This window comes from Pipra filicauda, unplaced genomic scaffold (assembly GCF_003945595.2).
Source record: "Pipra filicauda isolate LSUMZ 115617 unplaced genomic scaffold, ASM394559v2 scaffold60_size3304689_pilon, whole genome shotgun sequence".
Lineage (NCBI taxonomy): Eukaryota > Metazoa > Chordata > Aves > Passeriformes > Pipridae > Pipra > Pipra filicauda.
This window is the reverse complement of record NW_024104765.1, coordinates 1,746,120-1,818,208: the sequence shown is the minus strand read 5'-3', so window position 1 is coordinate 1,818,208 and position 72,089 is coordinate 1,746,120. Positions and strand designations below refer to the sequence as shown.

General features: G+C 37.4%; 1 protein-coding gene across 6 annotated transcripts; it reads left to right on the top strand.

Annotated features, from left to right (window-relative positions):
- Nucleotides 1-23,957: 23,957 nt before the first annotated feature.
- MAP3K7 (mitogen-activated protein kinase kinase kinase 7) lies at nt 23,958-70,108 on the top strand. 6 transcript variants are annotated; one of them, XM_039388126.1, is made up of 18 exons: nt 23,958-24,134; nt 35,376-35,486; nt 37,128-37,193; nt 38,107-38,152; nt 38,804-38,942; nt 40,058-40,182; nt 42,408-42,536; nt 44,407-44,537; nt 44,925-45,006; nt 46,115-46,266; nt 46,911-47,070; nt 49,628-49,708; nt 55,969-56,036; nt 61,411-61,519; nt 63,394-63,480; nt 64,294-64,355; nt 64,902-65,017; nt 67,060-70,108. In XM_039388126.1, exons 1-18 carry the CDS (start codon nt 24,045-24,047, stop codon nt 67,238-67,240), a joined length of 1,935 nt encoding a protein of 644 aa, XP_039244060.1. In that variant the 5' UTR covers nt 23,958-24,044; the 3' UTR covers nt 67,241-70,108. The 6 variants fall into 6 exon arrangements, with proteins under 6 accessions (XP_039244060.1, XP_027599460.1, XP_027599459.1 ...); XM_027743659.2 differs by lacking the exon at nt 63,394-63,480 and having other exon boundaries at nt 55,972-56,036; XM_027743658.2 differs by lacking the exon at nt 63,394-63,480.
- The last annotated feature ends 1,981 nt before the right edge of the window (nt 70,109-72,089 follow it).

The window sequence follows — 72,089 nt, the reverse complement described above, 5'->3', positions numbered from 1 at the left end:
TCGGTAGGGACTAAAAAAGGACAAAGAGGGATTTTAATGTGAAATCAAACATACCAGTGAAAAGCAAGACACTTGAGAAGTCTGCCAATATTCATGCCATAGAAAATAATGGACCTACATTTAAAAATTATAGCCCTATTAAAACACGGAGATATTGCACTAGAGGTGTTAAAATAACCAATTAAACATGCAGTTTTACTCCTGCAAAAATACAGAGCATTTCTGTGGAAAAAAATACCACTGACAAGAATTCACCATGACTGTTAGAAATCAAAATAAATAAATAGTTTTAATCGGAAAAAGAATATTTGAAACCACAGTGCACAGTTTTGTGGGCAAAGCAAATCTGTTAGCCAGTCCTTTAATAAGCCCACATTGTACTGGATTCAATTTAGCTTTTCTATGAACACAGATATAACCTGTTAATAATTTAACACACCCCTGGTGAAGCAGGAATGCTGTAAGTAAAAGGTAAACTAATAAAACAAAAGCAGTGTTTTGTTTTTGCAACTAGATGGCAAATTAATGGAAAAGATTGTTATCACAGTACAAATTCTGAAAATGTTACACACATAGAAATCATGAGATCCAAAATTTAAGATTCCATTACAGGTATTAACTTTATCATATTGTATAACACAAATAACATGTTTTTCTTTTGTATTGGTTTCTATATTGTGTGTGTTCTCAGTCCTGCTAAGCAACATAGCTGTGGGAATTTCACTTCAGAAAATTCTTCACTTCTTTTCACTACAATTTTTTCTCTACATTTTTCTATAGACAGAAGCAATGCATGAGTGCTACGTGTTCCAAACACATGATCAAGGGACAGGAATGCATGATCAAACTGGAGCTTTCATACACTCAGATGAAGGTATTGCATGTTAGTGGGACAAAATTTAATGTATTTATTTAAATGAAGAATGAGCAATAGCTCAGAATTGCATCAGGAATGGAAAAGCACCTTGCATTAGTTAATCTACTTCAGTATGTTACACGTTTTACTTGCTGATTATTCCAAGCTTTGCACTGAGTGAAGGTGACAGAGGCTACAGAGCACCAGCCCATGCAGATGTGAACAACCAGCTGCTGGGATCACTCACAGATCTCTTAAATTTCACCGTCTGAGCATGCTCCTAGGGCTAACTTGGACCACAACAATGGCAATCTGTACTGAACAAATTTGCTACATTATCAAGAGCAGAATAGCTGTATTAGGCTGACACCAGCTATTGAGGGTCAAATGGCATACACAGTGTGTGGTTATGTCTGCTGAGGCTGACTGAGCCATGGGCAGCTCCACATACCTTCCCTTACAAAGGCTCCTGGAGCCTGTCCCTGTAGGCAACAGGACATCAAACCTGCTTTCTCCTGACTCAACCAGGGCACCGAGCCCCACCCGAGTCAACCCAAGTCTAGCCACTGGCTGGCTCCTTTCCTAGAGGTGGGACAGCCTTCCTGGGCTCCATCGATACCCAGCATTCAGTATCCAGACAGCCCAGGCACCTTCTGCACCTGAAGTTCCTCCCAAATTATTTCCTTTGACCTTCCATCCCACTCTTTTCTGGCTGGAAGCAGCTCACAGGCTCAGGGAGGTCCCAGCTGCCAGCACATTTCTAGCTGCATTTGTCACACTCCCGCGGCACTGTGAGTCTGCAGACAGACCCCTTTTGAACAGCCCTGGAGGCCAGCACTCTTCCAGCTAGAAGGAAGGCAGTCTGAACAGTGAAGAGAGCCTCTATGGGATAATTCCCCTATTTGTCAAGATCTCGTTACCTTCCTTCCATAAATCTTTCCAGTTTCCTTTCCACACATATGTGGCTCCCTGCCTCCACCGGTAAATTTCCACAGAAGGCAAAATTTTGAGTTCACTTATATTCTGTCACTTGAGAAAAGCAAAGATTTGGTTACTAAATAGAGCTCCATAATCCATAACCATGTCATTGTATGTTACACCAGTGACTTCTGTTAACAACAGAACTCAGGCAGAGGCATCAAGCTGACATGGAGATAGGAGTTGCTGCTGCTGGGAAAATGGGGGTCAAAATGATTTTGAGGCGGGAAGGGGGAGGGAGGAGAGAGGAGTGGCACTGAGTCCTGGAAAAGCAGTAATGGATAGCTACTGGGAAAGTGAAGGGTGAAGGCAGACTGCTCAAGGTAGCTTTGTGGCAATGCTGCAATGGAAATCCTGGCAGAGCCTGCTGGGATAGGTGTCTGATGCCAAGACACCCAGAGAGATCTCAGTAGGGAAGGAAACACAAGGACTGGAGCATTATAATAGTTTATTCCCCCGAAAAAGTCTCACCTACACTAGAAGGGAATCTGGGAAGTTGAAAAAAGTCACTCAGGTGTGTCATGCCCTTTTCATGGGATACACATCTCTAGCAGATGTGGAAGAGTTTTAGACAACTAGTAGTGCAGGAGCACATTACAGGAGAAAGGCAGATGAACTCTGGTGAGGAACCAGACCAGAGGCAGAAATAAGCTTGAGAGCTGCTGCCTCCTGACCTGTCCAGTCCTGGAGCACCCATGCAGGGCTGTGACGTGTTCATTTATATCAGGATGCAGGTGCTGTGGGAAGATAGTGGGCCCAGATGTCAAGTCCCAGATGTCAAGCAGGAAACGCAGGATTTGCTTGCAGTGTTGTAAGCCTTACCAGGCATTTGGAGCTTTGCTACAGGGTTGCAGATTTTGTGTTCCCCATATGGTGATAAGCTCGCACAAGCACCAGTGAAGGCACTGGAATATGTCTGCTTTTCTTATTTTCTTTTTACTATCTGTCCCTTCTCATTAGACATGAGAGGATCCCATTTCCAGCTTAGGATGCATGAGTGAGAACAAGGACAGAAAGATAAGAGAATTGTGCAAAGCCTCATCCCCCTGTTTTTTGTTACCCTTGTCATCTATCAAGAGACTGACTGCTTCTCTTACTTTTCCTTTTTTTTCTTTCAGCATATTTGCAAATGTTATTTACTTATTGTCACTAGCTCCTTTGGGCTGTCTACTTCAATTTTATATCACAAATTGTGATCAGCAGCATTTTGGTGCTGCTGCTTTCTTTATTAATTTGTATCTTACTTCTCTGACAACAATAAACAGTCCCATAATTTTTCCTCCATTTTGGACCAAAATCTCACAGGAATATTGATAGTATTCCAATCCTCGCAGGGCTAGGAAGGTACTGTGGGCATTGCTACAGCATACCCATACTTCTGATTCAAATCCTTTCACATGGAGGAAAAAATTATGCAAGAGTATCATTATCAGCACTATCACATTTCTCTTTGCATCACTAAGTATTATCATCAGCACATTCCTAAAAGATACTTTAATTTTGCTAGCATTTAGAGTCTCCATAGTTCAAGGATGTTATATAGACCTAAAAATAATGTTTTACTTTTAAAGCACTTCAGACAGAAATGTTTTTCTGAGTCTTGAGCAGTTCAGAAAATCCTTCTTGAGCCAATTTTACATACAGAGTTCATGCCATCAGAATTATTATTCTACTCATGTGACTGGCCTCAACAAGTTTTTCTGGAGTCAACATGTCCATGTTTCATGTGCCACTGAATTGGCTATCTTGTATCTGTGAATATTGTAATGGGATTAGAGGCTTGACTCTTTCCCTATTTAATACTCTATTTCTGACAGTTTTCATTCTTAATTTTCTTAATTTAGACCGTCACATTATCTACAACCAACTTGTAAACCTGAATGTGATGGTCTGATTATTAAAAATTATTGAAATAATCTTCTATTTCCATGTTTGATCTTCTAAAAATATCCATGTCTCACCACAAATAAAATTTGTAGGAACAATTCTTAGTTCTGTCTTTGTGCAGTAATGTTAGTAAAAGCAATAAAAAAGTATTTTTTCTGTCACAAAAAAACTTGTTTGTGTGTGCAGAACAGGTATTTAACTTTATTATGGGATGTTTATTCATGTCTCTTACTAGGGATGATGAAGTTATATTCTATGAAAGGAAGTTCTCCAGACACATTTGGCTACAGGGATCCCCAGAAGGCATATAGTATTGCAGCAGCTCTGGGTTTCTATTCTTTTTCACTAGCATGAATTGAAACTACAGTCTCTACAGTACAATATACTACATTAAAATGTAAAACAGATATAACTGAGGGGAATAAGGGGAAGGAAGAAAGGCCAGAAACCTGTGATGTTAACCCAAAAGAATTAACTTGTTTTCAAATGTGTTTAATTCCCATAGGCTTGAGTTACCATCTTTTAAAGCACCACTCTTTCTATTAAAGGTATTAGTCAGGGTACAAGAGCTGTGAGATAAAAATAAGATTGAATAAATGTGCCTGCGGCTCAGATCAACATCCGCTAAGCAAGAATCTGCCTGTCATTGTGTCTGCTTTGTATGCCATCGTTGTTGATCCCTGAGTGCAAGGATTCGTGGCATTATCACAGCTTCCTTCTCTAGACCTAAATGCTGGCTTCACCATCATTTGTTTTTTTATTATTATATGGTAGGAAAATTGGATGACTTACACTGCCCACATGCACTGGCTGATGCATTTGTACACAGCAGTCAGAGCCAAGGGTTGTCTAAATGATACACAGAGTGATGCTTTGAAAATTCACGTTAAAAGGAGATCCCCCCCCTTATTTCTAAATTACTGTTCTTCCTAATTGCAAATGTATATGAGGCATCAACACTAGGAAACAAGCCTTTTTGCTATACCAGGGCTGACCTTTCAAATAAGGACATTTCTTACCCATCACATCATCAATTTAAAGAGAAATAAATCCCTCTCTGTAGGATTTGTTGCTCTAGAAATATATAGCGAAAACATCATAAAAAGGCTATTAATGGCTATTAATTCTTACAGGTTTTAGAGTAATTTCTGTAAAATGCTATTACATTTTTGTTGAACTTGTTCAGGTTTTTTAATAGATTTTAAACCTAGAAGGGACTACTGGATCATTTAATCTGATCTCCTGCATTGCTCATAAAATAGCATCCAGCCAGTCCTGTCTTTGAGCCCATTGCATTTGTTTGCGTCACACATCTTTCAGTTTCAGTTTCTTCATTCTGAGGGATCCCTGGGTAGAATTGCCTTTCAAAAATATGGATGAAAGTCACATTTGAGCTGGAAAGAAAGGATTCCTGGTGCTGCTCTCCCAAGGAAAAAAAACAAAACAAAACAAACAGAAATTATGAGAAATACAGTTGTTGCAAAGCACTGCAAAACATGGAAATATTGATTACCGAGGTTCCTCTTAATAAGTAAAGCTATAAATCGTCATCTGTTGTCCTCTAACCCTTAACAGTCTGTCCCATCACCTGAACTAATTATAGTGACCTAATTAGGTCACAATTTTTGAAACTACCAGGTCTCACGACCTCTTGTATGTTTGAGGTATGTACTTTGGTATGAAACAAATTACATCCCAGAAGTGCCTAGTTTTCTTTATTAATTAATGAAGTAAGGCAATTAGCTCAGCTGCAGAAAGCTGTGTTTGGGCAAATGAGTTTTATTCACAATGACTCAGTATTTAGCTGTCAAAAGGAACAAAAATTAGAAGACCATTATGTAGCGTTTCTCTGCTTCACATGAAGCTCGGGGATCTTCAATATGGCAAGTATGAGATCCTGGAATAAGCTGTAAATGTAACCTGTTAAAGGGTCTGACAGGTATTGCTGTCCTGCCTAGAAGAGAAAGTCATCACGAGGAACAGGTAAAAATAGTTGCTTATTTCAGGGTACTAATGTTGTTCAACTGACTGCTTAAAAAGTAGAGTTCTGCAGGAAATAATTCTCTCTCAAGACTTTGTCAGCATCTATTTGCAGCCACGAAAGGGTGGGGTCAGACTATATGTGCCAAAAAGCCAATAATCCAGAAACAACACACAGCGCAGTGCAGCCTTCGTTATCCCCCACTCTTGCTCAAATCACAGATGCACGTGAGTGATGGCTGAGCCCACTGACAGTATCCCCAAACTGCTAACGAGCCACACACCACTGTAAAGTAGAAAAGATGCCATGAGTGGCCATACCTCTGCTATTGATAAGGAAAGAGCTGGGGAATAGCTGAGGGCAAATATACTGGCCTCTCACCCCCACAAGCCAAAAATAGCTTGTATTTGAAAAATTACTGGACAATCTGGAACCTGTGAGACACAGAGGATTATGTTGGAGGCTCTGCAGCAGACTTGGAAAAGTTTTTTGTCACTGTGCAATAAACTTTCTTTGACACTGTATGCTCACAGTATTTAGTTAAGGTTTGGATTTCTCATTCCCACCAAGCTCCCAAGGAGCTGTATCCATCGATAATGCTTTCTTTTATCTCTGATTGGTTAAAAGACTCCATACTAAGCAAGTCCATCTTAGTTATATATGCCATCATCAACTCCCATCTGGATTGTACCAGTACATTTTATTTGAACATTAAGTAATCAGACCTTCAGAGACACCTACTAGCTGATTACAGTGAACAAATTACATTACTTTCTCCACTGACTCTGCAAAATATTGAATTAAGCTCCAGATTGCAGTGTTTATATTCAAAGTACTCCTGGGACCTCACAAAGTTCTGTCACAATGTAGCCTTATGGGGTAAGAAGCAAAGTTATTTGCCTGAGAAATAACTGCTTCATGGTCTAGTTTGCAGCTCCTGAATCCCACCAAACATCCCACCACTTCCTCCAAAGTGTACTTTATACTCACGCAAAAAAATAAAGATTCTACAAAAAACAGAGCTCATGCACATTCATCCCTTTTCCCCAGGGGTTAATTGGGAGAACAAATGTTATTTATGGCAGTAAATACTTTAAGATTTTGATGGCAGTAAATCTACTACTGCGATGAACATGTTCTAGACGTTGCCACGTCTGATAAAAGGTGTCATCTTCAGATGGATTAATAATCATAGAAATGACAATAATTCATCTTCTTCTGTTAGATATTATTCAGCTATTCTTTTCCTGACTTTTATTGCTGTTAGAGCTATAGATTGGACCAGAGAAGGTATAGGCAAATAATCTCTTTTATCAATAACGAAGAGGCAAAAGGCAATATGTACCGTGACTAACTTGTTCTATCAGGCAGACACACAAAGGACAGATTTTCCCCAGTTTACCTCTGCTTACGAAGGACTCACTTCTCCTCTTTCTCCACCAGACCACTCCCAAGGTTTATTACTAACTGAAAGATTAGATCTGTAATAATATTATTTTCCTACAAGGTAGTGCCCACCAGGAATAACAGATTAAATAGTGTTCAAGCTTAGACAACTGTTAACACACATGACAAGAATTCTTTCCTGCCAGGTTTAATGATTCTGTCCGAGTGTTTACAGAGCCTGTTTCACAAAACTGCGGAGTTGCTTTGCAAATGTTTCGTATATACGAAACTGGGGAAGAGGGGAAGAGAGAGAGAGAAATAATTTTCCATATACAGAAGAATGAATAAAGATGTAAAGAATTTTCTATCTGTATGTGACTGGTACTAGTTGTGCACAGGGACTTTTGGGAGATGTCAGAAATTTGAAGGATCATCTCCCCTAAAACAGATTCTATGCTTTCCTCTTGGTTTTTTGCCACCTTTAGGAGAGTGGTAGCTTGAAAGGCTGGATTTCAAATTGTCAAGTGATGAGGGTCAAGGCAGAGTGACTCTCCAGTGGGGAGAGCTCTGAGAGGTGGACCTGACAGCCCTCAGAACACAACAGCCATCAACAGCACTTCCCAAAGAGCCAAAGCAGTGGAACACAAAGCATTGTTCCTGAAACCAAATTCATCAGTCAGTGTTGTCCTTGCTAGCTCAGATGCACAGCTTTCAGCTGGCATATTTATTATTAATTATTATTAAATTTATTTATTTAAGTGTGCTTTGCATAGATAGACACATTGTCAGTCACCAAGGACTTAATATCTAAATTAGTTAGGACAAACAAACACAAGATGAAACAACACTGTAGCAAAGAGAGTGTGAGGGGATTACTAATGAAGAGAGACAGAGAGAAGCAATTGTTTGAAGTAGTGAGTTAGTTAAGTGAATCTTTAAAGAAGAATCTATGATTTTAAAATCAGTGATTATGACCATTACAATAGTGTAGGACAACCATTTTATATGATGCCAAAAGCAGGCTGTAATGTCAAAATGGACAGTAACTGAAATATTTCAACTTAGGTCTTGAACCCACCTCACAGGTGGAATTCAATTCCAAGTCTATTCACCGCTTTCTCTGACTATTTTGCTTCCCGATGAATAGAAAAAAAAAAATCAGAAAATGAGGACAAAGAGGTTTTCCTGATACAGGAGAAGAAGGGGTGTAAATTGTAAAAAGAAGTAAGAAGAAAGGAGAAGGCCAGGGAATAAACAGAGCAAGAAGAGGATGGCCCAAATGGGCCATTTAGAGGGAATGAGAGGATGCCCACTCAGGTGAGAAATATGCAGGGTGATCAGAGGGTAATTAGCCTTACAGGATTTTAGTGCCTATTAAAAGGGCTAAAAAGGTAGAAAGACAGTTGCAGAATAAATACTATATGTTTAGAGTAACTGAGAATAATACCTGTATCAACAAAGCACCACTAGAGAAAATGACCACGAATGAGTAAGGCATGAAGGCCAAATGGGATCTAAAACGTCTTTGGCTCCTTAATAAAGAGAGGCTTTTATCTGAGGTCTTTTCCATTTCCAGATAGAACAGACCAGCAATTTCTATCATTTATTAGATAAATCAGAATCCATTCTTCAGTGGGTGACTAGAATATATGTTTCAATTCTTCCCAAAAAATGATAAAAGCAGTAGAAGAGGAAAGTACAAGGACTCCCAAGCTTTGAAGGTCAGCTACTTCACCCTGAAGCATCATGTAGACCTGGCAAAAGCAACTAACAAAGAAATTACAGGAGAATAAGAGACTTTCCAAAGGTCATTTTATTGGATCTATTCCCTCTTAAATACATTCTTAAAAGATTTCTTTTAATCTTGACCCTGCTGTCCCTGTTGGTGGCCATCTCAAATTGTTGACCCTTCATATTCTTTCCAATACCAAAGCTGTGCTTTAGTAAAGGTTCCCTAAAGCCCAAAATGGCTCATAAAACACTGGGGTTTCTGGTTGCTTTACATCAGTCTGCAGATGTTTCAGAGTGCATGTGAGCTGAGTCTGGCCTGTGCAGGTGTGACTCCAGCTTAATAGGTTTTCCTAGGCTTCAGAAAAGGAGCATTTAGGAACAGAAACCAAAGCTGGAAGCCACAGGGCAAATATTTTCAATGTCTGCTACTCTTTGTGTGATATTCCTCTGCTTTCAGAAGTAGGATTCTTAAAATCATCTTGTATGGCTTTGATTCAATCTCTGAAGTGCATTTCTATAACAAAGAAATATTGTTACTGGGATCTAGTGTCATAGGAAACACGATTCTCAGTTTATAGGGCACACTCCCTTTCCTGCTTGTAGCTATGTAGCTCACTTTTCCCCCTGCAAAGATGACCTGTGGCACCAACAACAAATTCTGACATAGAAAAATTATGTCGGAGAAGCATTTAATCTCTTTTCACCTGTTCTTTATGAACTCAAAGTCCTGGAAACAAGAACCATATCCATGTTATTAAATATCCCTACCAGCAATCCTATCTATGTACTACTGGCAAACCTCTTCAGTGTGATTCCTTCAAGCATATTTCTCCCATCCTGCAATCTCAAGAGCCTGCCTAAGACATATGCTTATTCTTGTTAGATCTCATTCAAGCACATTTGAGACATTGCTCCCAGATCCAGAACGCTTTTGCCAGGACATTGGATATATTTTTTTGTCATGTAGAATTCATATTATTATTGCCATCAAGAAAAAAATCGAAATCTCAAAAAAGCCCACAGAAAGTGTTATTTTAAGCATGCACATTTGTAGGAAAGTCCCAGGATTTAGGGGACTTCTTTGTGATGAGGGAAAATAGTAGGAAGAAATAAGCCTTTATCAACAATAATAGATGGATATTGTTCAAAAGCAGAGCCAAAAGCTGAAGATGCTGATAGATCATTTTCTAGGTAGGGTGTACAGATATTTAATAGACTATAACTTTATGCTTTGAGAAGATATAATCACAGAGAGGTTTTTTGCCTGGGATCTGATGCCTAAAGAAAGGGTTCCCATTTGTAGAGCGTACAGAATGTCTGAGCAGAAGTGTCTTATGTAACTCTTCCTATCCTGCTCTCATGTTACCTCCGGCACAATAATATGACCACAATACTGGCAACAGACCCCACAGATCTGCTTTGCAAGCACTACTTGCCAGGATACTAATGTCCCTTCAGTTCTTGTTTTAGCCCCTATCTGCCGTTCCCACGCCTCCCACATCCTCACCTCTGTGTTGGGAAGTCATATGTTCCTAAAAAGAGGAGTATCTTCTGTCCCATTTTCACCCCAGCAGGACCTACCCTCTGACCTAGAGGCCATGAAGGGCATGCTGTGGACATTGGCAAACAAGGCCTGCTTGTGGACTCAAGGCATTCATTCTGCCTACAGGATTGCATTCTGCCACATGGTTTCACTGGGACTCACTTGGGGTCTCTATCACTACGTTGTAGCCCCTGCCTGCCGTAAAGCACAAGAACCTCAAGTGGGAAGCTGTTTGAAGGGAAGGTTTGAAAGGTAATAGTCACACTCAGCTCTTCAATGTATTTATTCTGTTCATGAAGAATATATAGAAAATCTATAGAAAACTAAATAACTTACTTTTTAAAAAAACTATTAGATATCACTAAAAAAGGCATAGACCACTGGTGTTGAATATTTTTTTAATAACAGTTAAATGTAAGCCTCCAAATGCATTAAAAAACTTTTTAGTTTATATACTGGAGCCCATTTTGATGTTTCCTTCTGCTTTTAACTATAGATTGTGCACGACACTTGATAGCTTGTACGACCAGCATCTGTGGGGTAACTGCTTTATCAAACTGTCCATGGTATATCCATGTACGTGGGTTGAATAGAAACAGCCAAACAGAGAAACATAATGGATGAAAAGGCTAGGTCAAAAATAGAAGTTCATGTTTCTAAAATTGAGTAAACATGAGGCCATCCTTAGCTTTGAGCATAAGGATGACTCAGTGGGTCCCAGTGGCTACATTGATATTGGTGAATGAAAAGGACCAGGGCCTGTGCTGCAGTCTTGAGACCAATAATTCCTGCACAGTGCATATCAATATAGCTTAACTCTCTTCCATGTAAAGTGCAGGCTATGGCCAAACTCTGATAAACTCCATCTGGAGGAGTCCCCAGCCCTGCCAAAGACTATGTTGACCATTTAACAGCATGCAGACCCCCAGACTAGGGCTCAGGCTTCTCCCCTAGCCTTATTCTATTTTCTAATATAAGCTATAAACTACAGTAGTATAGTAGTATGACCACATGACCACAGAAATGATGCAAGTGTCAAATGCGATGGTGGGTCAGCAAACACAGATGTTCACAATAGATCTTATAGACCTCTGCAAGCAACTGGAAGAACCCTATGTACTGCAACAGAGATTGATTAAAACGATTAATCATGTTTTGCTTCTGTACTTGATAGTGGTGAGGTCTGTTTTCAGAGGGAAAAAAACCTGCATGCTCCTAAATATTAAATGTTTTTTATTTATTTCCTCTTCTGTAATTAATTGTAGGTGCCTCTTTACTTACGCGTAACTAATGGGGAGAAAAAAAGAGATGAATTTCCAGATAAACTTAAAGAGCTATTGTTGTATTTTGAAAGACAAGGGAGTCTGAAATAGACTGATTAGATTTTTAAAAATGCAATAAAAGGTGAAAAAGTCCAAACAACAATAATGGAGATTTTCTGACAATCACAACTTGCAGTAAAATCTATTTTTAATGAGATGAAAAGTTAGGAAAAAAAGGACCCAAAAAAGAGTCTTAAGAGTATTCTGCTAAGAAATTTAATTCTAACACTGAAACTCTCTTCTCTACAGACAAAAATCTGTCCTTAAAACATGTGCAGAAGAGAGTACAGATATAAATCAACCATAGCCAAAATAAGAGTTCTATAGTCAGTACAACAGTACCACCTGGTGGGGAAATAAAAATTGCTTCAGTATTGACTTCTTCCACTGCACAGTTGCAGGAGATACCCATCATATAAACATAAATTTGTAACTAAGACAAATGAAACAGACTCAGACATCAACAATGTATGTGATGCATGATTTCTCTCAGTGTCAAATTACTTTTTTTGAAAAATCTATGTTCCAGATAAAATCTTTCAGAAGTCTACTGTAAAAGCTTCCTGAAAGAAAAATGTCTTCTTTTACATTTGCTTGCATTCCTTACTTGACTTCCATTTGCCGCAAATTTATTTCTCTAGTTACACTGAATCAGGAGAACAATTGCATAAGGCATGTCAAATTCCACCCCCACAAAATATTTCATAAAGTTAAAGGCTTTGACACAAACAAACTAATGCCAGGATCTTTGAAATTACTTTTATTGTTTTTATTGTTTTTCTGTAACTGATGTAGATATTAGAGACTAATATTCCTGAGCACATCTGAAGAAATAAGGTTATCAAATCCTCAGATGCCCAAAGGGAATTATCACCTGCTTTTCTCCATTTCTTTCACATAGTGAAAGAAATTTGTATGATTAAGTAATTACTGGTTGTCAGAAAAAATAGTTGCCCAGCCATCATATTTTAAGAGCTCTATTAAGTGCAATTTTCACACTTTCAAATATATCTTCTTATAGGCATCTCTGAATTTAATGTCCCAAATAAAGCAGAGGAACTAGTTCTTTCTTTCCCAGGTTGTTTCAGTGTTGACCGACAGGTATGTAGGGGGGCAATATTCTTTTGGGGATTTTATTGGGTTGTTTGGGGTTTTTTTTCCAATACAAAATCAAAGACTAAACCTGCTAGAGTCTGGAGACTCATCCACCTGCAGGTATTCTACTGAGACTGACACCAGCTTTTGCTGGGCTAAGGGAAAATCCCAATTGTGGGATTCTACTCACCTCACTTTAAATAACTAGAATTTAGGCAAGCAGTTCAGTTGCCCATACATACCTCTCTAGCATCATTTCAGATTCCCCAGGCTTCCTGGACTTTCAGTTCATAGCCTGCATTACATTTACCAGCCCCATGCAGAGGTCACAGAATCCTTGGGGCCTCCAAAGTCACTAGATGGCTATGAATGGGAAGCTGAATCAAGCCCTAGGTGTCTAACTGAAGTCTGTCATATGGGCTCCATTTACATTCAGTAGAGAAAGAGACATCTCGAAAGAGTAATTCATCATGTCCTAACATGTATGTCTATGACAGTTGGGAAGAAATACCCTCTGAAGGTGTCTGTCTCTCCCTGCTGATCAAAGAAGGCACTTTGAAACCAGCTAACCTTCAGGTGATAACATCCTGTTGAGATTAAACTGAAAGTTAATATATAACAGATTATAGATTTTGTCCCTATTTTTGCATCCTGACAATACGATCTGAGTTGCGCGTTGTACATATGATTTGTATAGTGTGATCTGAACTATAATGTATACATTATTCTAGGCTACCAGTCAGCTCAGATGCCATCACTAGTGGTGGCAGTGAGTCCTGCCTTAATCAGCAGCAGTAGCAGCAACTGAGGTCTGATTGCCAGGGACTGTTCATATGCATGAACAGTGCCTCTGCACCCAGCTGCTCTTTTAAGATCCCATGCTCTCTTCCCAACATAGGCAGCACCTCTCTTCTCCAAATCCACATTTCATCTGCCAGAAAGACATCAAAACCAATGCCTCCTTCTCAGCATGTTCTCTACCTCCACAAACTAACACTCTGAAGTCATGGTGTTCCCCACATTCCCTAAATTCAATCTCCACATCCCCAGCCTCCATCAGGGTAGATATCTTTCTAGAAGATGCTGCCACCACCCAGCACACTGACCTTAGAGTGCATGCTGTGTCACTGGCCATATATGCCCCTCAGCCTGGGAATTTCTCAGATAAAAAATGTGCAAGTCTCAAAGTTACCATTTCAGGCTGGCTTTGAAGCCATGTTTGGAGTTTTCCCCCACAGTCATGAGATCTATGTCTTTAATTTTTTTTTACAAAAGTTCATATTCCTTCCTCTTCATGAGTAGGGGCCAATGGACACAGATTTACATTTCCAAGAGAGCACGGGCCTCCAAGTCTTATCAACGTAAATGAATTAGACAATGAAATGCCTTTGAAAACCTGATCTACCTGACCACAGAAAGAAGATATATGGACAATGGCCTCTCTTTGCTTTTCAGTGCAGACTTTTCCGAAATGCAAGCTGCAGTGCACCATGTAATCATAGCAGTGGTGAAGGGCCTTTGCAGTTGCCTCTAGACTCCTCCATCACACAACAAGAGGCAGTACAAGCTTCTTGGCTTGACAAATTAGATCCTGATCTGAATTATTTGCACTGTGTCTTACTTTCAGCTTTTTATTGCTCAGCTTTAATGTTATGGTTTAGGGTTTTTTGCAAGAAAACCAAACCAAATTCTGTGTTGGACTTACAAACAGGAGATGGAAGTGAAGTATCACTGTTACAAGCCCTTCTTATCTAATAGTTCAGTCACTGTGCAACAGACCACTTTTCAAAAGCTTCTGCCTGTGGGGATGCAAAAATTCATCATACATTTATCTCCCAAAGATGTCATTAAATACCATTTTTAGGACAACAAGAATTGATTGTTCTCCATCCTCATTTGTTCCGCTTTGCATGAAACCCTGAAAATTCAATCAAGGACTGGACTCCTTCCTTTGCTTCAATAAATGGCAGATCACATGAAGCGGAACAGTACCAAGTGGAACGACTAAGAGCACGTCCCATGTAAAACACTCAGCATCTCGGGCCAGATTCTCCACTAGAAGGCAACACATGTGGGTTAAAATTCTCTCAAATTTTAAAGAAATTGAGCCTTGTTGCAGGAAGTAAATTTATTAATTACTAGGTATAAAAGAGAATAATGGTTTTGCATTCAGCAGCCTGACCTTCACTGAGAAGAAATTCTCCCAAGGGTCATTAACATCTAACCTACTGGTCTGATACCAAGAGATAGAGATATTTATGCTCACTGAAGAATTATTGCTTCAATACTAGAACTTGCTGGGGTTAGGCCAAAAATTAACTTACACCTTAACAAGTTACCTGGCTCAGCGCTTCTATTACATTGATCTGTTGAAGCAATGGCTACAGTAATGGCCTGAAGAAAATGGCCTATATGAAACACTAGGTTACTGACAGTGGTCAAGTACCACCTGACTGGAAGGTTCTAGAGGAAATAGGAAAATTTCTGGTGATTTATCACTTCCAGTTTTACTGTGACTTTTGCTCCTGTGTGATCTCATTCAATTGGGAGCATCATGTGTCTCACGCTCCTGGTAAAACAGAAGACAATGTCCATATTTCATTACCAAACAAGTCATACAATGGTATAAACCACTTACTTCCTTCACCTGTGATTGTATTTGCTTTATTCTTCCACTGTTAGGAATATGTTATCTTGATTACAGATGATTTTGACAGATCATTTTTTAAGATATCTTCTAGAAAGAAATACCATCCTAATGACTCATGGCAAAGCATACTAACAAGTACTTCGTTAAAAGAACCAGATCTTTGTGATTTTTATTTTACATTACAGAACACTAACTTTCAGCGCATATAACATGTGAATCACATATCAATTAGAAATATGATTTTCTGGCAGTATTTCTGGGTCCTCCATGTGCTGTTTGGCAAACACACATCCACAAGCAACCAGAAGGCAGAGCCACACATAGGGCATTCCTGTGCACCCAGCCAGGCTGGAGCTGCAGGTCCATGTTTCACACTTGTGCCGTTGGTTATTGCAAACCACATAAGAATCAGGGTGCCTTCTGTGGAGGTGTTTCTAGCCTGCTACCATATCTCCTAGGAACATAGAACAGCCCAGGTTGGAAGGGACCTTGAAAGATTATCTGGTCCAACCTTGTGTGGGTAAGGGAGGCTAGATGAAATTATCTAGCACCCTGCCCAGTCATGTCTTGAAAACTTTCAGCGACAGAGACTTCGCCATGACACTAGGTACGCTGTTCTAGTCAATAATTATTCATGGTAAAAAATTTCTTTCTTGTATCAAGACGAAACCTCTCCTGGCGCAATTAGTACTTTTTCTTCCATGCGAGAAGAGAGACTCCATTCTCTCTGTAGACACCCTTTAAGTACTAGAATACTTCTGATGAGGTTCTCTTGGACCTTCTCTAGGAAGAAAAGAAAAAACTGTGTAGTGGGTTGGCTTTTGGATTTATTTAGGCCTTCCTTAGCAACGGGGGTCAGAAATCTAAGGAAGTATTCCATATCATCCTTTAACATAACACAACATATAAATAAGGTGTAGATAAGAGACCTCGTGCTCTTCTCTCTTCCAGTGGCTGAAGGCAACAGGTCTCTCCACAGAGAGTCTTTGCTTGTATAGGCCAAGGCCTGCCTGCTCAGACCTGCCGTTATCTCCAGTCCCTCTGGGAGGTGTGGGGAGTTGGTTGGTGCTTCACACGGTTCTGTTGTCTTGTTCAGGGAAGTATCTAATTCTTTTTTTTTTATTTATTTGTTTGTTTTCTAGGTCTCTATTAGCGGTGTATATTTGGAGGGTATTTGTTTTTAGGTTTTTTTATCCCTGTTTCCCCCTCCCTTTTCCCTTTTTTCCCCTCGGGAGTTCCCTATTGTGTGTATAATATATTCAAATTATATATATAATTGTAAATATATGTAAATACATATTTTTTATATAATCCCATTTTCGTTTGGACTTCTTCATTTTTTCTGTGGTTAGGTTTTTTTTTTTTTCCCCCGCGCTTGAGAGAGTGGGAGGGGGGAGGAGACAGCTTGGACTTGGCAAGAGAGCCAGGCCAAAATTACACCCACACAAACCGCTTCAGACTTTCCTCATAGGTCTTCTCCATTGGACTTATAGCTCTGTATATTCCTTGTTTCTGTCACTTCTAGCTGGTATGAAACCAGCTAGTAAGTACACAGAGTATCTATTCTTGTTTCTCATTTAAACAGCAGAATGGATCTTCTAGAAGAAAAATTTTGAAGGCAAGTTCCTCATACACAGAAGCATCACTGTACATGCACTCAAACTATGTTAGTCTTTATCCTCATTATGTGATTGTCACGAGCAGTTTCCCCTCCTCCTTCCAATCCACTGATCCCATGCTGTGTGATATTCCACCCACTTGGGTGTCTTGCATAAAACATACAAGGCTGTCATCTCCCTTTCCTAATATTATTTCAAAATCATACCTGCAAGAATTCTCTTCACTTGCTCTGGTTCATGAATTAGAAGCTTTAAAATATGAAGGGGAATGATATTCCTTCTCCAAGAAATAAAAAAATTAAAATCTCCCCTGCCTCCAAATTTCACTTTCTACTTCAGAACAAGGCCTTATTCACATACTTCAATGTAATTTTTACTTAATCTTAAGAATATACCAGATCAATGTATACTCAGCTAAAGAAATACCATTACAAGACTTCATTACATTACTTATACTTATTTGCATTTATTAGCACATTTGGTCAACATATGATTGGAAGAGACCTCCTTAGCCAACAAATACAGTACTCTGCTCTCACAGATAGTTATGACAAATAAATTATTTCATTAGTGAGGTACCATCCAGTGAAGCAACTTGCCCCAGTTGCAAGGAGTTTTTGCAGGTCTCTAATCTGCATGCATTAACAGGATTTTTGTGCAAAAAGAAGTTTCCTTTTACTTGAACATCACATTCCAACAGTACTGTTTACTGCACAGTATCTTTCTCTTTCCAATCTGTTTAAACAGAGGCAACGTATATCCTCTCTGTCTTTTGTTTCACAAGATTAAACATGTCAAGTTGTTTTATATTCCCTTCTGTGGTAAGCCCTCTCTTATCTTGACCATCCTTATAGCTGTTCTCTGCAACTAGTTAGGTCTCAATTCATTTTTCTTGGAAAGCAGATAACCAACATTGCAGAGTCTTTAAGATGAGGTCTGCACAAATTTGTATAGCTTTATTGGATATATCATACAGGATATAAAAGCTTGCACATTTTCTAGGTGCATTATCTACAAGATTCAGTCCTCCTAAAACGAGTTAAAATATGCAAGTTGTAATCTTCTTCATCTCTTCCTAAGAAGTCTCTTATAGAATAACAAGATGTTATGAGTTCTAAAATTAATTCATGAACTTAATATTTTAAATATTAACTGCTTTATTTCTCTTGTCTTTGGAGTCATCTAATTTTCCCCTTTTGATATTCTTATCCTTCTCTCCATTAACTATGCTGTCTAAACTCATGTCTTCAGAATCACTGTCACCTTCCTAATTCTCTTATCAACATTGTTAATGAAATTATTAAGAAGGTTCCTCTCAAAATTCAATCTTTTAAAAAAAAAAAATCTATTAGTAACTTCATTCCAATACTTCCCTTTTGATAGTCCCCACTGTCTCCTGACTACTCCTCTACTCTCCTTACCCACTTTCAGTTCTTTTAATGATTCTTATCATGTCCAGCTTAATTAACGATTTCCCACAAGGCAATATATCAAATACATTCAAGATAGAAAAGTTCTATCCATTCCCCTTGCCTAAAAATATCATCGAATTTATCAAAAATGATCTTTTGTTAATCTGAGATAATCTACCTTTGATTAAAAAGATGTGACATTTCATTCCATTTACCTCCCTGCTCTTTATTATTCTCTCTTTCACATTTTATTTTAAAGCCTACTTGAGAGCAGACCAACGGACACTTAAATAACTGGATTAGTTTTCGCACCTTTCTAAAATACCTTCACTACTTTACAGTTACCTAGTATCATAAAAGCACTAGTAACATTTATGCCTTTCTCTAACACATCTATCAGCAATTTCATGTATCATATCTTCCAAACCTCCCAGTTCAAGACTGGCCGGTCTACTGCCATCTGTCTCCTTCTTCTGTATGCTAAATTTGGTACTATCTTTTTCCCACTGGCCACTTAGCCAAGCCCAGTTGCTCATAGATGCAACAGAGGAAACGTGTTTGTTTGGTTTCAGGACGGCATCTAGATAATCTCTCACCTTTACTTTGCCCTTATGCACATTACATTTCTTTCCTAGCTCTCTTGGTGGTTTAGACCTCAAATTAGAAGGTAAAATAAGGTCCAGAAACAATTGTGACCATTTGAGTTTCTATAATACTCATGCAAGAGAACTTCTTTTTCCTTTTACGAAAGTGAATATGATTTTTTGCATACAGGTGTGTTTGGTATTTAGCAAGGCAGCTCATGCATTTATTTTGCAAGGCTTTTTTGGGGTTTGTTTTTTAATGTATGCGTTTTATCACAAATTACAAGGCCCAGCACAATTGAAGGAATTCATAGCTATTTAGAGGATTTTTTTTTTTTTTAGTTATTTACATACTATGGTGAATCCTTTCCAGAAAGGGAAAGAAGCAATAAGAAAATATAAAGCGTGCTGAGGCTGCTATCTCACTGTATTTGGCAGAAGATGCCCCTGTGCTGCTTTGCAAGAATTTCCAAACCACTAATGCAAGACAGAATTTGAGAAATCATTGAGACTCATAGCAAAATCTGACACACAAAATATTGCAACCTACTCTTGGGAAGTTCTAATGTAAGAGCCAAAGGAGTTGCATGAGAAGAGTTGATTAGGCAACGAGTTTGCCATGCTGACCAAAACGAATCTTTCAATATCATCAAGTGATTTGTCCTCATGAGATATTTTCACTGTACCTGCCTTGGAACAAGCAGTGAGCTCCTCTGGAGTCCCTCCCAGCTGGGACCTGAATTTGTATGGCACATGTGTTTCATAGTATGCTCCATATTGCTGGTCACCAGGGACCTACTCTGGCCTCACACTTGCAAGGCAATGCACAAGACAGTTCATCCACCAGTTCTTTCAGTCATCCGGGCTAATTCCTCTCCTTTTAATTCCTGCAGGTTTCCTATGAACAGCAGAAATGCACCCAGACACTTTCCCACGCACAGGTCAGTTCAGGCTGATGACTCTCAAACAGTTCTAAAAGGTGGTGTCAAGATCTTTAAACACACAGGGTTCCCACAAACTGAAATGACATAACGAGATATTTACAGGACAATATTTTACAAGTTAAAAATAGAGTCAGTCTTGGCAGAAACATGAATTATTCCTGCGTTTAAATCTAGAAGGTAACCTTTCTTCTTGTAGGTATTCCAGTTGTAGATACATCCAACACTTTTCATCACTGCTTTCTAGTATCAATCCTCCATCGCTTAAATTGAGACATTTTAATCAACTGAAAATATATGGAAAATACAACACAAGTTGAAATTTTTTGAGAAAAGAAATCACTTAGTTTTTTTCTAAATTAACTTAGTGAAAAATTATGCTGGTTCGTTCCTCTTAAAAAAACTCCTACATCTGTCACATGGAGTAACTTTAAGGAAGCTGGACAAAGGGTAGCCAGGATAAAGTATCAGCACCTCTGTCTGTACTCGTGCTCAGATTCTAAACTGTACAATTCTGTATATGTTGGATAAATTTTAGTTCAGATATGCAGATATTAGGGCTAAGTCTCAGGTCTGTTAAATTGGCCAGGTAGACTTTGTTTATATTTTGCAACAGACCTACTGCTGCACCTTCTGGAAAAACATAGCTCATAAACCTGCTCTATGACAGGTTCTACAAACAGGTTCACAGCAGTTGTCTCAGGTTTTGAGCATTTGTGCATACTCTGACCATGGTGTCCTGACATTTCCAATAATCTTTAAGTGGTCACCTTCCAGGCATTGGAACCTTTTCCCAATATTAGAGAAAGCTGACTGAGACCCAGAATGTGGGCTTCCAAGGTTCTAGTTTTTCCTTCTAAATACAAGAGCAGCTTTTTGCCAAAATAAACACAGCAGATGCAGCTTTTCTTCTCTTTTTTTTTCCTGTGTTTGGGGCCGTACAACTTATACCCAGTCACCAACATAGCTAATTAACACTGTGTTAGTCAGGAAAGAAAAAAAAAGAGAAGTAATATCAAAAGTACAACATCCTTAAAATGCCTCCTGATATTCACAACATGGACATTTTGATAATGATGACAACTCTGTCTTCACAAAGAAAGAGCTCATTATTTTTGAGATACATATTTCTACATCAATTTCTGAAAGAAAATGAACCTTACAAGCAACTATAATTGGAATGCTATCCTCTGCTCTCTCAATACTCATCAACAAAAAATAACAAAAGTGACAGAAAAATCTCTCAGTTGCAATATAAAGACTGCAACTGCCACTTGCTTGATATATATCCTAAAGAGAGGCCTGTGAAACATAACAAAAAGCCAAATATTCAGTTACTTTTACTAGAGATCACCGAAGGCCACCCACTAAAGCACAACCACCCGCTTGGCCATCTTTCTAAAAAGCACCGAAGTAGTTCACCTTCCCAATGCATAACATGTGTTCAAACAAAGTTTTAAGATTTTTGCCTGACATCATGCTCATGATCACAACTAGGTATCAAGAATAGCGGTGATAGATTTTCACACGCCGTTTCTGTTTTTTCATTCATGCCTTTTCCTTGGCTTCAGTTGATTGTTAGTTGTCTTGAACTGCACTTTTAAAAGTGTTTAGAGAACTAAAGCAATTCATCCAGGAGTATGAATTTATCTCAGAGGAGTCTGGTTTTCATCTGACCTGCAGTTTCTCAGTACCTCAGAAATCCATATTCATCTTCCAAAAATCAATATATTGCACGCTCAGCAGCTGGGACAGTAGCAGCTGCTTACACAAAAGCGATACGCTTTCCTTTAAGAAGTTGTCAGGTCTAGGTATAAACATGGTACTTCATGACTCTTTGTCACAGCATGACCAAGATGTGCACAAATGGTGGCTTTTAAGAAAATGAAACTCAAATGCACCTCCAGGTATAAGGGGGTGCTAGGTCCAAATCATCTAGAGACTACATATCTAGAGAGCAACGGAGTCAACATGAACATCCAAACCTATAAACAACCCGAGAAACTAGAGGCTCTGAACAACCCCACTGGCACATGAAGCAGACATTAGTCAGATTTTGTGGTACCTGGAAACTTTCCATGTAGAACAGGAAACTCTTTAGATCTTTCTACACCAAACCATATCAGAAAATAAAAAAGCAACAGGAACTCAGCACAGTGAGGATCTGAGTCTGCTCCCCACGCACACACAGATCGCTAGGGCAGTGTAATTGCACCAACCTAACCGGTTTTGCATACTAGTTATACCTTGTACGCAACACAGTCAACATGTTCTTGTACCGTGACTGCTTGTCTAGGATTTCTGGATTGCTACACGTCTGAAAATCCTGGACCAATTACAAAAACTGACAGAAAAATGCGAGAGGGGAGCAAACAACCTGTAATGGCAACCTCTCACAAAGTGCAGCAGCTCTGACAGAGGTACTTTCACTTTGAGCTTTTCTAACAGCAATTGACCCACCATGGCATTAAGCCACTGCCCATATTCATCCTTGATCTTTTCTTTCCCACTTAATTGCTGAAATATCTTTCTCCAGCTAGCTCTGCAAACCAGATCCATCGACATTTATGAGATTTCCTTGTGAGGTACAGACATTCGCCAGCATGCTAGCAGAGGAAGATCTAGGAAAGCTTACTAGATCTACTAAAATTTCATACTATTAATAGTATTATACAATAACATAACTTTTTATATATAGCCCCAAGGCTAAACATATCAAAATGAAGCACAGCTGTTTCAGTGGAACACAGCAGCTCTGTTCACTCATCCCAGCATTGATTTCACACCGGGGACCGCCTCAAGCGTCAGCCTGGGATATTTACTACCAAAACACTGATGCGCTGCTCCAGCCAAAAGGGGAAGCAGGAGCTAGCCCTGGGAAAGAGTGGGTTGAGTGAGAATCCCTTTAGTTGTAGAATAGAGATGGTGCGGCTAACGTACACATTCATCCCTTTATTGCTATGTGTTTACATCAATTGCCTAATCACCTCGCGCTCCACAGCCACGCTCCCACACACAAGACTTCCCCTTGGAAAGCGCCGCTGAAGAGCACATACCGCCCGGGGCTGCGCTGGTCCCAAGGCTCGTGTGCCTCACAGGATATCTCTTCCCTTGGAGAAATATGTGTATGTGTACATGTATATGTGTGTGTGTGTCTCTGTCTGTGTAGGGAAAAGGTATACATATAGGAAAAGGTGTGTATATATAGGGAAAAGGTGTATATATAGGGAAACGGTGGATATACAGAGAAAAGGCGTGAGGCTCCGCACTCGCACGGCAGTAACCCCGCAGCCCGGGGAGCCCGGCCGGACTCTGCCCCCCAGCGCCAGACGAAACCCGCCGTCCAGACGGCCACGTCCAGGCCGCCTCGGGCATAGGCCGCCCCGTCGCCGCGCCCCCGACCCTTCGGCGGCTCCCGGCAGGCGGCAGGCAGAGGAAGCGGGCCCGGGCCGCGGCTGCTCCCCCTGGCGGCGGCGGGCAGCAGGGCGGGGGCGGTGCCGCCGCCAGGCCGTGGCCCCGCCGCGGCCGCCCGAGGAGCCGCCGGGGCTGGCGCTTCCCTGCCCGCCCCCACCCGGCGCTCCCTCCCTCCGTCCCACCCTCCCCGGCCGGGCAGCAGGAAGCGGCTCTGATGTCAGCGGCGGCCGCGGCGCTGCTCTGAGCGGCTCCCCTACCCCGCCGCGGCCCCCTCGCCCGCTGCCGCCGCTGGGGCTGGCGGAGGCGCCCGGCTGCGGCCCTGGGGGCGCCGCCTTCTCTCCGCCGGGGACGCGCGGCCGAGGCGGCTCCCGAGCAGAGGCCGTGGCCTAGGGCGGCCGGCGCGGCGCCCCGCGGGGGTGCGGGCAGGCGCGGGATGCGCAGCGGCGGCGCCGGGGCCTCTGCCTGCCGCCTCTGAGCCCCGCGGCCAACGCGGATGCGGCCCCGGCGGCGCCTCGGCCAGGCCCGCCCCGACCTGCGCCCGGAGCCGCCGCCGCGCCCCGCGTAGCCCCGGCCCTCGGCTGCCCGGTGCCAGATCCTCGCGTAGGCCCGGCCCGGGCCTCTCCTCCCCGCGGTGAAAGAGGAGGCATGTCCGCTGCCGCCTCCGCTGAAATGATTGAAACCCCCCCGGTCCTCAACTTCGAAGAAATCGACTACAAAGAGATCGAGGTGGAAGAGGTGAGTGAGGGCCCCGCCGCCCCTCGCACACCCTTCGCTCTCCGGGCGCGGCCAGCCTGGCCCCTCCGAGCGCCCCCGGTGTTCCCCTGCTCGGCGCCGTCCCACAGCCGCGGGAGGGGTCGCGGGGGCTCCCCGGGTGCTTCCTGGGACCCCCCCGTGTACCTGGCCGGGGTTCTGTGCTCCCCTGGATGCTGCAGCGGCTGGCACCGGCGAACAAAGGCGGTCTGGCTGGGAGTGGACCTGCCAACTTACTTCTGCCAGCCCTGGGGTTTTACTGTGGGATTTTATTTAAGCGAGATAGATTTATTCGGGACTTAAAATTTCGCCGCCCATTTTGCCACCCACTTTAGTATGGGTGGCAAACACTGTTGTCAAGCGCTGTCACAAGAGGGAACTCTTAATTCTGATGTTTCTTTCAGATCTCTATTTCTGTATGCCCCTGCTTTTGCCTTCTGCCACCATTGCACATATAATCATCATACCACTGTTAATGGTTTCCTAAATTTACAGCTCTATAAGCTGCAAGGATGAACAGGGGTTTTTTTCTTAACGCAGGCTAATGATGTTGTACTCATGAATATGTAACATTTCATTTCTGACCTGGGTATGTGACCCGGGAAGTGACATTCACTTAATGTATAACACAGTTGAAAGCAAGTTTTTCTTCTGTAGAAAATTTCACAGTGAAATTGTTGCCTTAAATTCTTTGGGGCTTAAATGGAATGGATAAAGTACAGAATTTCAGATGTACCTGTCGTCTGTCTGGGTTTCCTGTGAAATTAGGATGTGTGTGATCTGGAATAGTTTGCATGCTTTACTAAAGGGCTCAGTAGTATGTATGTATATTACAATGTTTGTTTAACGCTTAAAATCACACAAAAATATTGCTGCTATTGATTTTTTTTTCCTTCCTCCACTGCTAAGTTCTCTGCAAGAATGAAGTTGCCTCACGTAGACCCATAATGAATTTGGTGAGGTCAGCTTGTAGAGTCTGGACCTAACAGGCATCCAAGACTGCTGAAACAGTCTCTGTGCTCTTATTTGTAGATTAACATCTTTCCCTTTCAGTAATAATTGCCCTCATATTCTAAACAAGTTTATGTGGAAGTGAATTTAGTTTTGTGTAGTAAGTAGCTGTTAGAGGTATGACGACCTGTGTCTCACATTTTTAAAGTAGTTTGCTAGATCCTGGTTTGTTCATAATTATCATACTGGGCTTACATGGGCTGGGGAGAGTTCACAGAACATAAAATCTGTGATGTTTCCATAGAACAGCAGGGCACTTTCAGCTGTATTAGTGTTTTATGGTAATTTTGGCTTTCACCATAGTAGGCACTGGAAGTTCTCTGAATACGATATCTTCCAAAAGATTGCCTTTATCCCTTTCTATGAATATGGCAATCATAAAGACTTTTGTCTCTTTAAGTCTAATTGTTCCGCTTCCCTTTATGCATTTAACTGTTCTGTAATTTTGCCAACCTTTTTGCAACACTTACTGATAGGCAGTGATCAAATCACATGTTTTGGGAGAAATGGCTTTTCTCACCCAAAGAAGAAATTTTCAGTCGGTAAGAATTTATCCATCATAAAACGGTGCCCCAGGGATGGCTCACAGAGGTGAGCAGCGCATCTGCTATCTTAGACATAGCACTTGGAATTAGTAAAGAACTATACAAATCGTTACTCCTCACAACATCCTTGGGAAGGTTGTTAACAAGGATTATACTGCTGTTTTACATAGAGGAAGTGTGGACTTGCACAGTGTGTGGCTCGAGTTTATCATTCTAAGGTTTGGCGTTGGGAGCTTGTCTGCATCCCACACACATGCCTAGCACCTGCAGAGACAGGACTATGCACAAAAATGTATGTACAGATGATGCCTAAGTAAGAATTTCTTTAATGTGCTTGTTGCATTATTCTCAAAGTAGTATCTCTGTTGGAGATGACAAAACTCATGTGGCATAAGCAGGAGAACTCTGATAATGTGTTGTCTCCGTGAAAAATCTGACGACAGCTGGCATGGCATTTTAAGTTACATTCAGTGTACCTGTCCTTCCAGAAGTTCTTACAGGCAATGGAGATTCCTTGTGCTGAACACAGTGTAAATGTCATTGCACAGAGGAAGAAATAAGACCTACTTTACTGTAAAACAGATGAATTGGAGACCATACTTAGACCTTGCTTTTCTCAGGTGTGGGTGTTCACCTCTTACTCAAGATGCAGTTTCAGTGGAAGTAGTCAACTTTGCAGTCATGACAAAACGTACATCCTTTCTGAGGATTTTCTGTGCTCTCACTTCAGGCTCGGAAGTTTTCAAGGATTTCTAAATGGCTGTAGTGGCTCAAAATGGTCAGATTTATGCTTGGCAAACTTCAGGTGTTTCAAAATGGAGTGTCAAGAGATCTACACTGGAAACTCAAATGCTTTTATAATCATAGCTTTGCTGTTGTATTATCGAGTCTGTCTTGTCAGCAGATAGCAGTCCCACTCTGCCACTGGTTTATTAATAGATATTGAAGTTCTGGAATACTTGCAGGCCCTGAGTCCTTGCTAATAAATGTGAGATCTGTAAGTGCACTTTTATTTAGATTTGCCTGAACTCTACTGGATAATATAAAAAAACATACCATATTTTGCATTAACTACCATGCACATATAGTCTGTGTTACTTCCCCCCTGTTAAATGTGTCTCCAACTTCAGGCTGCCTTTTTGTTTTTTCAAGTTCTTAAAATGAAGTAAAATGTAGAGACAATTATGAATGAGTTGGAGTTAAATAAAAATTGATATGGCACAGTAGGAGCATCTTCAAAACAAGAAGGGTAAAAACAACATAAAAATTGTGTTCAGCCGAAATGTTCCCTATTTTACCATGCAAGTTTTTGACTGTGGGAATGTCCTCGCAAGTTTTTAGGTATTAGATAGACAAATCATTAGAAATGGAACAAATAAAACGTAATATAACTGAAATCAAGGTAACAATAACAAGCCTAATAGCCTTATTTTAAAATCTCATGTTTAAATCTAGCCTAAATACTCCTGTCTCTTCTTCCCAGAGGAGCTTCCACATCTAAGCAACAGACTTTGGTTTTGAATTGTTCTGGCAATCTGCTCCCTGCTAGTCTTTCCTGAAAATTCCACAGCCCTTCCTCCATTATGTCACTGGATAACAGTGCCATACATGACCAAAATGTCGACTTCATCACATGATGTTATGTATGCCTTGGATCGCACAGCCAAAGGTACATGTCTGGTCGTGTATGCTGTGGTTCTGCCCAGCCACTGGCTGATTTAGCCAGGTTGAAAACCATTGCTATATTTGTGCAGTTACAAGTTACTTTTGAACAGTGTGGAAGTGTAAATTATTTGAAAACTGTCATTTGAATACTGCTGGTATATTGCAGTCTACACTGATATTTATTTTCAACAATATGCTAGGGCAACAGTAGTTAATTCTAAGGGAGTTTATGGTAATGTTTTCTTAAAGATGGAAAGCTAAACTTGTAAGTATTTATTTTAGAAAACCTGCTTAAGGTCCCAGCAACTAAGGAGATGCAATTTATGGCACGTTCACACAGTTGAATAATTTCATTAACTGAGTAGTGTGCTGAGAACTGCATGTGTTCCTTGCAATTATGGAGCAAAGCCATTCAGAGGCAAGAGAATGAGCAATACAGTGAGACAACTAGGTTTTGCTCCCTTTTATAGCACTTAACTTTCAGGAGTTCATGAGGTGTGGTGACTGATTATGTCCATTACACTACAAGGAAAAGCTGATATGCATAAGCTGCTGCTGAACATGGAGTTGTTTCTACCTCCGTTGTTTTTATGTCCTGGGAGATCGTGTCCAGTTGTAGAATCATGATTCATGGCTAGGCTTCGTGAACGAAGATTTGGGAAGGGCTCTACCCACATTTGCTACAAGCGCGCTGGTGGCTAAAAAGGCCAATGTGAGATAGACAGGTAGTTGTAGAATACTGATCTGCAAAATTGTAAGAAGTTTGGACAAGAACTGCAGGTGCAATTTGAGATCTGAACAGTATTCTTGGGTATTTCATGAGTACAAAAGGATTGGTGCTCAAGAGCCAAGGGTGGTAGTTAAGAATTCATTTGAAGTCAATCATGTTTCTCAACCTTTTTCAGTAAATAAGACTTCAAGGTGCTAAGCTGAGTATCCTAAAAGCAAAGGCAAAAAATTAGTACATGTTGAAAACATGCCAATATTTTCTCTGATTTTACTCTAAATAAATTCCTGATTTAATTCAAGTCAATATTTAAATTTAGTTTTGTTACACCAGTGGAAGATTCTCTTCATTCTGGGGTGTGAATTTATACCTGAAGTTACGCAACACCGATTCCATGTGAATGAAATTCAATGTGCAGTGAGTTAGAGGATGGCTGAAAAGCTAGCGAGACTGTTAATGTGAGACTTTACATTTATTTCTACACATGCAGATATATAGCAGATACATTCAATGAATCAGTTTGTGTCCTGTAAAATAAACTTATATTTTACCCTCCTAAAGAGCACATGGGAAAGAAACTTCGCAGGGTTTTCTATTTCAGTGATGAACGCGAGATGCATATTTATGAGATAATAATGAAGTTCCCTGTCCAATGCCTTTCCCCAAGGAAAAAACTAAACCAGAACAAGTTTCACATGTCCCTTGTTTATCGCACCCAGTGGATTCTAGCAGTATTTGACTGACTGTAGAATGATTATTTGTTTTTCAAAGACCAGTAATTTTAGACGGCGCCAGCTCAGCAAGCCCAACTCCTGTTGAAGTCCTTCACCCTGAGTACTCAACATTTTATGTCTAAAACTAGAATCTGCTGTCTGGGCTGCTGTAACAGAACAAATTGATTCATGCTAAAACATCATTAAGGGATATATTTTTTTTATAGTGTTTTGCGTAACTTAAAAGTTGAAACTTGGAAACTAAATCTAAACTAAATGACTTAGTTTACTTAAAATTGGTAGGATTGCTTACAGGGGTTTTGGGGGTGGGGAAGTGGAGGGAATTTGGGTTTTTTTTCATTGCTATGTGAATCCAAGAAAGGGAAGGCGACATTTAGAATTGGGTCAACATTAGTCCAAATAAACTTAATAAGTCAAAGAACATAGTTGTAAGAATTGGCAGATGTGAACTCCTTCCTAAAAGTGCTGCCAGTCACTTGGTATTGGCCACAGTCATTTGTGGCACGGGGCCGATTTGCTTCAACCTACTTAATAAAGCATAGCACAGTCAGAGGAACAAAAGTTGGAATTTGAGGCTGGTTGAATGAACGATAGACAGTGTAGGCATATGTTTTTAGGAGCTGTAAACTGTTGTTCATGGCTTTTTTTTTTTTATTCTGTGTTCCCTGTATCATATGGGCAGATGTGTGAAAAACTGAAAATATTAGTATGCTGTATTGGTACTGCTGGAGCTCTCTTAGAAAGAATAGAAGCAACTGAATTTAAAAATGTGATTCTGTTTTTACAACGCATTGTAGAACATTTCTTTTTTTTCCACTCTGTCTTGCATAGTGTCTGAAGCTTTAGGGATCCAAAAGTTCAGTTTGCATAAGCCTTTCATTTGCAAATATACCAGTAAGGAAAGCAACATAGATATTAAAGGTAATTTAGAACCTGCTGTCTATTTGGAAGAAGGTTGACTTTCTGTTGTTGGGTTTTTTTAACTGCTTGTCTTGCCTCCCAAAATCATAAACAAATATGTCACACCATAGATACCGCAAATTATGAAGTCAGTTCTCCAAAGAATACTACATCTGCTAACCAGGGAGCTATTATATTTTATTGCAGTGTTATATATCCCGCAAGTTTTTTTTAGAAAGAAAAGCACTAGGTATCCAGCATGCAAAGCTACCTTACATGGAAACTTCGTGGACAGAGACAAAAACTTTGCATCTTTATGTTTTTCAGAAACCTCTGAAGTTAATGCAAAATTGAAATTAATTCTTCCAAAGTTTTGGCATTTGATAGGAGATTATGGTGCATCTGAGTAAAGAGAGATGCATTTTTCTTGCTTTACTGGGGGAGGGGAAATTATTGGTCACATCCCTGAGGACAAAATACATCCTTAAGGTCTTAACATATCTTCAGTCTCTATTTCCTGCATGATTTCTAGTCTACATAACTTAGCAATCAGTATAGTCTACATACTTCGAAGTCAGTATCATGTATCTTTGTTTATGTACAGCATTCGATACTATTTGTACACAGAGACAGAGGTAATGCTTATTCCAGGGCTCTTGTATGGTTCATATTCTTTAAATAAGACTCTAAATACATTATCTGGAAAACATGCAAGTGGCAGTGTACTTCGCCATGTCACTTTGCCGTACAGGAAAACATAACTTGCCACTGGTATAAATTTTATAGGGAGAAGAATAGATATACTTTTCAATCTTTAAAGCTCTTTAAGCATTTCTTCCGGTTTAAAATGTGTTTGTGTCATGTACTCAGCGGTTCTCAACAAACTTGGTTCTCTTCTGTGGGAAAAGTAGAAGCACTCTTGTTCTATTTCTAAACAAGTCATCTGCCCTATATTTTCCTTTTTTCTCCCAGAAGATATTTAGAGGGACAAAACCTTTTACCAAAAGAATGTGTTTATTTTTAGATCATTTTCCAAACATACGCGGTGCTACAGATCAACTGCTGTTTATTGATTTGTTGTGTCAATAATTCCATTAACTGTGCTTCATATAATTCCGAATATGCACTAGTGCCCAAACATATGGTGTGGCACCAACAGCAGGGGACAAGAAGGAATGAGTATGAAGAAACTGAAGTTCAGGCAGCGCCTCCCTCCTGTGCTATTAAGTTACTTAGTTCCAGCACAGGGTGTTGAAGGAAACTAGGTGGTGTTTAAACAGTTCTGACAAAATCTAAGACTCACTCCTTTAAAGAATAAGTTCAGCGTAAACTTAAGGGAAGAAAATGATAAGTAAATGGAATCCATCACAAGCTGCATTCTGTTGATTATAAAGGGTTTTTTTACTATGAGTAAGGTACTTTTTCCAGATTAATTAGGAAAAATATACTGGGCTTTCACATATGGCAAGCTTCAATTTGTATCAGATCTGTCATTGCTTCTGACAGTTACTCCTTTCATCTGCTGTCCAAGAGGCTGAGCTGTTTTAATGGAGGATTGGCTCTTCTGTTTTCCCTGTATCCTAGGTAAATACTCCCTGCATTCGTGTCCTCTTCTCAAGTTCAACCCTCTGCCTAAGCAGGCACCAAGTCACTGATAAATTGTTATGAAACCTTGACTGCACAGTCATTTATCAACCTGTTTTCACCAACCATAAAATTTACATACCTGATGGTCTCTCGCAGCTTTCTGTTACGTAATTAAGATTTAGATTGCCTGGTAAACTCTTCCTCTTGGTGCTAGACACTGATTTTTTTTTAATTATTTTTTTCCAGTTATCAGTGGGACTTCTTAAAATGCATCTGATTCTTGGAATTTATTCCACTTTTCAACTAAAGCCCAAGTATTGTGACATTAATGGCACAGTGTAAAACATGACATTGGGCAATGTACTTGTTGTTAGTTTCTTCATTTAGTAGAAATGTTATTAAAAAATACATCAACATTGAAATGTAATGATTTCTTTAGTATATTAACTGGAAATACTTATAACAATTCTCAAGATTAAACTGGCAATCATGGATTTATATTGACTTATGAACTGAATTTAACCACATGGAATCAAATGCAAGAGATAGCTGGGCTTTTTTTTTGTTATTCATGTGAAAAATAAATATATTTAGTTTATAAAAATATATGTAGCATATAATAAGCCTGATAAATCACAAAATATTGTAAATTACTCAGGCTAAGTAAAAAAAAGTTAAATTGCTTCATTAAATTATATCATATGTATCCAAGACCAGTCTTTTAACTGACATATATGTACTGTTTTCAAATAGCATTTTTTTGTCTCTGTCACTGGATTAAATGTTACAGAGTCGTAGTCAAAAACTGAGAGTATGGGAAAAGGTACGCTAAGAAAAGGAACCTTCTGAAAGAAGTCTCACAGGCCAATTGTACCCACTTAGGAGAATTCCTTATATGCATTATATGGAGGGGAGAGTTCTTTCCAATTACTTGGGTAGCCTAGTTTAGATTCATTCATAATGAACTGTGTTGCTGCTGCCAGTATGCTTCATCCTGCCCAAGCTGCTCTGTGGCATCCTTCTCTCCTTAACTGTCCTTAGTACTTCCCAGGTGTGAGCAGGCTGCTGAGTTACGTGTGCTTGCACGATGGACTTTTATGTGCTCACTAAATCAGCACTTCTGTGAAGTGTAGACTTATGGCACACACACACCAACTGATTTTTCTTTTACCACAGATCTGGTCACACACTGCGTGAGGTGGGTGAAGAGGTTGTAATGCACAACTCTCTTGTGCCAGTAGAAGGTGGGGGGCCCGCCATTGCCAAGAAATTCTATTCAAATTTTATTTTATTTAGGCAGTTTTATTCAAAAAGTGGTCTGAGAGGGAAAAGGAAATACCAAGGGAGACTATTTGGGACTTGTGTGTCTTCCAGTGACTCATTATTTCCAATTTGTTTATATGTACTATTTTCGTAGGCTGCTCAACTATCATTTGCATGGCCTGGTGTTTCAGACCTCCGTTGTGGACTGTAAGAAAATAGTTGGTGTGTGTTACATCAGGAGAAGAGTCAAGGCCCTGTAGCTAGGAAAGGAGGTTACAATCAACAGGTCCCTTTTTTACATGGGACAGAATGGGGCATGTTCTGTCTATCTCCTGCGAATATCTTGTGGCAGACTCAGTCTGTGAGCCACTGTTGTGGAGGGTAAAGGTGAGAAGGCAGTAGAAGAATAGAAGAATAGTATTTTGTGTAATAAGGAAACCAGAAGAAGAAGAAAATGCCATTGATCACCATTGCTGGGCAGCCATCTCTCATATCCATGTGTAACCTTTCAAAAAGATTGAGCATAATTTCCCTTTTCTCATCTTTCTTAATGCAAGATCTTGATTTTTTTTTTTATTATTTATATTTTTGCTCTCTTCAAATTGGGGCCTTGATTGCAGACTTCCTTGTATTCATCATGATAGTTTATCAGGTCTTGAGTTATGCACCTGCAGCCTTTTCCACCCCATTCCCAAGGGAAATCAGTTTCACTATTTATTTATTTATCTATTTATTTATTTATTAGGAAAGCATTTAGTAAGAACCTAGCCCAAGCACGGTTTATGTAAGCGGTAGTTAGTTTGCTCTCATATGAAGCCTTGACAAGTAGTCTGGTGCTCGTACATTCCTGGCTACTGAGTTACCTTCTCTCTGTCAGCACTCTTAATTTATGATCTGAATTGCTGCTGTATTGAAGGGCATCTCAAAAAAAAGAAAGGTTGAATGTAATTTCCTCAAAGGATAAGTATATGGGCAGCAGGCAGTTTGCGTTGTTTCAGCATTGGGAATATGTGGTTATTCACTAATCTCCTACAAGTCACGCTTTTCTTTAAAGAAACCATCCTGTTAAGAAAAAGTGAATTTACCAGTGAACCCATAAGAATCGGTGTAGTGTTTATAATGTGGAGGCAATATTATGTTTGAACATCTTGTAGATCCTCTAATTATGTTGCATCTCTATTGTAAACATTTTTAATACCCCCCCAAGAATATTTCACATTTTTTATTGGGTAAAATTATAAATAACTATGACTTTCTAGTGAAGAGCTTTGTAATTTTAGGCAGTGAGTTTTTCCATTGAAAATAATATTCTTGTTTGTGCCTTGCCCATTTAAGGAAGACAGTAAAGTTAAATTCTACCATAATAAACTGCTATGATAATCATATTTGTAAATGCCTGCACTTCACCCTCTCCCTATTTCCTTTCCTTTCCCATCCCTTCCCATTCACCTCTCAGAAACATGTTTGTTTCATTAAAAGCATCTGCTTTGTTCCTTAGGATACATATGATATTACTTGCAATCAAGGACTAGGAACACAAGCACAGAGTGCTGTTAAAACCAACAGTGAAGAAAGGTTGGGAGGGCCAAATAGGAATCCAAGACCAGCTGACTTAGCCCCTTGTCTCTCCTCCTCTCCCCGCCTTCTCATGTGCCCTGCCTTGAATTTTTTTAGATTTGGAGGAGCTTCTTTTCCTTAGCTGCTTCTGTGCCTTTGTGTGCCTTACGTTTTCTCCTTCTCACCACCTTTCTTTTGTAACAATTTGCTTGTCTGTGCTTTCCCTCAGCAGTTAGTCACTGTTTTGGTGATGCTCTCATTTCAACTTTACGTCTCATGTGCATGGGTTTTTTTCTGTGTGTTGCCATTTTCCCCCTGAAGAACACAATTAAAGGAAGTAAAAGTTAAGTTTACCATCATTTGTAACTCAGCAGTTACTAAAAGTGACATCATAGAAAAAAGGACACTTCTCTCTATCTTGCTCTCATTTCTATGCTTGGTTTCAAAGAGCTGCTCTAAACAATGGTGGCGTTGGAGCTCCTTCACAGCAAAGGTTAAAGGTTTCTTGAATAACATGGTATGCAGAAGCTGCTACTACTGCTTCTGTGAAGTTACAATGAAGAGTTATGACTCGTCTGGTTTTTTTTATGTTTTTGGGCAATGTTAATTCCAAATAAGCTAGAAAGCAGCAGAAACACAGAAAGCTTAGTTTATACAGACACTGTGCTTCTTTGGAGGACTTGCAGGAGAATTTACTGCTCTCACACTATTGAGTCACCTCTGGGGAAAATGAAAGCATAACTTTGAGCACATTGAATACCTCATCCCGACTTCATCATAGCCCTGTGTATGTATGTGTTGTTTATGTATGCATTTGAAATTCAGAACTTTACATTCCTGTTCCTAACAAGAATAAAGGAATGCAGCAAATAGATATAACTTCACTGGTCAAATCTAAATAAATAAGTTTTCTGTTGCTCCTCTAATTTTCTTCTGAGCAAATCTTGTTTGAAATAATGGAGATCATATTTTTCTGAAATACTGGTACTGAATGTTAATAATAAATTGTTTTGTTTGCAATTTTTTGTAAATTGTGTGTTTTCCAATTCTTCTATAAATGATCTTTGGAGGAAGCTTAGCTAAGCACCAGTTATGCTTTGATGCCATAGTATTCAATCACTGGCACAACTTGAGCCTGTGTGTCTTCAGTTTTCAAAGTTAAATTTCTTTTCTATTTGCGAAGTCCTGCACAGCAAACCATTTCAAGTTTTAACTCGTGTTTCATATTTTGTTCTAGGTTGTTGGAAGAGGAGCCTTTGGTGTGGTCTGCAAGGCAAAATGGCGAGCTAAAGATGTAGCCATTAAACAAATAGAAAGTGAATCTGAAAGAAAAGCCTTCATTGTAGAGGTACAGTAAGTTTGATGGAAATACCAGGTTTGGTAGAGCTTGTTTTCTTAAATTCGTGGGTGCATTTAGTGTACTAAAAGCTATTTAAAGTACTAAAGTCTATTAAAAGATAAATGCAGCCTGTGGTACGCAGTTCAGGCCTGGACCCCTTGTCTTGCAGAACAGGAGACCTGTGAGAGAACATTGCAGCTTCTTTACTTTGCTTCCCATAAAAAGCTGGAAGGCAAGGAGGAGAGAGAGAGAAGGGCACACAATTGGGGAAATGCCAGTTCCTAGATTCTGTCCCAGTCTGGAATCAGGGTGCAGCTGAAATACCCACCAAAGTCTTGGAGCTGATTAACACTTCAGGGGCTACAGCATAGGTTCTTCAATACAATCAGGTCCATACTTGAAACTGTTTCTGAGTTTTATCAGCAGTTCTGGTAATTTCGTTATTTTTTCTTACATATATTGCTACCTGTAACTCATTTAAAGGCAGTCACTGTTTTCATTCATGTCTACTTCTTCAGAAATACCTTGAGTAGTTCAGATATAATGATAAACTTCCCAAGATACATCATATTTATTAGAATCAAAAGTTTGCTGTGTAATTTAAATGGGATATATTGTGACATGTTGCTTAATATTTATTCGGTTATCATTTAGTATATTCAAGATATGCAAAATACGTTAAAAATAAATCTCTTAAATTTGGAACTAAATGTACTAAAATGTAACAGACTGAAGGGTTGAAAGAAGCATGTTTGTTATAGGCCTCTGTGTAAATATTTATATTTTGTTCATTACCATGGTAAGTTTTTAAGGTTATTAATCTGAGTCTAATTTAATACTCAGTAAATCTGATTGGTCTCTTAGCATTTTTTGTGTTCTAAAGAGATCTGAATAGATAATCCTAAAAATGCTTAAATAATTATTGGTATTCTGGAAACCCTACACAGTGCAAGCATCAGTTGTAATATTCTGTTCTGATTTTTTAGGTCTTCTGAAGTGTACAGAAAAAGTAGCATTTGTTCCATAGGCAGTGAACAGCATAAACTACTTCAGAAGTCTGTGTAAAGGGAAAAAAATTTCTTGTTTCCTTCTCTTCTGTTACGTACTGGGAAAAAAAAATACTTAGTGCAAAATAGTGTAATTGTCAGTACAAGCAGCACTAGGTTCTTGGAACTATGTCCCTTTAATATTAAACTGTTTGGCTTAATTTCTAGGGTTGTGGGCTTGGGGTTTTTTTGAACAGTAATATTCTATATTGTGAATAAAGCCAAAATGATTCTGATTTTTTTATGTAGTCAGTCAACTGGGATTCCAAAATTGCAGGCTCCAGGAAGAGCATCGAACCTGCAGAGGTCTTAGTTGCAGAGTGCTTGTGGCTTGAGTGATTTTACTACAACCTATCAAAATATTTTCTTTAAATTTAACTTCTTAAAAATTTCTTTTAAAATACAGTTCAGTTAGACTCAAACTTAATTACATAAATTAAAATGCAAAGAGGGACATCAGTCCTGTAATTTCTAAAATCACTATCTAGAGTTATGCAGAGATATAAAACTGTACTTGCTGTTGTGGTGTATTAATTGTAGCTGTGAAAATAAAGCATTAGCCTTTTTTCCCCCATGGTTTGAAATTGTGTGATTTGTATTGCAGCTTCGACAGCTGTCACGAGTGAACCATCCCAACATTGTCAAGTTATATGGAGCCTGTCTAAACCCAGTAAGTTATAGCTTTGTCAGTATAACAGCAAGTGACTAACTTAGCATATGCAAGCATCAGTGCACAAAACATGTATTTTATACTAAAAATGTATATTTTATATATATTTTTTATGTTTTGGTCATAATAAGGAAATGTACAGATATGTAGGTTGCTTGATGTTTTCAGGTTTTAGGTTTTTTTCTTTCCACTGCTATGAAAAATAAGTTCTTTCAAGGAAACCCCAAAGCCATTTCTAAGCACAGATTATACTTCAGTTTGTCAGAATGGCATTGGTGTATTACATATGTAGTTACATTCATATTTACAGTCTTACTAATTGCAAATTAGCAATACAAAAAGCAAATACATTAGCAACACGCAATTGTACCTTGTAAATCAGTTCCTATTCTCATATATGCAATTTTCAGGATTTGCCACAGCTGCAAACAGTCCCACAAATTCTCAAAGCAGGAAAGCAAGTACAATGACTGGACTGATATATCCTTAGCTAATTCTTTTATGGGCTATCTAATTGTTTAAAATAATGCTGCATCCCTTTTTTTTAAGTACTAGTAAAATTATTTTGATGTGGTATTTGATTTTTTTTTTTTTGTAAATTGCTAAAGGAAAAAAGTAAGAACAAGTGAATTGCAGTTTGAAGACAGGATTTGCTTTTTAAGACTGAGGCAGGGGGAGGTCATTCTCTTCTTTTGTAACTTACAGTGGGAACTAAGTATAAAACTCATTTCTGTTTCTCACACGTAAACATGTACACTTCAAACTGACCTTTTACTTCATAGATATATTTTCCATTAGTTTAGGCACAGAGGCTTTGCAGTTGCTCTCAAAGACCGTTCCTTTCAGTTTACAGAAGCTGTTTTCTGCCCCTACATTTAACACATCCCTGTTTTTTGTTCCCTCCCCTGCAAAGGTGTGTCTTGTTATGGAGTATGCTGAAGGAGGTTCTCTATACAATGGTGAGTATCACTTCAACATAGTGTCTTGCTGGACCTAAAGCACTAGTATTAGGGCAAACGTGATCTAAACTATAAAGCTGTTTCATATGTGTGTCTCCATCCTTGGAGATACTCAGAAGCCACCTCACCAAAGTCCTGGGCAACCAACTGGAGGTGGCCTGCTTGACCCTGCTTGATAGACCTCTGGAGGTCCCTTCCAACCATTCTCTGGTTCTTTTAAATTTTTCAAATAATTTTAAGGAGAAAGGAGTGTGCTTTTTAAAACTGCTTTTCAGTCCACTGGTTTGTTCTTGGTATCAGTTTCTTATATTTTATACAAGCAATTTAAGGTTTTCCAGTGGAACATCTGAAAAGATTTGTAAATTCCCTGACCATTTATTTAACACAGACTTTACCAAGGATAGCTGAGAACAAGCAACACCTTTCGTATTGAATTTTGACATTAAAAATCATGGAAAGCATACTAAAAAGCAGAAAATATTTTGTCATTTATTTTAAAAAAGTCTCCAGAAGGATATTTTCAGTTGCAGTCATGAGGTGTTGATAATTACTTAGATTCCATAGAGCTTTCTAACTGGTATTTTCTTAACTCCCTCGTATGTGTTGTAATATGCAATAAAGTTCTTTTTAGTTTGTGCCTTTGTTTTGCAGTGCTACATGGTGCTGAACCTCTGCCTCATTATACTGCTGCACATGCCATGAGTTGGTGTTTACAGTGTTCCCAAGGAGTGGCATATCTCCACAGCATGAAACCAAAGGCTCTAATTCACAGAGACCTGAAACCACCAAAGTACGTTCATATTTTATATTTTCTTACAATTGGAATTTAAAATAATTTTTAAATATTTATTGCATTTGAAAAGAACCTTTAATTGATACTTTTGTGTGTACTGTATTCCAAATGAAAGCTGTGCATTTGAAACTTCAGTTACAGAATGATGGTGTATGATACAGAAAATGAACTGTATTCAGTTACATTCCAGTCAAACTGGAAGAATGTCCTGCTCCTGCCCTGCATCATGGAAGAGGATTTTGTTAGAAATAAGGTTTCTAATCAGAGGAACTTAAAATCCTCCAGTTTTGAAATGGTTTGGTTGTTCAGTAAGAGAACATTGTGGTGGGGTTGTTTGGTTGATTCGTTCTAATGTCATATTTATTATATTAGAGCTCTTTCGCCACATGGCCATCCTCTTTTATCCCCTCCTTCTGCCAGTTCTACTACCCCTGCCAGAAGCTCCCATCACTTTCCACTGAAACAAAATTTAGTAGTTTCCTATCCACTGCTTGTTATCTGACTCACTTTACAGCTTCAGATCTGGCTGTACAGATTAAGTAGAAACAGATATTTGAGTACGAGCAGAATCATCTCTTTTTTATAGTAGCCTGCAGTTATTACCAGGTAAAATCCTAATATGAAGCCACACTTTAAATCTTTAGTTCTTTCTTGTATCCCCAGTTTTGATCTAGAGAGCTGCTAACATGTAACTTCAGTGCTTTCGTTTAAATAAATATCTATGTTGACAGATATTAGCGGGCGTCTTGACCATTCTTCTTTTGCTAAAATTGTTACAGCACTAGTTTTTCAGCCTCTGGAATCTGAAGGACTAATTTTGTCAATATATGCTTAGTGATTTACTATGGCTAAAGATACTTAATTAAAATCTAGTGTATAGGAATAAATTACAATATATATTGGGGTATTTTAAAATATTTAATATGTTCACATTAGAAACAAGTGACTTTACTGATTTCTCAGATTATAAAACTAAAGCACTGAGAATGAAAGCCTGTGACTTTCAACTATATTACAACGATAGTTGTTGGGATAAAAAAAAAAATAAATCAGTGGTTTATTGCCAGACTATTTCATCACACAATTTTAGTATCTTTTTTTTTCTTTGACAGTTTGCTCCTGGTAGCTGGGGGGACAGTTCTAAAAATCTGTGACTTTGGTACAGCCTGTGATATTCAAACACACATGACCAACAATAAAGGAAGTGCTGCTTGGATGGCACCTGAAGTTTTTGAAGGTAATAAAAATTCACAGTGTCAGTATTATGTGTTCTTTTTAGGGATACAACTGTGAATTAATGTGGTGTAGGAAATAAGAGTATCATATAATCTTTATTTCAGTGTGTATTAAAGTTTGAGGTAACAACTGAAGAGTCTTGGTAGAACTCTCAACATTTATTTAAAAATCTGTACAATTATACATTGTCAAATAATTATGTAGAGGTTTAAAGAACAGCACTGAACCGACTCTCTCACATTTGTATTAGATATTTATTTGTGTCATGGCTAAGATTTACGTAAGGAGTAACTCTAGACAGCTGCTGTTTCTTATTTTGTAAGTACATCAAATACAGCCAGAGGGCTCTTGCCCCACAATTTTAATGTTTCCAAGATTCTTAAATTATTTCAAACTTTTCTGACATTTAAATACACTGTCATTACTTTCATTCGCTATTCTGATCGGCTTTTAACTTTAGAGTTTCCCTGTTAGTGTCTCTAAATTAAACATAATTGCCTTCATTTTCAATCCCCCACTTTCTTGTAACTCCATCTTTGTCTGCTTTTTGTGTAATGTAGAGATTTGATGTACTTCCTCTTTCCTACGTACCGAGGAACTTGCTATTACCAGTTAATTTAGTTAAGTAGGAAAATAAGCTATTTCTTGGAGTGTAACTGGGAAAGTCTGATGACACTTGATAATTAGATAGGTATAATTGCTGCATGATTATCACAGAAATAATCCAGTCTATATTAAATTGCAAATTAAACACCGTTTAGCCAGTCAGTACCTTAAATTATCAAAGTGATTTAGCAGTGGTCTGGAAAAAGTCATCTTCCTGCTTTAGGAAGTGCCTGTGTGGAGCAGTGGTTTCCCCGATTCTGGATCCAAGTGACCTCTTTTTCTTTTAATGTCCTTATTCCAGAGACTGTTCCCATACAGTTTTAGGAGGTGTTTCCTCACAAACATCACCTTTGGAGCTTTTGTTCTGAAGGTACCATTTTCTTCCACATATTGCCTTAAGTACCAACCAAAGGGTTATGTGTTTCACTCTGGTGCCTGAATATTTTCCAGATACCTACTTTATTTCTTTAACTCTAGCTAGGAGTGCTTCTTTTCTTAACATTTGTTTATTATTAAATTAAATTGTACAAATAGATTTTTTTCTTTTAGAAATAATCAGTTGGACAATTAGTGTTACAGATAGATTTTCTTTTTTTGAGTGAAAAATCTTAATCTAAAATGAATACAAATAAGTATATTATGGTAGGGATTTGCAGTGCATATCCTAGTTCCTCTGGTGTATGAATTCAGCAAGGCAGAACAAAGAAATCTTGTATTGCAGTTGTATTTTTGGACAGCAGCAAAAGCCTTCAGTCTACAGTTGTTTTTATGTACTTTTAACTGAAAGTGTTTATTGATAAAGAGACAAATTATTATAAATGGACAAGTATCAAGGAAAGGAAGAAATCTAGTAGCTTCTGTGATGCAGCATAGAAAATTACTCCAGAAACAGTTATTAAGCTACTAAAATAACCACATCAAATGTCAGAATTGTTAAAAACTTGTTTGCCTAAGCTACTGAATCAGAATTCAACAATGTAGAAGATGCTAATATTATTCTGTTGCTGTTCTAGTACTAATGTTTTTAGATTAGAACAATAAAGACATGAGAAGTATCTATTGTAGAAGACAACTGCCTATTGAAGCAGTTGCCTTAATATTAAGATTTTCTTCCCATTTTAAACGTTAGGGCACCTAAAGCCTTGTACAGATCAAATAATCTAAATGAAAATAACATGATTTAGATCGGGGTAAAGTTAGAGAGAGCAGTTCTAATATCAGAACTCTCATTAGAAGAAACCATTTTAAAATTGCTGTGGAATGATTGAGGAATGATTGTGTCTATCCAGTCTTGGTCTATCACATAATAAAATAATAGAGAATATTCTCTCACTTTCTTTAGACTCTGTTTTCAGAATTAGTCCAAGACTTCTCGGCCACAAAACTGAATTTCCTTGCGCCAACAGGAGGATAGGGCTCCTTTCCTTTCATAGGCTTAGTGTCACAGAAGTGCTGTGACTGCATAGATGAGACTGTTTTGCTTCCCTTAGTGATCTGCCATTGTTTACATAGGTTGGAGATCTTTTCCAACCTTAATGATTCTATGGTCAACTCAAACTGTACTTCTTTTTAATGTGTTACATAGAAAAGACACAAATTATATTGATGACTTTCTTCCAGGTAGCAATTACAGTGAAAAATGTGACGTTTTCAGTTGGGGTATTATTCTCTGGGAGGTAATCACCCGTAGGAAACCTTTTGATGAGATTGGTGGTCCAGCTTTCCGAATAATGTGGGCAGTTCACAATGGTGAGTTGAAAATACTTTATTGCATTTGAAGTTGTGTATTTGACCTATAAATTTGCTAAACACTCTTAACCATGCAGCTTTAAATTACTAGTGTTTCCATTTTATGCTTCATTAAATATACACTTTTGTCACAAAGACTACATACTTAAACACTGCCACTTCTGTGTCAGTGTGGGTTTTGTGTTATTTGGCTGCTATGTGTAACTGGCGTATGAATAAAGAAGGGTAAAGAGCCATGTCTTCTTTGTTATGACACTCCATTTTAAAAGTGATCTGAGAGGTGCTAGAGAAAAACCCACAACCCCTCTATCTGAATGAATGGTGATTTTTATTAGCTAAGTTGTCTCTTATTTTTTTTACTCTTTGTAGTTAAATGTCTACAATAAATGTGTAACTTGAAGTAACTTGACCTGTGTTTAGAAATGCTAGAAACTGTCAAACTCCTGCGGGACCATTAGGCATTAAAAATGTCACTTTGTTTTTCATCTGTGGTGTTTTGGGTTTTTTTTTTTTGTTCTGCTGTTGGAATGGTTTTTCCTTTCTACCTAGGCACCTGCACTCATGGGGCAGCACTCTGCTATGCTAGGTATAGAACAGATTTTTGTGAGCTTAGACTATAAACAGGGCACAATGGTTGTATTCAAATGGACTTTTTCTTTAAAGCAGTGGTATAATGTTGTCAGGATAGTAGATTTTAGTATCTTCATGCTAGTGGTGTAACTTCTATACTACTGTGTTTTTAAGTACCATGGCAAAACAGAGTTTTACAAACAATTAAGTAATGATAGTGAAGTAGTTCAGTGACTGCAAAGAATTTCTGCCATTTGTGAGAGACAACATCAAAGCAAGCACAAACTTGTTTGGAAGAAAAAAATAACAAACAAGCAACGAAGGCTGGTTTTTCAAATACACAGGTCATTTAAAGTTAGGAGTAAAGAGTGCCTTGCATAAAAGCATTAACTGTGAAACTAAATGTAAATCTAATAGTCATAAATCAGGAAGCCTCAATAAGGTGCAGGCGTATCCTTTAGGGACAGAAAAATTCCCTATCTGTAGCTACTTTTGCTTTAAAAACTTATCCTTTTTATCTTCTTCCATTTTCTTTTTCCTTCTTAAGAGGAAATGTTAGTACACTTCATCTCACTTAAAACTACTGTGGCACTCATGTATTACTTGATCTGTTTAATATATTTTTAAATACTTGCTGATTGCTTTGCAAACCGTCACTGTTCCTCATATATCAGACACAAGTGGTTGTCCAATAATTGTATTCCTTGTTGAATTCATAAAAAGAGGAGAACCTTGAACCAAAAAACAGCTGAATAGTTATACAGTAGTTGAAGTAAAATATGTTATTACAGATGTGTGTAGGCATGAGAAAGTTGCACAGAATTGGTACTTCTAGTGCCTGTAATTTTTAAGGAAGTTTTTAAGGGCAAAATCAGCTCTCAAAAATACTTCAGGTGTTTTGGTTTTTTCATTATTTTTTTCTTGTGAATACAGCATTAGGAACCAAAGACTGTTACTACTTGCTTCCTAGTTTGTTCTAGAGCTTTATTCTTCAGAGACAAGTAACATTAGCCATTGTAATGTGCTGTATTTATTCAGGCCTCTACTGAAGGAGAAGGTTAATTTTTTTTCTACTTGTTTACATGTAATTGTAGCCTCTATGTAGTGCAAAGTAACTTTTTTTTGATCAATTTTTGTTTGTAAGAGAGAAAATTAAGTACAAACCAGTTCCTTCAGCCTACGATTAACTCCACCTTTCCCTATATTTATTTAGCAAAATACTGGAGAGAGATCAATCACTGTCAGTTGTTTATTATAGTCTGTTTAGAAAATTAAGGATTTTTTCTAATTTCAATTACAGGTACTCGGCCACCACTGATCAAAAACTTACCTAAACCAATTGAGAGTTTAATGACCCGTTGTTGGTCCAAGGATCCTTCTCAACGACCATCCATGGAGGAAATTGTTAAAATAATGACACACTTGATGCGGGTATAAAAATTTATTTTAGTATCTTAATCAGTTCTTAATCTGTTAAGCTAGGAAATTGAATTACAAAAAGTATGCCTTTCATCACACTCTAAAGATGGGCTTACATGTTTTCTTTCTCCTCTTTTTGATAAAAATTATCGATTGTGGTAGAGAAGGGAAGTAATTCATCTCCTTATGGGGGGGCTATACAAACTCATAACAGATTTGAGAAAATTAAAAAAATACTCATAGGTGTATTTTAATGTATGACTAAAAATATTTGCATTTATGTGTCTTCAAAATAAATTATTATAAATATATAAATTGTATTTCTAAATTATGAGATACTATTAAAATAATTTTAAAACAATGGTTAATTAGGTTTTTTAATCAACTCTTTTTTCACAGTACTTTCCAGGAGCTGATGAACCTCTGCAGTATCCTTGCCAGTATTCAGATGAAGGCCAAAGCAACTCTGCCACTAGTACAGGTACATTTGTGTAAGTTAGAGAAAAAGAATAGTGACATAAGCATTGACAGGGATCTATTTGTTTTGTTAATACTTCTTACCACATCATATTCAGTGTTCTCAGTCAAATGGTTTTGATGAAGTTTACGTGTAATGGAGAACAAGTTTATGGTAAAAGCTGTCTCCAAATGTCCAGGTTTAAGGTTTCCTTTTTTTTTCCCATGAATGTTGCTAACAATTAAAACCTTTTCACTAATATGTAATATGTAGGAGTTGTCAATTTAAAATTTTTCACTACTTTTTAAAGCTGCACCTCTTTCAGTTATAATATCCAGAATTTAAACTTGTATTTGTTTTATGTTAAGAGGCATTAAATACAGTAATTTAAGTTACGTGCAAGAAAATAACCAGAAAGGTGGATGGAACAAAATGTGGGCTAGACTTTCAGGTAGTCTTGCTCTCCGGTAAATCCTTTTAATAATAGAAAATGAAGATCATTTGGTCTCCTCAATTTTTAGAGTAGGGGTTTTCCACTTAAGTAATTTTTAATCTTAGGTGTCTTCAACTTCCTCTGCTTGGTTGGTATATTTTCTATCTCCGAAGAAATTGCTGGTATTTTGGATAAAGTTTCATTGGCTACTTTACAATTTAGTGACCTGTATATTAACAAAATCTTTGCAGCTCTAGCATTGCACTGACTTTACTAGTTGTTCTCCACCTCTCAGCACATGATTTTAAGACATAATTTATGATTTTAAACTGTGAATATATATTGACTGTTATTTATCAGGTGTTTATGCTCTTCTGTGGTTAATGATGGTCTTTGTCATTAATTGTGAATGAGATTGCTGGTCATGTTTTTAATATGACATTACCCTGACAATTTCAAAGAAAGCTAAAGATTGACTTCTGAATGTTACCGTAGTAGGTAGTTGTGTATTCTTTTTCACTCCTCTTACTTCTTACAGTAATGGATCTGTTGCAGTCTTGCAACTTGCCTTTCATTAAAAGTTTTGAAAAGTGTTGTTTTAAAGCCAAGTTAGACTTCTGAGAATGCTGTAGTGAAGAGATGCACTTCAGTATTTTCAGTGGACATTCCCAAATGTTTTTCTTTGTTACTGGTTTCTAGGTTCATTCATGGACATCACTTCTACAAACACGAGTAACAAGAGTGATGCTAACATAGAACCAAGTGACTTCCAAGGAGCTTCTACCAATGACACTATTAAACGTTTAGAGTCAAAATTGGCACAACAAATCAAAAACACAACCAAGCAGCCGGTAAGCTGAATTGTGCAATTTTGAACCATAATAATGAAGTGGACATAGGCAGACAAAAGTGTTGTATCTGTTCTGAAACATTTGTGTCCTCCTTCAAAAATCATACAAAATTGGACCCAGCTATTTATAGGAGAAGAACATGAAAAGGGATGGAAATATATTGAATAATTCCAAAAATGTAAACCAGAAGGCTCTATTAAGATCTCCGATGAAATGTAAAAAATAGTTCATTCTATTCAAAGGTATTTATTAGATTAAAAAAAAATATATGTTTGAAAATTGCTGCCTTAATTTAAGTCTAAAATAGTAGTATGATATAAAAGGATTAAACATTTATGTGAATTTTGAAAATACTGTGTTTTATTTCAAGTAGAATGCAAAAATACAAAGATTCTATTCTGATAATATTGACCTAATTCTACTGATTTTTTTATCTGTGTATAGTTAGATTATTTTCAAAGTTGCAGATATTTCAGTTTTATATGCCAATAATAGCTCAATTATTACCATTTATTGTTATAAATTTTAAATCTTGTCACTTTTAAAATGCACATTATAAAAATGTATTTTAACCTACATACCGGTGCATATCAGGGAGGGGCTTGTGCAGAATTTTCTTTTTAAAAATGTGACTGTTGAAACAGGGTGATCCTGGCCGTTTGAGTTTGCCCCCATCTCGTGGGAGCAGTGTGGAGAGCTTGTCAGATGTTCGCGCACGACCACCGTCAGCCCTTGTTTCAGGAGAAGCCAAAAGGATGAGTGCTGATATGTCTGAAATAGAAGCAAGAATAGCTTCCATCACAGGTAAAATTAAAGGATGTTTGGGGCGTAGATTAAGGAATTGGAAGGAAAATGTGAAATGTGCATAGCCTTACAAAAGGTTAATACCAGTAGCTGTATGAAAATACTTTAACTTTACATGTAGTCTTTATTGTCTTTTATTAATTGTGGGAGGGAAATGGCTTTATTTATGGTTGTACAGTCAGCAATGTTGAGTATTGTAATTCAGTATTTTAAAGGTTGTAGAAGAGATTTTGTTGAATTAGATTTTTACTTTTTTTAAAAACCCATTATAAGACTTTTAAGTGTCAATCCTATTCCAAATGCACAACTTTCACTTTTGCATCTGAAATAGTGTTATTTCATCTCTGCTAGCATAATTATTTATATAATAACATTTTCTTCAAGGTTATTTCTATAATATTTTTGAAATTAAGAGGTAGGTTTAAAGTTCAGCATGTTCCCAAATAAGTTTTAAAATCCACTTTGGCAGATTTCAGAAAGAGGAGCATAGTTAGATTTTATTCACGAGATTAACAAAGCATTGGTGTCTTCTGTTTAAAAAAAAAAAGCTACAGGTGTTTTGCCAGGTTTGCTTCAGCTATAAACTGTTATTTCTAAACATTAAATCTTTGAGAGAATTGGAATTTATCTGTAAGTATAAGTACATAATTTTATGGTGAAAGCAATATCTATTCTTCCCAGAAGAGTGAATTAATAAACATGTGTATACTTGGCAAACACTTTCTTGTCTCTTTTCTTCATCAAAGATATTGTTTGTTAATTTATGTAAGCTTCAGGTTTTAAGTTCTATATGTGAAAGTTTTGTTTTGTTATGGTATATAACCACACATTTAAATAATAGAACAAAATTACTTTGGTTAGTTCAGGGTTATTTAGCCATTTAAGTATTTTTCTACCAATCTGAAAATTAGGGTAATTGAGTAGATGCAATTAATAAGGAATTACGTATCAAAATTCTGGCTTTCTTGTGCTCCATGACTATTTCATTTTGTTCTTCATTGTATTATGATTACTCCAAGATCTTGTTTTACTAAATACTGAAGTTACTCATGACATAATATTTACTTTGCCCTAAACACATTTTACTTTCATGTTCTTATTTTAAAGCTTTATTCCAAAATTTGTCTTTTGTATTGTCAGTCTTTGACTGGATGATTGTGTAGCACATCTCACCCTGAATATCTCTAAAGGTTTCTTAACACAGAAGGCAGCTGTGTACTTACCTAGTAATAACACCATGCTGGTTTTATTTTAAAATATGTCAGGACTCACTTTGGTCACTGACACTATTAATGTAAGTTTTTTACATTAGTGGAGATAATCCGACCCTCCTCTTTTTGCAAGTTTTTAGTTTTTCTATTTTGTCTTCCTTAAGTACATTAAGGAAGACAATAATAATTACTATTCAGAATATTCTAATAATTTTTTTTTTGTTATCACTGTAGGGTTTCTTTTTCTTGAAACAAAAGTATATATATATTTTTGGTTTGGGGTTCTTTGGGTATTTTTTTAAAGAATCTTTTAAGGCTGTAGAAGACTACTAGAAATGAGGTCAAACCCATCTGACCATAACTTTTTCAGAAAGAGCTGAAACAGCACTGTGTTGGTTTTGGTTTGTTTTTTCAATCTTGTTAACTGCGTGACAGAAGTAATATGCTGTGAACCTGAAAAAAAATTGTGTGGCTGGGTGAGAATTGGGCTGTTGTTAAATCAAGTCAAGAATTAGTTAATCTTCTTGTTCCAGCTTTCATTAGATTAAGTGTAAGAGTAAATCATGTAGTACACATCACCATTACTTAGTGAGATGAATATGCTACAATGTTCTATTTTTGGGAGATGCATTCAGTTTTTCTCTAAATAGGAACTATTTATCTTAAAGTACAAAAGTAGCAAAATAAAAAAAAAGTATGATTAGATTTTAATTCATAGTGTATGACATTTCTTGAACATCATTCAAAAATTACAAAGTTGGTAGTGATATCCAGCTCCCAAAATAAAAAATTGTCACTAATGGGACAAAAGAGTGAGCAGCAAGAATGATTATCAAATGTAGTAGGAGTAAGCATTTTTTTCAGACAGATGAGATTTGCTTTAAAAGGAGGTGATTTAAAGAAGTATCTAACTATTAAACTTGTTTATAAAATAGTTTGTTCTCAACACTAAAGAGAAAAGGTTATATAAGTTCAGAGAGTCAAGAATTTATTCTGAATGTACAGGTGAACTGAAATAATTTCATTTTTTTCTCTGTTTGGATAATTACATTTGGTTTTCCCTTTCGTGTTGCCATGCTGCTTTCTGTGTTTGACTTCTGTGTTGCTAACTGTAACTAATTACACCGTGTTGTAATGATGGCTAGTTCTGCATTTTTTGCTTTTTAACCGTTGCTTAATTACGTGTAAGCATGAGTGGAAGGCAATGCAGTTTATTCTGCATGACACATTTTTGCATGAACTCTAATTTAACCAAGTATATGAAAAGTGCAGTATTAGGAATTTAATAATTTTGCTATTGCCATTTTAGTGTTTTGCATGTGTATTGTATATGTGTATTTTTTCAGCCTATTCCAAGCCTAAACGAGGCCATCGTAAAACTGCTTCATTTGGCAACATTCTGGATGTCCCTGAGATCATCATACCAGGTATCGCAGACCAGGTGAACGGGTCAGTGGTTAAGATGCCGGAATAATGATCAGACTGCTAAAATACTTCTTGCTCCAGTTGCTGTAGGACAGAACTAGAAATTATCCCACAAAATTTTTTGTAATGCTTCTTTAAAGAGAAGCATAATATTTTATTACAAGCTTACTTTTATCAGTAAAGGATTCAGTCTTCTAGTTCAAACTTAGTTCTATTGATAAAGCATTTTTTCCTTTATTATCTTGATGTTTAGAATCTTCTTATAGAGCAAATCTATATATAGTCTTTTATTACAGTGCCTCATTTGGTGAAAATGGACTTAAGTTGAAAAATTCCTGTCTAGCTAATTATTTTGCCCTGATCTTTGTTGTGTTTGGGCTCCTATTTTTTAATCAAATATTAGTAGAACAAAAAACTTAAATACATTAGGTACAGAATTTCAAATCCGTGTGATATCTGTGATTAAAACATTAACACTTAATCTATGTAATCCTTATATTTGACTACACTGTTCTAGAGCTAAAACGTGTCTGCGTGAGGTATTTCTGTTGTGTTTAAGTAAATGCAAACTAAAATTATTAGGAGAGGCTTCTGACAGGAAGAAAATCAGTATAATCAGGCACCATAGATGATAATTTCGCTTGGGACTTTAATGAATAATTCTCATGTATCCCAGGTCTATTTTTAGTTAGTAGCATAACGTTTTCCTTTCCCTTTCCATTTTTTTTTTTTTGCAACCAAAGTGTATTTCTTTCTTTCATTTAATACTTCTCAAAGCCTAAAAATAAGTATAATCAATCCCAAACTGTGATATGTATACCGTTAGCAGTATGCAAGTCACTTCAGAATTATTTGTCACAGACAGGAGATGCAAATGATAGTATCTGCTACTAATTTAGAAATACACTAGAAACTGTGGACCTCTCAGTCTAAATTGGTGTCATCTGAGGAAGTTACCTTGTAAATCTTGATATTGTTTGGTATTTTAAAGTTGAATGCAGAAGATAATTTTGTAAAAAGTCTCTTTCAAATAACTTTATTGAAGGTTACGTGTAAAAATACAGAAAAAATTGAGCAATACAACCCATGAAAAGAAAACGTTTTTGGCACTGAGTCTAACAAATTGGCAAAAGAGTTTGCTAGGGTAGCTTTCCACTGTAACTTTCAAAGGGTCCTGGCCTGCAATGGCATAAATGAAATCCTGAGAGAGTAAGGAAAGCAAAAGTGGAGAGATCTGTCAATTTTCACAGTGTTACCACATGCTGAGAGCCTGTTAAATAAGCTCTAAACGCTAATGAGTTCCTCTTCTGCGCACACAGTCTGCACATAACAACTCCGAGGCTTCCAAGAAACCTTGAGACTTTTAAGGAATGATGAAGTCAAGTTAAATGAAATGCCATGTTGTTTTCACAAAATAGATTATACCAGTCTATTGGTTTCTTCGTTAGGCAGAGGAGTCATTAGAAATTTTTCACCTGGTCTATATTAATTGAACTGGACAGGATGGGAATTCCAGGATGAATTATTTGGAATACATATGAAAGAAATAGCAACTTGTAGAAATGAAAGAAGTTAAAGGGTTGGAGCAAGCATATCAATCAATTTTCTCAAAATTTAAGTCAAATTTTAAGGTATTTAAGTCAAATAAACAATAATGAAATTCACTGATAATGTTTTATCAGAAGCAACTATTCATAAAGAGGAGGATTAGAGTATTACGTAAAGTGCATTTTGCTGTGACCGAAAAGGAATGGGGTAAAATCCAGGGTCATGCACTGTGGTTCACACACTAGCAACTGTTTCTTTTAATAAGATGACATGGGACCATAGCAGATGTGTGCAGATGAATCCCAGGTAGTATAAGCCACTAATCTAATGCAGTTCTGAAAAACTGAAATCTTAACGTTCATTTCCAGGAAGAATGAAGAAGCATTGATGCTATTTATAGGCCCTTGTTGAATTTTAATCAGGAATTCAATATACTGTTGTGGTCAGTCATATAAAAGAAACATACATGCACTCTGAAATAATATCAAGAAGAGCTAATAGGATGTTATGGAGAGTATAAAGAAGAATATGAAAGCATGGCTTTTTTTAGCCCGCAAAATGAAAGCTAAGAAATTAATAATTATTTTCTATAGATGAATCTCCAGCTAAAAACTAGGAAGAGAGAACTACTTAAGCTAAAAGACAATATTGGCACTACAGAAGAAATATTTAAATTGTCTGCAAATACATCTGGGCTGTATATTGAAAGTTTCCTGGTTGTCAGAACAGCTTTCCTGTAATAATCCTAAAGCCAGAAAAAAATGAGATTAATCATTACATGACAGGGACATGATTATCTGCCTAGTAAACTAGTTATATTCATCTGTATACTTAAAGCAGTTATGCAAAAATACCTTGCTCGGTTATTCTTTTAAAAACAATGTATTTCTCACTGCTTTCCTTTTCTTACTCTCTCAGTTCCCCCAAACCGTCACCTCCATATCGATCCCACCCCGTTATGTTCCATAGCACTTCTGCCCCAGACCCAGCTCCTCCGAACTTCCCTGGGCATGTCCCTCGGTGGGGCGAGCAGCTCATCTAGGTCCTTGGAGCAGCACAAGTGCCGGTCTGTGCTGCTGCCTGGAGTTGTGCTGAGCACATGGTAAAGCAGCTGCTGCCCAGGGAGGGGAGCAGGCATGTTACCGTGAGTCAGCTGCTTTAGGGCAGGGCTATTTTAGAAGTATGAGTACTACATCTGCTATCATTGGGGGTTTTCGTAATGTGTTGCCTCAACTGCATTTCGTCCATGAACTGATTATGCTACCAAGGTCGTAAAATACACGTTTTTATCAATTAAAGGTAAAATATTGGCAGAAGGGGAAGTTTTTAATATATATTTGCTCTTCTTTCTAAATTAGTACAATAAGGGTGACTAGAACTTTTTGTTCATTTAAGATGCTATTTTGTGTTGCTAGCTTACAAACTTAGAAACTGCAAAATGGATCAAGTAATTCCTTCTTTGTCTAACAGCATAGCAGGAGTTTGCAGTGGTGGTTTCCTACAATCAGGTAGACAAATGATGTATCAATTCTTTTTTTTTTTAATTTACCGTGTATATATAGTATAAGTTATAAGCACCAACATTTTATTTTTTATATATATATATATATATATATGAAAAATGAAAACCCTAGTAAGTGCAAAAGGTTTAAGTAGCTTTATGTTTAAAGAAACAAAAAAAAATCTGAATTATAGTTTGCATACCTTTTCAATACAAACCAGTCAAGCAGCAAACCTTCAAGTACAGTCTTTTCTTCACTGGCAGTGTTAGACATCTCGTGCATTTAGCATGTGTGCATTTGGCTTTATAATTTTGTCATCTGAAATTCTGCCACAGCGTTACAATTTTTATAGCATTGACACTGCATAAATGATTACTCAAGATGGACCCATTTTGTTGAGGGTCTTTAGAAAGGGGGATAGGAATTATGGATGCTTTAGGTCTGTAATTTTGCTATCTACTTTTAAAACCAATATATACCAAAAATCCCCCCCTTGGCTTCTCAAATCACTTAATTGTTGTGGAGTTCAGATCAATTTTTTAACTTCCTCAGAATGTCTTCTAGCACTGTTACAGTCACTGATCATCCTGCACTGTGAGAGAGGTTTGAGTCTTGTAGGTGTGTAAGGAAGAGAGAGTACTGTGAGTAAATAAGAAAGTGTAAAAGGAGATGCCAGTATCTGTTAAAGGGCAGGGAGAAGAGGTCATAGCTGGTCTGGATGTTTGGCGGTAGGGTGGGGGTGGTGATCAAATAGGTTGTAGAATTTATTTTTGCCTGCAGTATGTGGAGCAGGACATAATGGAAGTTTCCTGTTCCTTTAGAATTTAATTTTAGAAAATAAACAACAGTGTGCAAAATGGGTTTTTTTGTGGCCAGGAAGTATGTTTGTGACATTTGCTTTTTAATCTTAAAATCCTGTGAACTACCAAAAGCCTGACACTGGGCATCAAGCTACTGTAGATGAACTTCTGTGCATGTACAAATCTCTTAGTTTTTATAATGAGGAAAAATCCATTTTAAATGGACACAGAAGTAAGAACAAGATCATAACTATGAGAGGAAAGCATAAAGAAGTAGCAGTGATCATTTCAAATAAATATTTTATGTTGTGTTGTATATTTTTCAATTGAAATTTTTCTTGAATCTGGAGCAATAAGTATTTGTTGATTTGTAGTCTGTTTCTGCCTTGTCTAAGCTATTTGCCAGATGTCTGCAGTAGTTACACTAATTAAAATGGCATTGCCTAGTAGAGCTTGCTCTTCCCTCATGCTACTAAATTGAAGATATTTCATTTAAAGGTGTTCATTTTTTACAACACAGGAGTTTTGGCCCCTTTTTCTCTCTCCCCTCCCCCTCAACCCAAGGCATTTTCTTTTCTTTCTTGCACCCCACCCTGATTATTTTAACATTTTGGCAGCCACGTTCTAATATTTCAGCAACAGATGTGCTGGGTTCTTTAAATTCACAAATGTTGCTAATCTGAAATGAGAATTTCAGATATTTTTGCAAGCCTATTTCAGCTGAGCTAATTTTATAACAGTGTTGTTGAATGAAATGCGCACATAATTTTGTGTCAGTTGTGGGTGGATTGCACATATCTTGAATACTGAGATGAGCTGTGGCAGCCAGATGAAGTGTCCATGGCACAGAATTCTATTAAATGTATAATCTTGTTTGTTAAACGATTACATAGTGAAAAAGTTCGCTGCAAATGAACAAGTTCAGACATTTTGACATAGATTAGTCATTCACATGATCCCTAGTATCAAAGTATTAAAAATAACTTAGCCGTTGTTGCTTAGGTAAGTATATACTTTCCCTGAATTTCAGAAGCAAAAGATCAAGACCACAGAACAGTTGCAATTCAAATTCATTTGTAGACAGAGCAAAGAATATATTCCTGTTCTAAAATACTGCTTGATTTTCTTACATGCTTGTTTCTTATAGTACTTGCTATAAACGTTAGATGATAAAATGTCATGACAAATCGGTAGAGTGACACTGAAAATTTTTTATTGCTGTTTTGGGGTAGTGTGTTCCTACATGTAATAGTATCTATATTTAAAAATTTAATGGATTATTAAATGTATTGATCAGTATTAAATAGTCTTACATTTTTGTAGTAACTGTTGCAATTCAAAACATGTGTCAGGATAGGCTGTGGAGTCATATGGAAATGATGCTGAATGAGAAGTCTCTAAAAGGTTAAAAATGCGATGCCTTTTCCAGGGCTTTAAGTGAGCTGGGTTGGTTGCTGAGTGCAGGACTGCTGGGCGAGGGGCTGCCACGGCTGCAGTACATGTTTCAGATGCTCCCCTCCAGTAGCAAAGTTACGTAATGCAGAGCTAAGAGCAAGAATTTTGAGCATTGTCAGCTGTTACTCAGGACGTTTTGGTGTTTCCTTTTGGACAGCTGACCTGCTCTCAAGAGATAATATAAACAATCACTGTAATAAAAATCAAAGTAGCCAGGGAGATTCTGTTGCATAATCTCCTTTTATTTTTAAGAAGACTTTGTTTCCTGGAAATGCCTTTGATTGCGTGTCAGTGTTAAAATTTAAACTGTTTTATGTAGCTGTCACTGGTGGATAATTGTGAACAGGTGGAAGGAGAAGAGGAAAAGATTACAGCACTGTGCTCCGTAGGTTGATGGTGAGATGTGATTTAGCTGAACAGTCCCCTTTTCACACTTCTCAGAGCACGAGAATAGGACATAGTTTCGTTCCTCTGAAGGAGGCAGAAGACCAGAAGAAAGCACTTTCATTTCTTCATCTTCTTGAAGGGAGCAGCACACAGGCAGAAGTCCTTGCTGTGTTCCTTGAGCAAGCCAAAGAGCAACAGGTTAAAGCTGGCAGCCTGTTATCTTCGCGGTTTAGCTTTTAGAAATCCCCATAACGTAACGCACTTGAAATAGATGTCGTCATCAGCTCCTGCCCCAAGTACTAAGCCTGACCAAATACATGTGACAGAAGATGGTGGAGTAGAGTGCAGCAGCAATTCATGTGGTAGGAGTGGTTATTGTATTAGGGTATACTTTTTGTTGACAGGCCAGCATGTTTTGAGTTAAAATTCTGCAGCTGTCTCTCTCTCTCCCTCTCCCACTTTGTCTCTGTGGATTTGTACAAATTCCAAGCTCCTCTGCAACAGTCGCACCCTTCTTATTTTGTTCTGAATATATTTCACTGGTTTGTTTTTGTTTTGTTTTTTTCCCAGCAGGAAACGGACAGCAGAGGCGCAGATCCATTCAAGATCTTAGTGTTGCTGGAACAGAGTCCAGTCAGGTAATGTGCTTCTCATCACTTCTTTGCGTTTCAGTAAAGTCAGCACCAAATCCATACTGGGGAACTGGTCTGGAAATCTTCACCTTCGATGCTTTCGTAGAAATGATGTGGAAGCTTGGCAGACTGTAGCGTTGCGTGTATTGAATTTAAATGCTTCCATGAGGGTAATCTATGAATGAGCTCTAGATGAGAAGCATTTTCTATATAGTTTATGCAGTATTTAGCATTTTTACATACACATGGTTTTTGTGTACCACCTAATTTGTTTGAGGGCAGATATTACTCAGGAAAGCCTTTTCTTCTCTCTATGTGTAGAAGACAATTATAATTACTACTTACTATCTGAAGCAGTTACACATACATTAGACTAATTTTTTGCATGAAAACAAAAAGCATGTGCATCACTATTATAATGTTATTTATTGTCAATCTCTGAATCCTGAATAGTAACTTACAGTAAAATTTCTCCATTTCTTGTGAAAGATTTACAGCAGGATGTCACAAAGCTTTGTTTTAAAAAAAGACTATTCAAAAAAATATTTTATAATAACATAACTCCTTGTCTGCTATTCTAACTGCCATGGTAACAGAAACGGTGGTATGCTACATAACATGCTCTTAGTTTAATTTTAATTTTAAATGAGAGAAGTACAGCTAATTCTTCATTCAGATGTGTTTATTTTGTGGTTTTAATTGCTTCAATAATTCACAGGGCCTATTTGGTCCTTAGTGTGAATGGGAAATTTTGAGATCCCTGCTATTATTTGGATGTGGGATACCGAAGCTTAGCATATTCATCAGGTTAATCAGGTTTGCATACTAAACAACCGACTGCAATAATCTAAAATAGGTGGTAATTCTTGGGGTGTGCAGTTATCAAGGAGATGAACATTTGATCCTTAATTCAGTGGAGTATTATAGCCACAGAAACCTCATCAATCCTATAGGTATTAGTAGAACTTACTGTGTGTATCTATCAGAAAATAACAGATGAGTCTTAAATACATTTTACTATCTTCAGAAAGACAGGTTTATTAGAAAGGAAAGAAATGAGTCTGCAAAATTGAGGAAAGAAATATATTAGCCTATTCAGTTAATTGTAGAACTAAAATTATGTAAGACTTGGGGGGGGGGAAATTAAGTGACAGTACATCAGTTACACCAAATTGTGCTGATTGTATGGATATATTTAATTATAGCTTTTTTTATTTAGAGGTTTTCATTCCGTTCATTTTAATGAATGGTTAGTATTTAAAATATAGAATTTCAGCATTTGCTTCATATCTTAATAACTTATAACAGTCTTTCTTTGAAAGTTGTTCTGCTGCTTGCATGGATGTTCAAGCTAAATTGTCCTTGTGACCAGGAGGATGCACATTTTTTTTTTTATGTTTACTTCACCAATTTTATATGTGGGTCTGTAGAAGTACCAGAATCACATTTTACTTTCTTGCTTCTGATAGTGTACATATTGGAAATATGTGAAGAAGAATTGCCGTTATCTGTTTCTATCTTGCAGTTTTTGGAAACATTATGGTAAATCTGGAAAACATAATATTTTAACAGGCAGGAAAAATGCACTTTCAAAGATATTTTTTTGCTGTCCATATAAACAAATAGTGAATTTTTATCCCCTTTTTGGTGTGAGAAGGGATTGAAAAATCCACTGAAGCTAATGCTAACTTTTGACGTACATAGGTTTGTATGTTAAAAAAAAGGAGTGGAAAATAAAGGAAGTAATATGCCTAAAGACTTAAGATTATTCTCTATGTATTTCTATAGCTCTGGACCTCAGTGCCTTGAATTTTTATTAACAATCTTGAACTGCTATCAGTATAGCAATCTACTAATCAAAGCTGAAAAAACATCTGACCAGCGTGGCTCTGGTCAGTTCATCCTATCTTCCCACATGCACCCTACCATATATAGGGTATCCTTTCTAATGTGAAAATCCCCTTCCCCCTCCCTCCCTTCATTGCAAACATCCTTCTTCCCCGCATTGCATTCTCCTTTGCACCCACCCTGCAGCACAGCCTTCTTCACCAAGCAGCCATGGCACTGCGTGCCTCTAGTCCTGCACCCAGGCTGTGTATGTCCCTATCCCTCTCAGAACTGAAGGATTGACACGGTACCTCTTTTCTGGTTTTTAACTGTTTGACTGATACGCTAAAGCTGATCAGAAATCTTTTTATTGGACGTATTTTTCCTGAAAATTGGTGCTGTGTTAATAGCAAATGATTCTGTTGTAACTACTGGGTTTTAATCAGGAAGGTTTTCTTAAGGTTTTTCTCTTAAGGTGAAGGAAGACATCAGGCTTGATAATAATAAATATACTGAACTTTGGGTGCTTACCTGAACGTGTAGACCAAGACTCTTGTCTTCCTTTTTAACTGCTTGTCTGTTTTAATTCAACCACCTTTTGTGTTTTATGATTTTCTGGATATTTTATTTCTGTGTACTCTTATAAGAATTTTTTGTGTGGTTTGTATGGCTGCTGATTACTGTATATATGTTATTGAGACACTTTCTGGTATTGCTACTATTGGTGTTCTCAATAGCAGATAGTAATAGAGCTTTGCAGATGGTTTTACTAATCAGCATCAACAGTTTAGGTAGGAAAATATGCTGTCAAAGGTTTTCTATCATCGGATCAGCTGTTGGAGTGATTTGGTGTTGAGAATATATGTTTAAGTCTGAATTTGCATGAGTTTCTATTTCCCTGTACATGCATTTTAAACCATTATATTGTGTCATCTGTCCAGCACTACTGCTCTTGCCTAAACACCTTTGTAACACAGAAATACATGTGCAGACTCTGAACCGCACATTAATACTTTTGCAGCCATTCATACTTTTGGGGACTTGAAGAAACACAGCGAACTGGTATTTACACTGCATAGAGTCTTAACAGAACTTGAAGTTTTTTACAGATACTGAGAAACACATCTGGCATAATCATGCAAGAACTGATCAGATAGCTAGTAAGGTATCCATCTCCTTCCCTGTGTACTGTATATTGATTTGGTTGCTTTGATACATCATCTTTCACAGAATATCTATCTGATCGGAGTATCAAAACTACCTACTACCTTTTTTAAACATTGTTTTGTTTTGTTTTGGGGTTGTTGGTTTTTGAGGGAGGGGAGGTGTCGTAGCAGTTGCCTTCATAATTCTTACAGTTTACTTTGAAGTGTAAAATATGTATTAAAGAAAACCATGTATTGTGTTGAACAGTTGAGAAGCAAGGTCAGAATGTACATGCCCACATGCATGCAAGCTAAGTGGGATAATTTGGGGGATCTGATATTGTACAGATGACTCATTCTCTCTGTGAGATTGTGAAATTTGTCACAGATGCGCATTCGTTTTTTTTCTCTCATGCTGAGATAAAATTCACAGATGAGGCGATGAGGAGACAGGGCTAATAATGATAATTTCTTTAAATTGTGTTGCCCACTTAAATTACACTGGGGCATGGGATGTTATTCCTCAGAGCACATGAGCTTTTCCAGGCTGCAAGTCTTTGAGAAGTGGAAGCTAAAAGCTAGGAATGCCATGTGAGTTTGACTGCCTGGAAGAGAAGATTTGAGAATAACCTGCTAACAAGTCTGTTAAGCATACTGAGATACCTGGAGGAAGCAAGGATGAAAGGATACTGGTGAAGGGGTAGCAGAAACTGATTGCTAAAGTACAGGCACTGGTTTTCCGATCAGAGGGGCTGATGTCCAGGAGGCTTAAATCATCTCACTCAACACGCACTCAAACACTGCAGTTTAACTGGTGTTCAGTTTTGGGAACTTCCCTTTGACTTTGTAGCACTTTTTAGATGTGCCTCCTATAGGAATCCTTCATTTTTATCTCTAGTTATTTCGTCTAAATAATGTTATCAAGGAAATTTGTTGTTGTTGTTCTTGATGGACCAAAACAAGATGAGAAGTTACTGTAACTAGAGTAGTTCTCAAGTGCCCTTTGCTATCAACTGTAGATACTCAGCAAATCTCTTTTTGCTTAGAGGATTCGCATGCTGTTAAAAGTGATCTGTCTTCTGATCTTTCACATCAGCAGGGTATGTTTATCATTCATATCTGAGGATGCTGACAGTAAGCTCAGCAACTTAAATCTTGCTTAATATCAACTAAGACACCAACACAAAAGCTTTTTCAAAATGTCTGATGTCATCATCTTGAAATATCCATCAGATTATTTCTAGAGTAGTTTATTGCCCTGTGTCTGGCCATTGACTTAAAACACTAAATGCTTAATAAACATTACAAAAGAAACACTATGCAATCAAAATAATGGATCTTTCGGTGTGTAGAATCTTGTTACTCTGGATTGTTACTTCACTGAAATCCTGGCTTTTAAAACTTAAATTAAGGTAGGATATTTGGAAATCATAAAGAATCATAAAGAAATATGGTTTCCAGGAAATGTATATTTGAATGCTTCTTTTGAAAAATGGAGACATTTAATCATTTCATGATAAATGCACCATCTTGAAAGTAGTTGTATTTTAGTTGCATCTTTTTACTTCATTTTTTTCTGCAAAACTCATTGGGGCTTATAGTCTTAAGTCCTTTACTATGTTAATTTTATGTCAGTGAGGGGGTATGTGAAATACAAGCATACATATTGTAAATAATTATTCTGAAAAAGAAGCTCAGTAGAATAATGAAGTCTATGTTATGTTTTTGTGCTTCGGTAAACAAAAGGATTGGAGGAGTCAAACGGTATATAAAAGAACATCCTAGAGAATTTTGATTTAATTCTTATTTTGCTTCATGAGGGACAATGTACTCATTTTCTGATTGTTTTGTTTCAATTGATTGATCCTTTTTGATTAAACACTTATTTCGTGTTTTCTGAAGATGAATCACATAACCTCTGAGTTAACCAAAGAACCATAAGAAAACTGTAGATTAATACACTGCAGTCTAGTGCAGTTACTAAGCTATGTTCCTTTAGCTGAATGTAGTTTCATTCGCTGATTAAGCATTGGAAACAAACTATTTCTTCCTTATGTTATGGAGTTGCTAGATTTCACTGAATGGTGGTGTGAAAATTCCTAGACATGTTGTCATGCTTTTCTGTAAAGATCTTGAACACATTGTTCAGCATTGCATTTATTATGCTGAGTAGCAAAATTGTATCAATTTATTTTACACAGTACAGATGGAGTACAAATGGGGATGAAATTATCCCTGCACTGCATGTAAAGTTGATCAAACTGTCAGGACAGCTTTCAGGGTAAAAGTCTGGGGAGGAGGATATTTTGGAGGTTTATAGGTTCAGATTTCTTTCATTTTTTTCTTTTTAATGAACTTTTCAAAAATCTTCTGTTAACTTGTCATTTTGTTTTGTTTTGTCATTTCAGGAGAGTAGAAACAGCAGTAGATCATCTAGTCCTAGTGTGAGAATGATCACTACCTCGGGACCAACCTCTGAAAAGCCAACTCGTAATCCATGGACACCTGATGATGCAGGTAATCCTTTGTTCCTTACTTAAATTTTTGCCTGTAAAAAATATAAAATATTTATTTGGTTGTGGTTACTTAGACAATAAGAGTAAGCAATGAAAGTCAAGGTCCATTTTAGTTCTGCTTAAATTAAATCATTACATTACTGACTTGTTTTTCATGTAGGCTTTGAGAACACTTTTTTATAGATTATATTGAGTTACATAAACTTGTTAGTATTTTGCTTGTAAGAAAGCACTGTACATATGCAGTGGTACTAATATTTAATGAAGATCTTGTTAGCACCAGTTTTTTACTATAGTGTGGTTTTGGAAAATTAGAGGAATAGACATCTTGTTACATTTTAGTCTTGTGCATTCATATTATAAATGTACATTTAAAACTTTTGTTGCTCTGACATCTAGAGTGAAATGCCGTGTAGGTGAGTATCAGGAATAGGTTAATTCTGTTTATCATCTCTGTTATAATTTGCGTATGCAGAATGTACATGTGTACATAAAATTACTGTTTTTAAATGAACTAACACGTGTCTGCAGAAATGTTGTAAATACTTCTACTGTAGCATCACTGTTCTTTTGTTATGAAATAGGATTAAGAATGAACATAATTGAGTAGTTGAATTCGATTTTAAAAGTTATAATGCATTCCATAATGAAAAGAACCAGTACTGGACTGCATGAAAACAATGGATCCCACAAATTCCTTTTTAGAATATAAATGAAAATTACAATTTTGTTACCAAACTGTACATATTGAATCTTAAACTTAGACTCAAGCTGGTACTTCACAGTATGTCAAATTCTGAAATCTTTTTCTTGTGATCCATTTCATCTGGCTGATCAGTCACTTTTATTCTTTTCCTCTAACCAAGTACAAAATGGAAACTCACATGTGGACTAACTCTTGCATAGGCATATGTATATATACATACATTTGTATGTATATATGCACACTTGTATTTCACCAAATATAAGGTGATTTTGTAAGACTTGTACTTTGGGTTTTTTCCCCCTGCTTTAGTGGGAGGAGGACATCATACCCTTGCATTTAGCTTCTGTGTTTTCTTCTTTCTGTCCATTGTTACTTTGCCTGATCACATTCTGTGCCCTATCACTCATAATTTCCCAAAGCCCTTGCCCATTGCTACAGCCCACCCTGTGCCTTCTTGTGCAGCATGGATCCTAAGTTTCTTTGGGCAGTGAGCACTCATGGGAATTGCTGCCTCACATGAAAGCAAGGTCTTACCCAGTCAGTAGTTCATTGGGAACTGAAAGCTGCTAATCCTATGCCAGTGCAAGGACAGTTTGTGCCAAATCTTTGTTCTTAAATGCAGCACACACTAGAGCTAAAAGTCAGGTCTGTTTTCTGGCCCACAGAAATCCCTCACCTTATACTCAGGTAAATACAGAATGTGCCATATGTATATTTTCTTGTTAGGTTTATGCAGTCCATGAACAAAGAATTGTTTGAGCTTCTAAAGAGAGAAATAATTTTGGTTTTCTGTAAAAGAGGGTACATTTTTAATTTAATGAGGCAAAATGATAAAACAAGGATATAGCTGAATCTGGTCAGTCACAGGAAAAGTTGCAGTTCTGTGACACTGTTGAAATGCTCAAAAATGTCATCTAAAGTATTTTGCATGTATTGATGTATTTTAAGCATTGCAGTGGTTTTAGCAGTATCCATTTACAGCAACAGTCTAATGTAGGGAAGGACTTTTTATATTGATTGCATTTAAGATACTGTAGTGATTAAGTCTCTGGTTTTAGGGTTGTTTTCTTTTCCTTTTTTTGTTTTTACCACCTTCCAGTTTCCTTACAAGCATACACTTAACCACTTTTTCTCCATTCCCACCCTCTTATTTCTGTTTCCTTTTGAAGCTGCTCTTGGAGATAGCATAGTCTTTGAGGGCAACACCTTAGTTTCTCTACCACGACTACTCTGTGGCAGGTGCTTTTGGGGTATGGGTAAGCAGCCCCTTTTTTTTCCCACCTACCCTCCTCCATATAATCCTCTAGTAGCAATAATGCGGCTGTAAAATCAGTAGTTTCTCCATGTGTCTTCACTCTATGTCTCTTAAAACTTAACAGTAACCTTGTGATCCCCAGATTGTGGGCTACTAAAAGATAGGATCTGTAAGAATTCAGAAACATGTGAAATCTGGAATGAAAGCACTAGAGAAATCTGGAGTAACTGCAGCGTAAGAAGAGAGCAGCCTGGCCCAGGAGACAGGTTGGGTTCCATGCTACCCACAAAGTATCTCTGCAGAACAGAGAAGATGCCCTAGAGCGTGTTGTGAGGAAGAAACTTAGAGACCTCACTGGGAGCAGGTTTCAAAACTGAGCAGGAGGTTGTGCTTATTTTATTTTGGCAGAGCTGATTTGCACAGCTTCTAATTTTAAAGTGATTAGATGCATGGGCTGGCTGGCTGATCCTTCATAAACAAGAATGAAATGGCAATTTTTTTATAAACAGAAATGATTGCAAACTGTACAAAAATAGTATTTTTAAAATCTGTATGCTGTTACGTGGCTTCTAGAAATGTAGGTTGATAACCATAATCTTTATTTCTTCTTGATATGGTAGACCATACTTTTGAATTTTTAACTGTCAGAAGAACAAAATTATTCATCTGCCTTGGGATTGAATTGCTGCTATTTCCATCTGCCTGTCCACATTCAGATTCTGTTTTGTGAAATTACTTAGAATTCTTGTTTTTGTCCTATAAGAATAGAATTAACTCTTGAAAATACATTAAAATTTTCTTGGTATTGTTACAGAGACCAATGGGTCAGATAACTCCATCCCAATGGCATATCTTACATTAGATCATCAGTTACAGGTAAAAAATAGACACTTTATGAGATTCTTAAGCTTGCATTTCATTCTAACGTGTGACTTTTGGGCTGCAAAATATAGTGCCACATATTTACCTGGGTTTATAGTCTGTCTAATTTTTGACCAAGGCTAAAAAAAATATATTCTGTAATCTGAGATTGGTTGACTCAGATTTGATCAAGCTATTAAAAACAAGCCCTGGGAAACATGATTCCTAAAACCAAATGTAAGCTGAGTTTGACTGTCAAAATAAGACATTATTTGCTTGAGTGTTACTGAATTAAATTGTTGTATACACTTTATTTGTTGTATATGGGATCAGACACTACTTTGATTTTTGTAACAGGTGTCAGATTAAAAACCGCAGATTTGAGGTTTGAGTCATCTTTGACATTGGTACTGTAACGTTTTCCAGGGCATGGTTTAACACTTATTTTTAAAAGCTTACCAGTTTTTAAAAGATGTTATAAATACACTGCAGAGACATTCTAACACACTATTTACTAAGATATCAGTTCATTAGTCTTTAACATGTCTGATTTATTTTCAGCCTCTAGCACCGTGCCCAAACTCCAAAGAATCTATGGCTGTGTTTGAACAGCACTGCAAAATGGCACAAGAATATATGAAAGTTCAGACAGAAATTGCATTGCTGTTGCAGAGGAAGTAAGTAAAATGTGGTTTACTTTTTCTATTCTTCTGTGTGGTTTTTTTTTACACAAAGTCTGTTCTCTGTGACTGTTTATCTGGCTTTATGAAGTAACATTTCATAGAGCATAATTATTTTCCAGCCTTAATCTCAGAAATACTGAGCTGCTCAGTACAGGTGAGATAGAGCAGATAACTGAAAGTTTTGATCAATGTCAAGACACTTCTTCCGGACAAGTCCTAGATAAGTGTGTGGCACATCTGTATTTGTAACAAAACAGTAATGTTTGTTTGTATCATATCAAATGAAAGATCTGGACTGCTAAAGAACCGTGGAATTTTATTTACAACACTGTCCATTAACATGTTTTCAGTTGTAATTTGTAGGTAATCACTTAGTTAACGGATTGTAGAATTTTGAGTAATATGTCAGTGTTACTCATTTTGCAGTTAGTTTTTATCTTTATCTGACTTTTGCCAAGCATTGCATTTACAACAGTATTATCAACACACATCTTATGTTTTTCTGCCAGGGGTTTAGGACCTAATACTTTGACCTTTTTATGTACCTTCTCCTTGTGCACCAGAAATAAACTCTTTCCTCTTACATTATGTACATGTATAAGTGAAGCAACTGCATGTATTTTTGTATTAGGGGGAAAATTATTGCTGATTCAGAACTTGAGTTCACAATAAGTTCTGTTGTGCTCTACTTACCCTTTCTGTTTCATGACGCTGGGGAGCAGTTCTGAGAGGTCATCTATACTCCCACGCTAGACCAAGTTATCAGCTTGTTACCCATCAGTGTCTGAGCCGCTGCAGGCAAGCAGTTGTTAACAAGGGGCTTGCCTTGGAGTTTATGGATTAGTTAATGAGAAAAATGTGTTGTGTAAACCGTTTGTACATTAGAAATAGCATACAGAATGGGGGGAAAATGTTATTGTAAGTTTGAACTCCTATCATGTATTCACCTTTGGCTTAGTATCCTGAGAACAATTTGATTTTTTCACATGCAACTAGAATTTTTAGACTTGATGAGGAGATACTGAAGCTAGAGTGAATATCTTAATTTTGATTTTATTTGTGTTATTTCTAAGGGTCAATAACTTATATAAAAATGTGTTTCTGTTTCAAAACTCTTAATTCTCTGCTTTTAGATTCCTACTAGGGTTTTTTGTAGTAATTTTGTATTGACATTTCTTCCAAACTGTTTTTTCTTAGTCAGAATGTAGTTGTCCGTGGGTGTTGAAACAAAAAATAGTGTTGTGATGGATGAATTTAATGCTGGTTAAGGTAGTTATTAGTTCAGCCCTCAAGGAATTATTAAGTTTTCTTCAACTGTAATTACAAACCATATGGCAACAATTAATTAACATGAACTTTCTCCTTTACTATTTTGTTTGAAAAATATTACTGGCAGCTTGCCTTCTTGTTGCCTTGTAAACAAGTAGTAAAACAAACTGCTACATCAGTTTTGCAGGATAAATTATAGCAAGTTTATCAGCGTGTTTGCTCTTCTAAAATTGCTGCTAAAAAACAGTGTACATTTATGGTGTGAATTATGTGAAATGCCAGTTACAAAAATATTTTCCTGATTCTGCTTTTCCACTGCTTTCATAAGTTCAAGTACAAATAGAAAATAGCACTTCACTAAAAAGTTATGAAAAATTACTGCAATTTTATATTTTAAGTTGTCTTTAGATATTTAAAATGTGCCTATATGCAAAATTAGAGTTGAATATATATATATGAAATTTTATGTGGCTCCTTAGACATTTTGCTGTGACCTTTAGAACTGTGTCTGAAAGACATTCTCTAAAGGACAATTTTAGAGATTGAAGCTATGTCTTGCAGCTAGTTTAAAGTTCAAATGTGGACTTGATTTGGAAGAGAATTTTTCCCCGGACTACATTAAAGAATAAGACTTTTTTTTGCGCAAAATATCACCAGCTATGAGTTCAGATTGATGATCAGTTACTGATTTGAAATATTTGAAATCGTCTACACACAAATAGAAATAGATTATAAATGACAATTACTTCTTTTTATTATTATTTTAGACAAGAACTAATAGCAGAACTGGACCAGGATGAAAAAGACCAGCAAAACACATCCCGTCTGGTACAAGAACATAAAAAGCTGTTAGATGAAAACAAAAGTCTCTCAACATACTATCAGCAATGCAAAAAACAATTAGAGGTAATCAGAAATCAGCAACAGAAACGGCCAGGCACATCATGATTTCCTGGGACCTTTCAAATGAAAAATATGCACAGAAAAGACTGATTATTTTTTTTTTAATTGTTATTATTATCCCTTATTATGACAGCTCATGAGTGTTAGCTTCTTGGTGTGATCTGTACTTGTCTGCTGCACTTAACATCATTTAATTTTCTTTTTCCTATGGTGGACATCCAGTTCAACAGGTTAATCGAATAAGGTGAGAAAACAATGACTTGAATTAACCAACAGCCCTCAGTTTAAAGCAAGAAGAGTGGCTGCTTGCATGCTCCTTGTGTGAAGGCTAGCCTAACAAGTGTTAAGGAGGCTGCTAAATTTTAAGATCTTATTTTTAGTTTTTGGTGTTACCTCGATAAGAGCAAAAAAAAACCAAAACTTTCCTGTTTAAGAATGGTTTTGTTCCAGTGTCTCATCTCATACTATTATTATGATGATTGTTTTCAAGACTTAAACAGGCTCCAGGCTGCAGAGGTGATCTTGGCTGACCACAGTAATTCATGATGCATTAGTGATGCCTTTTACCTGTAGACATAGTGTATTTTTTCCACATGCAAAATGGTAGGCAAACTGATGCCAGCATCCTTGGTTCAGTGCTTGATAGCCCTGCATTTTGACTAATATGTTTCTTGTAATCTTGCTTTCATAAAATATTTGAAGTAAAAGACTGTATTTTGTTTACTTTCTTGGGGTGAATGACATGCAGTTTCGCTTAATTACCGGGCAAAAGTTATGAAGGTGATTCATTGGGCAGAGTTGGTCCCTTGTGTAAAGAGGAAGAATCAAAAATGTATGAAAGCATGTTTTAAACCTTTAAAGCTTTTGTCCCTGTAGCATCTTTGGATGGAAATTCAGAAAGAGAATTATTACAAAACTTGAAATACTTGCTCCTTCTATGTTTTTGCTCCCTTATTGATTTTTTTGTTTGTTTTTCTTACAACTTATTTGCTGAAAAGCATTTACCATAAATGTAAATAAGTTTGTTTTAGATAGGGACAGAAAGGTTTGGGGAAATGAATTTATTTTAAATAGCAAATTATGAAATGGAGTTGAGTGTACAAATAGCGGAAGCTATTAAGAACATGAGGGAAATGGCTTAGATCTCCACCAGGAATCTCAGTTATTCTACTCATTTGAACATAGTTCAAAGGAAGTCCATTACAGAATGCCTGCTGCCTTTGTGACTGAAGAGTTGCGTTTAACGAACTCAAGCAGAATATGTAATGCTCAGTGTTGTTATTCACCATTATTACATGGGAGAAAATAACTGCTTGTTTTACATTGCAGATTAATTACTTGGATTATGAATTAACTGGTACAAAAATGAGGCGCTTCTAAATATAATGATAAGTTATTCCTTGCATAAGTTCTTGAGGTACCCAGTTGTGGGCAGGGCTTTAATAACACTCCTTTGCAAAAGAAAAGTAGAAAATTGAAGTTTAGCTGTGGAGCCCTCCAAATAAAAGAAAGGTAATCTGAAATTTTACTTACACTTATTTCAAATAAATGGTTATTTATAAGAGCCCATGAGCAGAACTTAGAAAAACCTTAAGGGTAAAAACTTCACAGTATTTTCTCTTTTCTTTCCTGCCTACTTCATAAAAACCATTACTACTGTTGTGCTTATCTGTGAACAGCAAAGATGATGAACAATGTACTAAACAGTGTCATCCTGTCTTGAAAATAAATCTGTTGTTGGCAAACCTTTGGGAGTTAGAAACCCTTCCCTCATTTTATTTAAATAAAGGAAGGGTTATCATTTCCAAAACCTTAGCAGATAATTTGATTAGTTAGCTGAAACTGATATTGGGATCAACTTAAGGGCACACATATTTATAGCAAAATGTAATTGGGAGAGAAAATAACTGTAGTATTAGGAATAGCACAAGTTATCCAGAGCATTGCTGTTCGCATACATCTGTCCATCTACCAAAATGGAGACACTCGATGATCAGTAGCTTACTTAACATATGCTGAAGCATTAGGTAGAACAGCATAAATACTGATGCTCAACTTCAGATGCGTGGTTGATAATTACCTACACAAAATCATTTACTAGGACAGTTTTTACATTTCAGCGTCATAAAACCGATACGCTTAGGGTAAATCAGTTTTGTATGTAAAAAGTCACTTTATGGCAAGGTTTGAGTAATGGTACATAATACAAAAGTCTGCTCTAGCAGTTACTTATGACTTTTCAGGGTTTACATTATAAAGGGCCTCAGATTATAAAATAAGTGCTGTGCTACCTTGTACTGTTGGCTCCATTCAATAGTTAGGTTATATTGCTCTTGTAATTTTTAGAGGGAATTTGGAGTTTGACCTTTTTCCTTCAAATTATCCCTTTCTTAATTCTGCCAAAAACGAAAAAATATTTGCCCGAATTTCTCACTGAAGATTTCCATGTGGCAAAATTTGTGTATCATAACAAAAAAACGTATAAGGGTAGAACATAGTGGTTTGGGCTAAGAAGAGTTTAACAGCTTAATTTTCAGTGACCTTTATTGTTTTCATAAGGCTCTTGTTTTAAAGTTGTTTACAAATGTACTTGTATTTTTCCCTTTAAAGTATCTGGACTGTTCAGGAACTTTTTTCGTGTACTCTTCTGTCCAGTTAAAGCTGTTCCTCTAATGATAGAGGTGAAACATCTAGTTTTGGCTGGGCATTGCCTTCTCAGAAAAGGTAATAGGCTCTGCTTTTTGTTGCAGTATGTGTTCTGTAAGATATTTTGTAATGGAAAGTATGCTTCTGTACACTATGCAGTTCTTCCAAAATGCTTTTTTAGGCTTTTTGGTTTGTTATTTTTTCTGATGAGGAGTTGAAGATTGTAATTCATAACTTGTACATAAAATGGTGAATGATTTCATATGATTCAGGAATGAGCAGTGTGGCTTTCTGCTACAGGGTTTTATTCCTTTGTTAGGAATTAATTAGTAAAAGCTGAGAGCCTTCCACAAATACGTAGTGATGCCCCAACACTTGCTGGGGCATCCGTACTCTCTGATGGAATCCCACACTGGGTGGAAGATGATCATTGTGCAGTTGTTCCCACTGCTGAAAAAAATTCTTCTGCTATGAGCTCGTCCCTTCCTGTGTGCAGAAGCAGGGTGTAGGATGAATAGTCCTACTCGTAAGTGAGTATCAAGATATTTTAAGAATGCCACATCTTCCTTATGGATGTTCTGCAGAGAGATACGGTCTCATCTTCCATTCTTCTGTTCAGACAAATTTGATTCCCTGGAACTTCTTTATTTTGTTCATAATGGATTTTATGTGCCTCTCTCTGTGCCACAGAGAGAAACAATCCCCTTAGCTATTTCACTGCCTGTGAAGAACACAGAATTGTTCTTCAGATCTGTTCTGAGGTGTTTTGAACAACTCAACTGTTTAGGTGCCCTGCTTGTAACCTGCAGGGAAGGTTTGAAAGGGTAAGGGAAAAAAAAAAAAGGTGTGGCATACTCAAGCCCTCAGAATACAGATATCCCTGGTGAACTGGTTGAAGAGGAGGATCTTATGAAAGTAAAACCTGTGTACATGTATATGCACACGTAAACACAGTTATGTACTTGCACGTTCATACCTACCTGAAAGGAGGTTGTATCCAGGTGAAGGTTGTCTTCTTCTCCCAGGCAGGATGAAAGGACATAGTCATAAGCCGCCCCGGGAGAGGTTTAGGTTGGACATGAGGAGGGATTTCTTCACAGAAGGGGTGATTGGCGATTGTAATGGGCTGCCCAGGGATGTGGTGGAATCACCATCCCTGGATGTGTTTGAGGAAAGAGTGGCTGTGGCACTTGGTGCCATGGTCTAGTTGATATGGTAGTGCTTGGTCATAGGTTGGACTCGATCTCAGAGGTCTTTTCCAAACTAATTGATTCTGTGATTCTGTGTAGGTGTAGAGAGATACATATATTCAATCAGAATTGATAGTTTTCTTTTTCTTTCCGAAATCAGACCTTTCTGTAGTTAACTTTCATTTACTTTAATAATGTCACTAAGTGGGTTATGCTCTACACCTGTGAAGATCAAGTTCTTCTGTAGAGGCAGATAAATACAGTTGTGTGTATCTGAGAGTGCATCAGTTATTTTCTATGCCCCTATAGCGGTTTTCTGCTTCTTGCAGGGACAGTTCAGATCTTCCACTGAACTTGGAGAGATTTGCTACAAATGTTTTGACTTTGAACCTACATCATGACTCTGGTCACAGAGAGGTACTTAATGAAAGAGCAAAACTGAATTTAGACCAAATAGTTTAAATTTTTAATTATTTATAAAATACTGTCTTAAAATACTACCACTACTAATCCTAGGGCTTTAACTTAAATAAGCGTTCATGAAAAAATGGTTTTTATTCATAATTGTGTGCTTTACACTAAGTAGCTAAAAATCTGAGATACCCCAAGGGATACAACAGGCTTGTGTTTGCATAATTACACATGATTTGTTGATACCTGCCTTCTGACTTGGATAAAGGCAGCCCACCTACTCCTACACATGGAAACTTACCTTTTAAGGGTGAGTGAAGAGGAGCAGATCATAGAATCATTGAGGTTGGAAAAGATCTCCACAATCATGAGTCCAGCCTTTGAATGAACACCACCCTGACAACTAAACCATAGCACCAGGTGCCACATCCAGTCATTTCTTGAATGCCTCCAGGCATAGGGATTCCACCACTACCCCGGGCAGCCCGTTCCAGTGCTTAACCACCCTCTGAGTGAAGAAATTCCGCCTGAGATCATTGCATTATAAGAAGGTTAAAGCATATTCAGCTTTGTGTGAAGCAAGGGGTAGCAGGTAGAAGCACCCCCACCTCCTCTGTGTGAGACCACAGCTCCTGGCCAAGGCTGAG

Excerpts from the sequence above, each read along its gene's own strand:
- MAP3K7 (XM_039388126.1), top strand. The coding sequence starts at position 24,045 with ATGTCCGCTGCCGCCTCCGCTGAAATGATTGAAACCCCCCCGGTCCTC. Across the intron at positions 24,135-35,375 it reads AAGAGATCGAGGTGGAAGAG|GTTGTTGGAAGAGGAGCCTT; the intron begins GTGAGTGAGGGC and ends ATTTTGTTCTAG. Across the intron at positions 40,183-42,407 it reads GGCACCTGAAGTTTTTGAAG|GTAGCAATTACAGTGAAAAA; the intron begins GTAATAAAAATT and ends ACTTTCTTCCAG.